At 38.4% G+C, this 72,089-nt stretch overlaps 1 protein-coding gene across 2 annotated transcripts; it reads left to right on the plus strand.

Annotated features, from left to right (window-relative positions):
• Positions 1 to 14,759: 14,759 nt before the first annotated feature.
• Positions 14,760 to 45,429, plus strand: UPRT (uracil phosphoribosyltransferase homolog). Of its 2 annotated transcripts, XM_049644683.1 has the most exons (7): positions 14,760 to 15,295; positions 34,088 to 34,130; positions 37,265 to 37,334; positions 38,439 to 38,501; positions 40,437 to 40,598; positions 41,293 to 41,391; positions 43,814 to 45,429. In XM_049644683.1, the coding sequence occupies exons 1-7, from the start codon at positions 14,919 to 14,921 to the stop codon at positions 43,918 to 43,920; spliced, it is 921 nt and encodes a 306-aa protein (XP_049500640.1). In that variant the 5' UTR covers positions 14,760 to 14,918; the 3' UTR covers positions 43,921 to 45,429. The 2 variants fall into 2 exon arrangements, with proteins under 2 accessions (XP_049500640.1, XP_049500641.1); XM_049644684.1 differs by lacking the exon at positions 40,437 to 40,598 and having other exon boundaries at positions 14,761 to 15,295.
• Positions 45,430 to 72,089: the final 26,660 nt, after the last annotated feature.

The following is a 72,089-nucleotide window of genomic DNA, read 5'->3' on the forward strand; positions in this document are numbered from 1 at the left end:
TTTTGAGGAAGTTCCATCCTATTTTCCAGACTGCATTCCCACCAACAGTGTAAGAGGACTCCCCTTTCTCCACATCATCACCAAATCTGTTGTTTCCTGTGTTAATTTTAGACATTCTGACAGGTCTGAGGTGATATCTTAGTTTAGTTTTGAGTTGTATTTCCTGAATGATGAGTGATGTCGAGTGTCTTTTCATGTGTCTGGTAGCCATCTGGATGTCTTTAGAAAAATGTCTGGATTTTAAGTGGACATTTTTTAACTGGATTATTTGGCTTTTGGGTGTTGAGTTTTATAAATTCTTTATATATTTGGGATACTAGTCCTTTATCAGATATGTCATTTGCAAATATCTTCTCCCATTCCGTAGGTTGCCTTTTATTTTGTTGATTGTTTCTGGCACTGTGCAGAAGCTTTTTATCTTGATGAAGTCCTAATGGCTTATTTTTGCTTTTTTCCCCTTGTCTCAAGAGGTATTTCTAGTAGCAAGTTGCTATGACTGATGTCAAAGAGGTTACCGCATGTGTTCTCCTGTAGGATTTTAATGGTTTCCTGTCTCACATATAGGTCTTTCATCCATTTTGATTTTATTTTTGTGTATGGTGTAAGAAAGTGTATGCTGTACAAAAGTTTCATTCTTTTGCATACTGTTGTACAGCTTTTCCAACACCATTAGTTGAAGAAACTTTTTTTCCATTGGAAATCCTTTCCTGCTTTGTTGAAGATAGTTGACCATATACTTGTGGGTCCCTTTCTGAGTGTTCTGAGTTCCATTGATCTATGTGTCTGTTTTTGTGACAGCACCATACTGTCTGGATCACAGCTTTGTAATGTAAATAGAAGTCGGGAAATGTGATGCCTCTAGCTTTCTTTTCTTTTCTTTTTTAGGATTGCTTTGTCTATTTGGGGTCTTTTATGCTTCCATACAAATTTTAGGATCATTTGTTCTAGCACTGTGAAAAATGCTCCTGGTATTTTTATAGGGATTGCATTGAATGTGTAGGTTGCTTTGGGTAGTATTGATATTTTAACATATTTGTTTTTCCCATCCATGAACATGGGGTTTTTTTTCCATTTTTTTTTGTGTCATTTTCAAATTTTTTCATCAGCATTTTATAGTTTTCAGAGTAGAGATCTTTTACCTCTTTGGTTAAGTTTATTCCTTGGTATCTTAAGGGTTTTGGTACAATTGTAAATAGGATCGATTCCTTGACTTCTATTTTGCTGCTTCATTATTGGTGTATAGAAATATAACAGATTTCTACAGATTGATTTTGTATCCTATGATACTGAATTTGTGTATCAGTTCTAGAAAATTGTTTGGTGGAATCGTTTGAGTTTTCCATATAGAGTATCAGGTCACCTGCAAATAGTGAAAGCTTGCTTTTTCCTTGCTGACTTGGTGCCTTTTATTCCTTTTGGTTGTCTGATTGCTGAGGCTAGGACTTCCAATAGTATGGCAAATAACTGTGGTGAGTGTGGACATCCTGGTCTATTTCCTGACCATAGAGGAAAAGCTCTCACTTTTTCCCCATTGAGGATGATATTAGTTGTGAGTTTTTTGTATATGGCCTTTACGATGTTGAGATATGTTCCTTCTATCCCTACTGTATTGAGGGTTTTCATCAAGAATGGATGTTGTAATTTGTCAAATGGTTTCTCTGAATCTATTGAGAGGACCATATGGCTGTTATCCTTTCTTTTATTAATGTGGTGTATCACATTGATTTATTTGTGTATACTGAACCACCCTTGAACTCCAGGAATAAATTTCACTTGATCACGATGAGTCTATTAATTCTATTAATGTATGGTTGTATCCAATTTGCTAGTATTTTATTGAGATTTTTTTGCCCCATGTTCATTAGAGATACCTGCCTGTAGTTGCCTTTTCAGTGGAGGCTTTCTCTGGTTTTGGAATCAGGGTAATGCTGGCCTCATAGAATGAGTTTGGAAGTTTTCCTCCTGTTTCTGTCTTTTGGAATAGTTGAAGAAGAATAGGTATTAACTCTTATTTAAGGATTTGGTAGAATTCCCCTGTGAAGCCATCTGGCCCTGGACTTTTGTTTGTTGGGAGATTTCTTTGATTACTTAGTCAATTTCTTTGCTGATTATTGGTCTGTTCAAGTTTTCTATTTATTTCCGTTTCAGTTTTGGTAATTTATATATTTCTAGGAATTTACGCATATCTTCTAGATAAAAGCATATGATTTTTCATAATATTCTCTCATAATTATTTGAATTTCTGTGTTTTTGTTTGTTCTTCCTCCTCTCTTATTGTGATTTTATTTGGGTCCTTTATCTTTTCTTTTTGTTAAGTCTGGCTATGGGTTTATCAATTTTATTAATTTTTTCAAAGAAACAGCTCCTGGTTTCATTGATCTGGTCTACGTTTTTTTTTGTTGTTGTTGTTGTTTCTAAATCACTTATTTCTGCCCTAATCTTTATTATTTCTCTTCTTCTGCTGGCTTTACACTTCATTTGTTGTTCTTTTTCTAGCTCCTTTTAGATGTAAAGATAGGATATTTGTGATTTTTCTTGTTTCTTGAGGTAAGCCCATATCACTATATACTCCCTCTGAGGACTGCTTTTGCTGCGTCCCAAAATTCTTGGACCCTTGTCTTGTCTTTCTTTCTTTCTTTCTTTCTTTCTTTCTTTCTTTCTTTCTTACCATCCTGTTTTCATTTTTATTTGTTTCCATGTACTTTTTTATTTCCTCTTTTGATTTCCTTCATTCTTTAATAGGATGTTCTTTAATCTCTGTGTATTTGTGGGCTTTCCAAAGTTTTTCTTGTGGTTGACTTTAAGTTTCATAGTGTTGTGGATGGAAAAGATGCACAGTATGATCTCAATATTTTTGTACTTATTGAGGCCTCATTTGTGACATCGTATGTGATCTATTCTAGGGAATGTCCCATGTGCACTTGAAAAGAATATGTATTCTGTTGCTTTAGAAAGAAATATTTTGAATATATCTATTAAGTATATCTGGTTCAGTGTGTCATTCAAAGCCATTGTTTCCTTGTTGATTTTCTATTTGAATGACATTTCCATTGATATATGTGGGTTTTGAAGTCCCCTACTATTATTGTATTATTATCCATGTTTTCCTTTATGTTTGTTATTAAGTGTTTTATATATTTGATTTCACTCAAGTTGGGCACATGAATATTTACAATTGTTAGATCTTCTTGTTGGATAGTCCCCTTCATTTTGATAAAGTGCCCTTCTTCAACTCTTGGTACAGTTTTTGGTTTAAAATTTAGTTTGTCAAATATAAGTATTGCTACTCTGGCTTTCTTTTGATGTCTATTTGCATGATAGATGTTTCTACATTCCCTCACTTTCAATCTGCGGGTGTTTTTAGGTCTAAAATGAGTCCCTCGTAGGCAACAGCATATAGATAGGTCTTATTTTTTTCTATCCATTCTGATATATCCATTCTGATAGCAATTCTATGTCTTTTGATTAAAGCATTTAGTCCATTTACATTAAAAGTAATCTTTGATAAATATGAATTTAGTGCCATTTTATTACATTTTTTCATTGTTTCTGGATATTTTCTCTGTTACTTTCTAGTGTACTCAAGAAGTCCCCTTTACTATTTCTTGCAGGGCTGACTTAGTATTCATGAACTCCTTCAGTGTTTGTTTGTCAGGAAAACTCTTTATATCTCCTTCTATTCTGAATAATAGCCTTGCTGGATAAAGTGTTCTTGGCTGCATATTTTTTCCCATTCAGCATTGGTGTATATCATGCCACTCCTTCTTGCCTGCCAAGTTTTTTACTTCACATCCGTGGCAACATCTGTTGTTTCCTGAATTTTTAGTTTTAGTCACTCTGAGCAGTGTGAGGTGGATCTCATTGTGGTTTTGATTTGTATTTCCCTGATGATGAATGACGTTGAGCATCTTTTCATGTGTCTGTTTAACATCTGGATGTCTTCTTTAGAAAAGTGTCTATTCATGTCTTCTGCCCATTTCCTCACTGGATTATTTGTTTTTTGGGGTTGACTTTGATAAATTCTTTATAGATTTTGGATACTAACCCTTTATCTCGTATGTCATTTGCAAATATCTTCTCCCATTTCCATCAGTTGACTTTCAGTTTTGTTGATTGTTTCCTCCACTGTGCAGAAGCTTTTTATCTTGATGAGGTCCCAGTAATTCATTTTTGCTTTTATTTCCCTTGCCTTCAGAGACATGTCAACTAAGAAGTTACTGCAGCTGGGGTCAATGAGGTTGCTGCATGTTTTCTCTTGTAGTTTTTTTTTCTCCTGTAGGATTTTGATGGTTTCATGTCTCACATTTATGTTTTTCATCCATTTTGAATATTTTTTTTTATGTATGGTGTAACAAAGGGGTCTAGTTTCATTCTTCTGCATGTTGCTGTCCAGTTCTCCCAGCACCATTTGCTAAAGAGACTGTCTTTTTCCACTGGATACTCTTTCCTGCTTTGCCAAAGATTAGTTGGCCATGTATTTGTGGGTCCATTTCTGGGTTCTCTATTCTATTCCACTGATCTATTTGTTTTTGTGCCAATACCATACTGTCTTGATGATTACAGCTTTGTAATACGGCTTGAAATCCGGACTTGTGATGCCTCCAGCTTTGGTTTCCTTTTTCAATATTACTTGGCTACTTGGGTTTTTATGTGTCCCATACAAATTTTATGAATGTTTTTTCTAGTTCTGTGAAGAACGATGGTGCTATTTTGATTGGGATTGCAGTGAATGCGTAGATTGTTTTGGGTAGTATCGACCTTTTAACAATATTTCTTCTTCCAATTCATGAGCATGAAATGTTTTTCCATTTCTTTGTTTCTTCTTCAATTTCTTTCATAAGCTTTCTACAGTTCTCAGCGTACAGATCTTTTACCTCTTTGGTTAGGTTTATCCTACTATTCTTACAGAATTGTCTTTTGGGCACAGGATCACCACCTAAGTCACTAGGACGACTTCCAGTCTTAAGATTCCCCTGTGATATTTCCTCCTCATTGGTCTAATGTGATCCCCTCCACATCTCTGGTCTGGCCACTCTGGCCCTGAGACCTCTACTGGGAGCTGGAAAAACCAGTGACTGATTAAACTAAAACCCAACCAGGGACCATTTTCTTGGGAAGCTGGCTGTAAAGACTACTTGTATTGAAATATTGCTTAGACCATGATGGATTTCTATCTTTATTATTTTTCATCAGTTTCCTCTATTAAGTTACAAAATTGGATAATTTCCCTTTGAAAAACTTTTCTGGTATTTTCCACGGGTTACAAATGGGAGTTTTCTCACAGCATGGCATGACCTTCACAGGCACAGCCCAGCATGGCTCTTCCCATGCCCTTCAGCCCACAGTCAATTTTTGTTTCCTAATTTTTGTAACTTTTCTTGAGCAGATGTTTCTTCACTTGCTTTTTGCTTTTAGGAACATTTCCAGATGTCTAAACATTTTTAAAAATAATCTTTACTAGTTTCTCTGGAGAGCAACTAATGCTGTCATGCTAGAAATCAATTTTTCAGAGTTCTGCCTTTAAACCTCTTTTATCTATCTATCTATCTATCTATCTATCTATCTATCTATCTATCTTCACTCCCTTGATTTCATCCAGTCTTATGACTTTAAATATCAACTAAACACTGATGATTCTCAAATTTACATCTCCTGCAAGGCACTTTCCCTCTAAATTTGTGCCATATATCCAACTTCCTAGTTAACATCTCCAGTTAGATATCTAATAGTCATCTCAGGCTTCACATTTTCAACATTGAACTATTGATCTATGCTTCATCCTAAATCCTGCTTTATTCAGTCTTCACTATCTCAGTAAATACAAATTCTAATCTCCCCATTGCTCTGGTCAGAAATCTTGGAGTCATTCTTGACTCTTTTCCTTCTCTCTCACTCCATATCAAATCTCCTGGCCAAAAATCATAGGCTTTATCCTTAACATATTTCAAGATTTGCCCACTTCCCACCCTCTTCCACCAGATACAAGATACTATTATCTCTTCCCTGGATTGTTTCAGTACCTTCCTAACTGGACTTCTTGCATCTAGACTCCTCATCGTTCTTTCTCCTAACATGCCAGAGTGATCCTGTTAAAACTTAAATCATCATATCATTTCTCTGCTTAAAATCATCTAACGTATTCTCATCTCAGAGAATTTTATGCTCTTACAATGGCCAAAAAGTCTCCATAAGATCTGCACACCCATTCTCAGTTTACTCTGACCTCATCTGATATTGCTGCTACCCCTCACTCTGCTCTGTTCTTACTTTGCTCAACACACCAACCTCACCTGACTTTGCTCCTTAACACACCAACCTCACTTGTACCTTGTAATTTTTGCACTTGTTATTGCCTCTGCCAGCAACACTTTTCTTAGGTATCTTCACAGATTTCTTCCTTTCCTTATTCAGGTATTTCTCTTTAAGTCTTAATCTCATAAGGGCTTTTTCACCACCCCATTTAAAATTACTGACTTCTTTCTGTCATTACTTCTTATTCCCCTTCCCTGCTTGCAATCATCTAACATAATGTATATTTCAATTATTTATTTTATATATTGTCTGTCTCCCTGCCAATGGACTATAAACTTCATGAGAACAGGGATATTATTCTGTTTTGTTCACCACCCAACAGCTAAGAATAGTGTCTGGCACAAAATTGATTCTTAATAAATACTTGTTGAAAGAATTAATAGATTTTAATGGAGGGAGAGAGCATAAGGGCACTTTCTGGAATGGGAAAATGAGACATAAAAAGTGGTCTTGTGACCTTTTTATTTGCCTCACAAATTGATCACAAACCAGCTTTGCTCTGGATTGAATGTTTGGGTCTCCTCAAATTTCATGTTAAAGTCCTAATCCCCAATGTGATGGTACTTGGAGGTAGGGACTTTGGGAAGTAATTGAGTCATGAGTGTGGGGCCCTCATAAACGGGATTAGTACTCTTACATGAAGAAACATGAGAGAGATGATATCTCCTGTCCCTACCATGTGAAGACACAGCAAATAGGCAGACATCTGCAAACCAGAAAGAGGGCTTTCACCAGAACCCAACCACTCAAGCACTCTGATCTTGGACATCCAGCCTCCAGAACTGCGGGAAATAAGTTTCTGCTTTTTAAGCCACCCGGTCTATGGTATCTTGTTATAGCAGTCAAACTGACTAAGGAAGGCATGTATGTGAGCTCATATGTGCCTCAGTGTCAGTGCTGCTTCCCTCTCACCCATAATCCAGTCAAGTCATTAAGTATTTAATCGGTAAATCATGACTTGGGTCATGGCATTGTTTGGCCATGGACACAGTATCCTCTCACCAGATCTAGACAAACTGGCGGATTTACAATCCTCTCCAAATTCTGCCAACTATTGTAGCCACATGTCTTTGATTACATATATATATATATATATATATATATATATATATATATATGGATAAGAGTGGTGGGGGTGGTATTTGAAATATAACTTGTGGGCCTGGAGTAATATCCATACTTCAGCCACACTCATTACTTTGCTCAGAACTTCAGTATCCTACTCAAGGATCTTCCACAGCCATTGTGTAAATATCTTATTAATAAGATTTGCAAGGGGCCCTGAAGCCTTATTTCCATATTTACTGAATAGAGATCCTGGGTCCCAGAGAGGGGAATAAACTCGCCCAACGTCCTATAAATAAAAAATAAGAGAAATTGAAATCCTTTCTTCTTGACTTCTTGTCTGATGTTCTTTTAAGTAGTAGACATTGAATTGCCTCTTGTGGGATGCTCCAATTGCAGAGAAATTCTACAGTCAACAGAAATATTGTAACAGAAGCTGGATGCAAAAAATACATGGTGCCAGAGTATTTCATCTCAGTAATAGTTAAGGGATGTGTTGGAATTTTTGCAAACAAGTGCATATTGGTTTATAGTCTTCAGAATTCTTTTTAACTAATCAAAGGCGGAACACATTTAATTAATCTTGTCAATCCATTGTACTGATTACTAGGCCTGATACTGCAATTTACAAAGTAGGGGTTTAATCAACTGTAGCATTGCTTCTTTATATACTTTTAACAATTTGAAGTATGAGTTCACACAGACATTTTGAGAGTGGGGTTATTTGGGATTCTATTTCTCTCTGTAATAGATTAGGTGCCTTTGGAAATAAGTTCCAAGGTAGTGATTTGTGTGTAAGAAGTTTAATAGGGAGTGCACTTTGAGAACAACGCTTGAGAAGGATTAAAAGAAGTAGGATTGTAGAGGAAGAAGTTGCAACAGGAGACTCAGCCAACTTTAGAGGAGCTCTGGGGTGGAATGGCCTTCCAGAGATATTTCATACTGAAGCAAGGAGGCTTGCTTAGTCTTTATTTTTTTCTTATGTTTTATTATTTATTTTTCTTCTTTTTAAAAATATTTATATATTTTTGAGAGAGAGACAGAAAGACAGAGCATGAGCAGGGGAGGGGCAGAGAGAGAGAGGGAGACACAGATATTGAAGCAAGCTCAGGCTCCAGACTGTTAGTGTGGAGGCCTAACTGGGGCTCGAAGCCACGAACTGTGATTATTACCTGAGCCAAAGTCAGATGCTTAACCGACTGAGCCACCCAGGCGTCCCTATTTTTATTTATTTTTCTTCCAAGATGTTATTTAAATTCAAGTTAACATATAGTGCAGCACTGGTTTCAGGTGTAGAATTTAGTGATTCATCACTTACATATAGCACCCAGTGCTCATCACAACAAGTGCCCTCCTTAATGCCCATCACCCATTTAGCCCATCCCACCAACCATTTCCCCTCCAGCCACCCTAAGTATTTGGTCTATGTTTAAGAGTCTCTTGTGGTTTGCTTCCCTCTCTGTTTTTATCTTATTTTTCCTTCCCTTACCCTATGTTCTTCTGTTTTGTTTCTTAAGTTCCACATATGAGTGAAATCATATGGTATTTGTCTTTCTCTGATGGACTTATTTCACTTAGCATGTTAATACACTCTAGCTCCATCAACATTGTTGCAAATGGCAAGATTTCATTATTTTTGATAGCTAATATTCCATTATGTATATCACATCTTTATCAATTCATCAGTTGATGGACATTTGGGCTCTTTCCATAATTTTGCTATTGTTGATAGTGCTGCTATAAACATTGGGGCGTATGTGGCCCTTTGAGTCAGCATTTTTGTATCTTTTGGATAAATACCTAGTAGAGCAGTTCCTGGGTCATAGAGTAGTTCCACTTTTAACTTTTTGAGGAACTTCCATACTGTTTTCCAGAGTGGCTGCACCAGTTGGTTTTCTTACCAACACTGTAACAGGGTTCCCCTTTCTCTACATCCTTGCCAACATGTGTTGTTTCCTGAGCTTTAATTTTAGCCATTCTGACAGGTGTGAGGTGGTATCTCATGGTGATTTTGATTTGTATTGCCATGATGGTGAGTGATGTGGAGCATCTTTTCATGTGTCTGTCACCCACTTGGATGTCTTCTTTGGCAGTGTCTATTCATGTCCATGGCCTATTTCTTCACTGGATTATTTGTTTTATGGGCATTAAGTTTTATGAGTTCATTATAGATTTTGGATACTAACCCTTTATCCAATATATCACTTGCAAATATCTTCTCTCATTCTGTAGGTTGACTTTTAGTTTTGTTGATTGTTTTCTTTGCAGAAGGACCAGTATGTGATTCATTCTGGAGAATCTTCCATGTCCACTAGAAAATAATGTGTATTCTGTTGCTTTACTATGAAATGTTCTGAATGTATCTGTTGAGTCCATTGGGAAACTGGACTACTTTCTTACACCAAACACACAAAAAAATTCAAAATGGAAAAACACCTAAATGTGAGATATGAAACCATAAAAAATCCCACAGGAGAAAACAGGCAGCAAGCAACCTCTTTGATCTTGGCCACAGCATTTTCTTACTTGACATGCTTCTGAAGGCAAGGGAAATAAAAGCAAAAATGAACTATTGGGACCTCATCAAGATAAAAAGGTTCTGTACAGTGAAGGAAACAATCAACAAAACTAAAAGGCAACTGATATTTGCAAATGACATATTGGATAAAGGGTTAGTATCCAAAATCTGTAAAGAACTTATCAAACTCAACCCCCAAAAAACTAATAATCCAGTTGAGAAATGGATAGAAGATATGAATAGACACTTTCCGAAGAAGACATCCGGATGACTAACAGACACATGAAAAGATGCTCAAAATCACTCGTCATTAGGGAAATACAAATCAAAGTCACAATGAGATACCACCTCATGCCTGCCAGAATGGCTGAAATTAACAACTCAGTCAACAACAACAGATGTTGGCGAGGGTGCAGAGAAAGGCAAACAGTTTAGCACTGCTGGTGAGAATGCCAACTGGTGCAGCCACTCTGGAAAACGGTATGGAGGTTCCTCAAAAAATTAAAAAGAGAACTCCCCTAAGACCCAGCAATTGCACTACTAGGTATTTACCCAAAGGATACAAACATGATGATTTGAGGGGCACATGCACCACAATGTTTATAGCAGCACTATCAATAATAGCCAAATTATGGAAAGAGCCCAAATATCCATCAACTGATGAATGGATAAAGAAGAAGAATGGAATATTACTTGGAGTTCAAAAAGAATGAAAGCTTGCCATCTGCAAAAACATGCATGAAACCAGAGTGTATTGTGTTAAGTGAAATAAGTCAGTTAGAGAAAGTCAAATATCATATGATTTCACTCACATGTGGAATTTAAGAAATAAAATAGATGCACATAGGAGAAGGGAAGGAAAAGTAAAATAAGATAAAAACAGAGAGGGAAGCAAACCACAAGAGACTCTTAAACATGGACAAGAAAACAAGGGTTGCTGGAGGGGAGGTGGTTTGTGGGATGGGCTAAATGAGTGATGGGAATTAAGGAGGGCATTTGTGATGAGCACTGGTGCTATATGTAAGTGATGAATCACTTAATTCTATTCCTGAAACCAATACTACACTATATGTTAACTAACTTGAATTTAAATGTTAAAATAGTGGCCCAGTTTTCCTAGCACCATTTTCTGAAGAGACTTTTTTACATTGCATAATTTTTCCTGCTTTGTCAAAGATTAGTTGACCATATAGTTATGGGCCTATTTCTGGGTTCTTTTCTATTCCTTTGATCTATGTCTGCTTTTGTGCCAGTACCATACTGTCTTGATGATTACAACTTTGTAATGCAGCTTGAAGTTCAGAATTGTGGTGCTTCCTGCTTTGGTTTTCTTTTTCAATGTTACTTTGGCTAGTTGGGGTCTCTTCTGGTTCCATACAGTTTTAGAATTGTTTGTTCCAGCTCTTTGAAAAATGTTGGTGTTATTTTGATAGGGATTACATTGAACGTGTAGATTGCTTTGGGTAGAATAGACATTTTGATAGTATTTGTTTTTCCAATCTATAAGCATGGAATATATTTCCATTTCCTTGTGTCATCTTCAATTTCTTAAATTACTATTCTATAGTTTTCAGAGTACAGATCTTTTACCTCTTTAGTTAGGCTTATTCCTAGGTGTCTTATGGTTTCAGTGCAATTGTAAATGGGATCAATTCCTTGATTTCTCTTTTTGCTCTTTCAATATCGGTGTATAGAAATGCAACAGATTTCTGTACATTGATTTTGTATAGTGCAACTTTACTGAATTTGTGTACCAGTTCTAGCAATTGTTTGGTGGAGTCTTTTGGGTTTTTTATATACAGTAAAAAGTCACCTGCAGATAGTAAGATTTTGACTTCTTCCTTGAAGATTTGTATGCCTTTTAGTTATTTTTGCTGTCTGATTGCTGAGATTAGGACTTCTAGTAGTATATTGAACAACAGTCATGTGAGTGGACATCTCTATTGTGTTTCTGACCTTTGTGGGAAAGCTTTCAGTTTTTCCCCATTAAGGATGATATTACCTGTGGGTCTTTCATATATGGCCTCTATGATGTTGAGCTATGTTTTGTCAAGAGGGCTGAGTCTTTGTGTCCTCACCTAGCGTTATCAATAGATGCAGGCTGTTCTGGAGACGAGAAGGGGGTGTGCGTAACATTGAGTGGGGAAGATCCTTCATAACAGGACAGTTACTGGCAAGGGAATAAGTTATGAGGCTGGACCCAGACCCACAACATTCTAGGCAGCTGTGGGAGAGTATTTGGGTTTTCATGGGGGATGAGGGTAGCACAGCATAGTATTATTTAATACATTTTCCATCCTTTAGATTTTGGTCCTCTCCCACTCCCCCACCTGTCATCCTCAAATGGTTTTTTTCACTAATTCCTTGTCTTACTCTTTGCACAATTAAGCTTATAGCAAGGTTCAGCAGAATGGACTCACTTTCTCTCACCTGTAAAACGGGAATCATAATACGGAGCCTAACTACTCCACGATGTTGAATGAGATAGCCTATATGTAAGTACTTTCCAAAGGCACTATGTAAATGCATGTGAAGGAGTTCTATTGATACAAGCAATTGGTTTCTTGCTTCCCATAATTTCAGGGATTATATCAAACTTAGAGCTCAAAACCTAAAATAAAGTTTATAATCATCTCAATTTCTACAGGAAAATTTTCCAGCTTTTGCTTTATCAGGCTTTGTAACTCCATAAAAATGTAAGCAAGAGAGCTAAATTCAAACTTGTCAATTCTGCTACTAGTCTCTTTGGTGTAGGTCTCCATGCTGCTTAATATTGTCCTTTGGTTTCCATGACCTCTGTGACCATGGAGAATATCAAGATCTTCACACATTTTTTTTGTATCTGTTTTAGCACCTAGCAACGTGCCTGGTATATAGTAATGGCTCAACTAGTATTCGTTAACTGAATGAATGATTTCATAGTTCTGCAGGTGTGTGTAAAGAAGGCTGGATTTGAAGTCAAAAGACTGGGGTTTCTGTATGGCTCTGCTTCTTTTTGGATATGTGATCCTGGACAAGTCACTTTAGGAAAAAGAATCACACAGATATTATCTATAAATGGGGACTGGTAATCCTTAAGTTTTTTTTTTTTTTGAAAATTAAATGAGAGAATGTATAGAAGCTCTTTGTAAACTATGAACCACCAAATTTTAGGTGTTATGATTAATTATTAGTGAATTGTGCTTTTAGTAGCATCTTAAATAACTAGATACATAAATTTGCTAATGATTATTGGTTAATATAAGTAAGCGTATATGTGGGTATTTCCTATAAGAGTGAAACACAAGACACACTGGCAATTGTACTGTTCTAATTCCTATTCTGTGGCATTGACAACAAAGCCATTTGCCTGATGAGACACTAGACAAATATGACTACAGTGCAGTTTTGGTCTTGGAAGTTCTCACAATACCATTTTAAATTCATTACTGCATTTAAATTACTGATAATGAAACAATAATGTACTGCAGTGTTTTCTTTTAGAGTACCCATTGGTAAAGTAGCCAGATTTGGCTTTGAAGTCCAGAGATCCTTTGAACTGCATTCTGTGCTAGGTGCAAAGATGCACAAGCTTTCAAAAGTGACTGGGATTATAATCCTAGGCTGCAATTCTTATCATCAAATCAAATTTAAACTCGATAATTACAGCTAATAGTGTACTGACCTATAGGGTCAGGAACAAAGGAGAGAAAACGGGAGTGAAAAAAAAGGAGAAAAATACCTTTAATACCAATACTGAAACAACAAACAAAAAATTGAAAATAGCCAGATCAAGGCTCAAGTCCCACCAAAGGCCTGCATATTCCTGTTGTCTGTTACTCATGTTACTCTGCATCTCTCATGTGTTGCTTATGTTCCTCTGTGGAACAGGGAATTTTAAGAGTTGGTTTTTTTGGAAGGCAAAATGGAATTATAGAATGTCAAAATTGTAAGAACATCTAGGGGTCAAATAGCTAATGCTTCTCACTTATAGATGGGGAAAGGCAAGTGCAGAGAGGGAAAGGGACTTGTTAAAGGCTGCTCAATAATTTTTTAGCAGAATTAGCAGGTTTCTGACTTTCGTGTTAGAGCCCTTTAAAAAGGGAGCCGGTAAATCACTCTTTCTCACAGAGCGTCATTTAAAAAAAAAGTCATAATTGCCAGGTTACTTGTTAGAAACAAAGATTCTTTGATCCCATCTCAGATCTACTCAATCAGAATCTCAAAGGCCATGAGAACTTGCATTTTAACAAGTATTACAATTGTTCCAATACACACTGGTGTTGAAAAGTACTGCCCTAGACATTCTTTCTCAAAAGAATTAAAAAAAATGTCTTTGCAAGTACTTAAAAGAAGCTAAGTGGTTGTGGATCTGAAATGCTGTCAGGATCCCCATGGTAACTGAACAGTGTAGGTCCCAAAGAATAAAGATAAGGAACATTGTTGGTCAAGCACACTTAGGAAGTTGCAGTTTGTAGAACAGTCTAGTAGAGGGCAGGCTCTTCAGCAGCTTGCTAGGCATTTTTTTTACTTCCCCTTTTGGTTACAGAGACAAACTAACTGAAGATGCACTTACTGAAGTATAATCTCTCTGCCAAGACACACAGTCTAAAATCATGGGCCTTATATATATGTAATCACTTTATTACTCCACCCCTACTTTTTTCTGGCTCTCCCACTCACCCAGTTTTGCATGCAGAATTCCCTAAGGGCTCCTGAAGACGCTGCAAGCAAACATCCCCAGCTTCACCCCATCTGCCTGGCTGAGGTCTGGGAACCCAGGCCGACTGCCGACTCAAAGGGTACGCTGGAGAGTGACAGGGAGAAAAGCCAATAGTGTTTCAGCAGGCCGTACGTCCTGTGTGGGCGGAGCAGGGACGTAGCCTGCCGAAGGGAACCTACGGAGGCCTAGGGGTGAGAAGGCTGACCCGGGTTAGGAGTTTGAAAGTGTCACGGGGAACAGTGGAGCAAGTGAGCATCGGCCCCTTCTCCCTGCTCTCCTTTATCCTTAGGGGTCGGTAGCTGTCGGCCCAGGGCCTGGTGTATGGCCATGGACTTACGGGGTTCGGACTCCGTTCCCGGTCAAAACCATCAAGTAAATTCTGTCTTTACCCCAAGCCCCGAGCCGCTGCGACCTGGCGGCCGGATCTCAGATCAAGCCGGGGGAAACAGCACTTCTGAGGCCAAGCCGACTCTCCCTACAGGGCAAGCTCATTCTAGTGAACCCGCTGAACGGGACCCTCAGGTGTGCAGCACAGCCAGCCTCAACTCAGAGAGCAAAGGTGGCATTGGCAACTGTGACGCACCAGCCGGCGAATCCCTCCTAGGGAACTACGAACTCTCCCAGCAGATCGGGACGCAGCTTAAACTGCTGCCGATGAATGATCAGATCCGGGAGCTGCAGACCATCATCCGGGACAAGTGAGCCGAGATCAGAGGGGAAAGGGAAGTGGAAGGTCTCTCGAGGCGAGGGAGGAGGGGACAGGGATTGAAGTAAAAGGGCTAAGGGTTAATGTTTTTGGCCCTCGGAAACTAGTGTGTGATTAGTACCGGGCGGGGTGTCACGTGATTCGGGCCTCCTACTGCCTTCCCTAGTCCCAGGGTTTAACAGCGCTCTGAATAGGGAGGAATCCTTTTAAGTAGCCCCTGATTCCCTCTTTGTCACTTCTGAGCGAGTACTAATCCTTAACCATTCCTGGCTGGTAAACGCGCCAATGCTATCAGTCCAGTACTCGTCTATAACCCAGAAATGGTTGTGACCCAAGTTTATGCTCTACCACAAATCACCTCAGGCTCACAAATATAAATAAAGCAATTCAAAGGAAATTTCGTTGTGCTCTACAAGTTCTCTGACCGTTTACTGGTTTCTATCGCAAATAATGTCATTTTGTCTAAGGTCTTGGATTTTAGGTTTTGTTGGTCCCGTGGAAACTTATTCAACTCTTATCAGGATTGATTTTTGTAAAGTTACAGAACCTCAAATGTTTCCTGTATAGTTAATGGAGCAAAGGGAACCTAAAGGAATCTTTGGCGCCCCCTCCTAATCCCACAAACCAAGATAGTCAAGAAATTAATGTTAAAATGCTATCTTAAGGAGATCTCAAAACTCATGTTGTAAATGGGGTTTTTCAAGGGAAATATGTACCATGATTAACTACAGCTGGTTTCTATATTGGCCGTACTTTAAATGAGTAGCTACAGCATGTCAAAGCATTCATTTTTCAGTGGGTGCCTTGATCTTCAAAAATGGCTACTGAGTCAAGATACCATTTTCCAAATCAGACTATAGTAACTTTTTCTTCATACTGTTGTTAATAGGCTCCCAATTTGTTTCCCTGCCTTCAGTTTTTCTGCCTTCCATATACTTCCACACATTGCTGAACAATCTTAATATACAGCTTTGATTAGGTAACTGCCCTACTCAGCAGACTTCCTTGGCTTTTTAGAGCCTATCAAATAAAGTCCAGGATCCTGACCTTGACATTAAGTCCCCTGTTTATGGTTCCTAGGAACTATTCTGAAACATCCCTGATTCTTCTCTCCTCTGAAATTCTCTTTACTCCTCTGCATTTTCAGATCCTACGTACTCTTCAAAGTCAAACCCAGCATTAAAGTCCACCTCTGCCAAGAAACTTTCCTTTAATCATTCTTCCTTGCTGATCATTCCTGGCTTTTAAATGCAAGATTCACCTTCTCTTTTGTATATTGTTATTTGTGTATCAATCTTGTCTCACCTATTAGATTTTAAGTTCCTTGAGGGCAGAAATTGTGTCTTTTACATTTTTACATCTTTTACATTACTTTCTGACCATGCCTTGCAAATGGTAGATGCTCAATCACTAAAAGTTCTTTCTAGCTCTTAAAATTATATTTATGAAACTATACTATTTGACTGTTTTTAATGAATCAATATTGAACACTAGTATCATGTGATCTAATAGATGGAAGTAGTGATCTTAAAAAGTCGGAGGCATAGGTTTGATAGTTGTGGTAGGGGAAGCTGAAATAAAACTCAACAGTAGAACAAAGAAAATAGGATGATGATTCTTGTTTCTGTAGATAAGGAGTTAATGACCTCGAGTCTTGGACACCACTGCACTTGTAGATGGGCTTCAGGGTCTTGGTGAACCGTCTGAAATTATCTGGGAAATACTGTTCATTATGTGCATTTTTATTGGTTGTTTTTTAAATAATATCTTTATTGAGATATAATTTGCATACCATATAATACACCACTTAAATTGTACAACTGAGTGGTTTTTAAGTATGCTCATAGCTATGCAACCATCACCACAATCAGTTGTAGAACATTTTCATTACTTCATTAAGGAAGCCTGTACATGTGAGCAGTCACTCCTCATTTCCCCTCAAGCCACCCAACAGCTAATCTAGATAACCACTAATACACATTTTGTCTCTGTTAAGTTGCCTATTCTGAACATTTCATGTAAATGGAGTCATACAACATATGGTCTTTTGTGTGACTGGTTTCTTTCATTTAGCATAATGTTTTCAAGTGTCATCCACATTATATCAGTACACCATTCCTTTTTTGGCTGAATGTTATTCTACTGTATTGATATACTACATTTTATTTATCTGTTCCTCAGATGATGGATGTTTGGGTGGTTTCTACTCTTTGGCTATTATGAATAATGCTACTACTAACATTTGCATATGTGCCTTTTTTTATGGGCTGAGAATTCCTTAACTTTCATTAGATTTCGCAAAGGGGTCTTCATGACAATGTAAAGGGGAACCATTGCTATAGGAGTTGGAAAAGGCATGAAGGTCAGAATTCATATAGGACAGTATCAATACTTGATTTTACTGCATTGCTCAGAATATCGTGGCTTGTATAGTAAACCTGAGTGTAAGTGAAATCTTTTTTCTTTTGTGAGTTTGGAAAGAGACAGCTGGATCCAAAGTGATTTTAGGCAAGATGTTTAGCATCTCTGTGCTTCAACTTTACCATTTGTAAAATGAGGATGTTGGTAATACCTCATGGAGCTCCTGGGATGCCTACAACCAGATACTATCTGAACACTTGTTATAAACTGTGAAGGGCTGTGAGCATTAAAGGCATTTCATGCCTTCGTGTTTCGATTTGTACATAGTTCTAATTGCATTCATAAGAGCTGGTTTCTTGAGCTTTCAGAAGACAGTAAAAGGAATTTTAACTCCGCATAGAACTCACATTCTTATTTTCAAAAGCAACACTGAGAGATCTTAGATCCTAGATAATTTGTATAGTATGTAGAAAGACTCACTAAAATTCTTGATAACTAATTTAGGCTGGAGACAGTGTTTTAGTTTTGTTTTTGTTAATCAAATCTGTTAACAAAAATTGGCATCCCCTCACACAAATAAGACCTGTTTCATCCCCTCTAGGGGGCCAGTTTAGGGTGCCTGTGGTAAGAGAAGCTATATTTACTTAGGTTAATTTATGGAAGTTGCCATCAGTTATCAGATCCTGTTTTCCTCAGAATTTATGCTCTTCTCTGTTTTGATGTGACATCATGTATTTGCACTATGGAGCTGTCTGATAATAAAGGCGATCGGAGTACTTGATATTCCTTTATTGGTCCTTATCCTTAGTATCTATCTATTGAAGGGATTGCTTTCTGAATTTGGCATGGAGAAGTGGAGGTTGAGCCAGCAGGACTGCATGTTGTAACTATATAAAGCAGGCAAGGTTGAGAACATTAGACTGATCTAAAGTGTCTTTACTTTTTTTTAATGTGCAGTATTTGCAATGTAATATGTTGGTTTTATTATTGAATTTCAAGTAAATGGTTTTTCTCTCTGTGAGAGTGCAGTAATCTAAACATCGAAAGAGTAGATTACTCAGTCACATATGGGTCACTGGTGAACTTGAGAAGAGAAATTAGTTCTTCATTTTCAGTTTTTGTTGTTGTTGTTGGAGTGGATTAAACCACACATCCCTCTTTCTGCCTCCTTTATATACTAAACCCAGCAAAATCTCAGCGTAATGTACTTTTCCCTTGAACATCGTTCATGACCTCATTGTTAAAGCAATGCAGTGTATAAAGGATCATTTCCCCTCCCAGTTTTGTTCTTTTGTCTCCCAAAACGTTAAAGTAAAGCTGTTTCATGAGCTGTTGAATGTTTCCTTATACTTGTCAGAAGGGCTTTGCCATGGCCTCAGCAGACAAATTGGATGAAAATTGAGCTTTCTCAGAGAATTTTATTTTAGTCTGTGAAATATCACTAAAGAAGTAGCCAAATCAGCCTTGTGACTTTATTTTTTTAGTCACCTGGAGTGGAGACAACTTCAGGATGCATGAACATCCTGTTCAGCCCTATTGTGAATGCACCCTAGTGTGATTTAGTCCTCTGACTAGGTAATGTAATGTTCTTAACCAAGGCTGTGTGTCTGAATTGCCTGGGGAATCTTTTTTTGCCCCAAATAAAAGTTTTTGGTGTCTACCCTTAGGGTGGTCTTCAATGGAACTTGAGCACCTGTAGCTTTACAAACACCACAGGTGTTGTGCCTATTCTGGGCCACTGCCCCTGGGAGAATGGCCATTCTCCCTTGCATGGTGATTTGCCTGGCTTCTGATATGGGATATTTGTGCTAGGGATTCCACACACCAAACAGAGCCAGCCTTAGAGAGCCTGGCCTGGTGTCACCCAGAGACTGGAGGAATCTCAGGTATTTTCCCTTTAACTTATACAAAACCAAAATGCTAACCACAGAAAAAGCTATGACCTGCAAGTTGTTTAAAACATGGACATGGTTTTGGTTTTACATGTGAATTTTCTAACTGGCCTTTAGGCCAGGAGGGGAGAAGTCATCTCTTTAAACTATACATACCCCTGTTACAATATTTATTTGGCATATCCTGGTAATGGCTCACCAACTAGTTGGTAGGTACTCCAGGGATGCAGAAAGAAGATCTGGCTTGGCACAGTATCTGACACAGAAGGGATTGATATCTTGCCTGGCACAGTACCTGACACAGAAGGGAACTGATATTCAATCATTATAAAAAATAAACTTCTGAATGACTGAGGCCTGGGTTCTAAGGGAAAATGATAATTTATCTTCGTTTCTACCTGATTTTGAATGTTTACGTTAAACTCTGCTTTGAGGTGCAAGTAAATATTGACACTTTTTTTTATTTACAGTATTTTTTTATGAAGTTTATTGTCAAATTTATTTCCATACAACACCCAGTGCTCATCCCAAAAGGTGCCCTCCTCGATACCCATCACCCACCCTTCCCACCCTCCCACCCCCCATAAACCCTCAGTTTGTTCTCAGTTTTTAAGAGTCTCTTATGCTTTGGCTCTCTCCCACTCTAACCTCTTTTTTTTTCCTTCCCCTCCCCCATGGGTTTCTGTTAAGTTTCTCAGGATCCACATAAGAGTGAAACCATAAGGTATCTGTCTTTCTCTGTATAGCTTATTTCACTTAGCATCACACTCTCCAGTTCCATCCATGTTGCTACAAAGGGCCGTATTTCATTCTTTCTCATTGCCATGTAGTACTCCATTGTGTATATAAACCACAATTTTTTATCCATTCATCAGTTGATGGACATTTAGGCTCTTTCCATAATTTGGCTATTGTTGAGAGTGCTGCTATAAACATTGGGGTACAAGTGCCCCTATGCATCAGTACTCCTCTTTCCCTTGGGTAAATTCCTAGCAGTGCTATTGCTGGGTCATAGGGTAGGTCTATTTTAATTATTTGAGGAACCTCCACACTGTTTTCCAGAGTAGCTGCACCAGTCTGCATTCCCACCAACAGTGCAAGAGGGTTCCCGTTTCTCCACATCCTCTCCAGCATCTATAGTCTCTTGATTTGTTCATTTTGGCCACTCTGACTGGCGTGAGGTGATATCTGAGTGTGGTTTTGATTTGTATTCCCTGATGAGGAGCGACGTTGAACATCTTTTCATGTGCCTGTTGGCCATCCGGATGTCTTCTTTAGAGAAGTGTCTATTCATGTTTTCTGCCCATTTCTTCACTGGGTTATTTGTTGTTCAGGTGTGGAGTTTGGTGAGCTCTTTATAAATTTTGGATACTAGCCCTTTGTCCGATATGTCATTTGCAAATATCTTTTCCCATTCCTTTGGTTGCCTTTTAGTTTTGTTGGTTGTTTCCTTTGCTGTGCAGAAGTTTTCTATCTTCATAAGGTCCCAGTAATTCATTTTTGCTTTTAATTCCCTTTCCTTTGGGGATGTGTCGAGTAAGAGATTGCTACAGCTGAGGTCAGAGAGGTCTTTTCCTGCTTTCTCCTCTAGGGTTTTGATGGTTTCCTGTGTCACATTCAGGTCCTTTATCCATTTTGAGTTTATTTTTGTGAATGGTGTGAGAAAGTGGTCTAGTTTCAACCTTCTGCATGTTGCTGTCCAATTCTCCCAGCACCATTTGTTAAAGAGACTGTCTTTTTTCCATTGGATATTCTTTCCTGCTTTGTCAAAGATTAGTTGGCCATATGTTTGTGGGTCTAATTCTGGGGTTTCTATTCTATTCCATTGGTCTATGTGTCTGTTTTTGTGCCAATACCATGCTGTCTTGATGATGACAGCTTTGTAGTAGAGGCTAAAGTCTGGGATTGTGATGCCTCCTGCTTTGGTCTTCTTCTTCAAAATTACTTTGGCTATTCGGGGCCTTTTGTGGTTCCATATGAATTTTAGGATGGCTTGTTCTAGCTTCGAGAAGAATGCTTGTGCAATTTTGATTGGGATTGCATTGAATGTATAGGTAGCTTTGGGTAGTATTGACATTTTGACAATATTTATTCTTCCAATCCATGAGCACGCAATGTTTTTCCATTTCTTTATATCTTCTTCAATTTCCTTCATAAGCTTTCTATAGTTTTGAGCATACAGATCTTTTACATCTTTGGTTAGGTTTATTCCTAGGTATTTTATGCTTCTTGGTGCAATTGTGAATGGGATCAGTTTCTTTATTTGTCTTTCTGTTGCTTCATTATTAGTGTCTAAGAATGCAAGTGATTTGTGTACATTGATTTTGTATCCTGCAACTTTGCTGAATTCATGTATCAGTTCTAGCAGACTTCTGGTGGAGTCTATCGGATTTTCCATGTATAATATCATGTCATCTGCAAAAAGTGAAAGCTTAACTTCATCTTTGCCAATTTTGATGCCTTTGATTTCCTTTTGTTGTCTGATTGCTGATGCTAGAACTTCCAACACTATGTTAAACAACAGCGGTGAGAGTGGACATCCCTGTCGTGTTCCTGATCTCAGGGAAAAAGCTCTCAGTTTTTCCCCATTGAGGATGATGTTAGCTGTGGGCTTTTCATAAATGGCTTTTATGATGTGTAAGTATATTCCTTCTATCCCGACTTTCTCAAGGGTTTTTATTAAGAAAGGTTGCTGAATTTTGTCAAAGGCCTTTTCTGCATCGATTGACAGGATCATATGGTTCTTATCTTTTCTTTATTTAATGTGATGTATCACATTGTTGGATTTGCGAATGTTGAACCAGTCCTGCATCCCAGGAATGAATCCCACTTGAGCATGGTGAATAATTCTTTTTATATGCTGTTGAATTCAATTTGCTAGTATCTTATTGAGAATTTTTGCATCCATATTCATCAGGGATATTGGCCTGTATTTCTCTTTCTTTACTGGGTCTCTGTCTGGTTTAGGAATCAAAGGAATTCTGGCTTCATAGAATGATTCTGGAAGTTTTCCTTCCCTTTCTATTTTTTGGAATAACTTGAGAAGGATAGGTATTATCTCTGCTTTAAACGTCTGGTAGAACTCCCCCGGGAAGCCATCTGGTCCTGGACTCTTATTTGTTGGGAGATTTTTGATAACCGATTCAATTTCTTTGCTGGTTCTGGGTCTGTTCAAGCTTTCTATTTCCTCCTGATTGAGTTTTGGAAGCGTGTGGGTGTTTACGAATTTGTCAATTTCTTCCAGGTTGTCCAATTTGTTGACATATAATTTTTCATATAAATTCCTGATAATTGCTTGTATTTCTGAGGGATTGGTTGTAATAATTTCATTTTCATTCATGATTTTATCTATTTGGGTCATCTCCCTTTTATTTTTGAGAAGCCTGGCTAGAGGTTTATCCATTTTGTTTATTTTTTCAAAAAACCAACTCTTGGTTTCGTTGATCTGCTCTACAGTTTTTTGAGATTCTATATTGTTTATTTCTGCTCTGATCTTTATTATTTCTCTTCTTCTGCTGGGTTTAGGCTGCCTTTGCTGTTCTGCTTCTTGTTCCTTTAGGTGTGCTGTTAGATTTTGTATTTGGGATTTTTCTTGTTTCTTGAGATAGGCCTGGATTGCAATGTATTTTCCTCTCAGGACTGCCTTCGCTGCATCCCAAAGCGTTTGGATTGTTGTCTTTTCATTTTCATTTGTTTCCATATATTTCTTAATTTCTTCTCTAATTGCCTGGTTGACCCATTCATTCTTTAATAGGGTGTTCTTTAACCTCCATGTTTTTGGAGGTTTTCCAGACTTTTGCCTGTGGTTGATTTCAGGCTTCATAGCATTGTGGTCTGAAAGTATGCATGGTATGATTTCAATTCTTGTATACTTATGAAGGGCTATTTTGTGACCCAGAATGTGATCTATCTTGGAGAATGTTCCATGTGCACTCAAGAAGAAAGTATATTCTGTTGCTTTGGGATGCAGAGTTGTAAATATATCTGTCAAGTCCATCTGATCCAATGTATCATTCAGGGCCCTTGTTTCTTTATTGACCGTGTGTCTAGATGATCTATCCATTTCTGTAAGTGGAGTGTTAAAGTCCCCTGCAATGACCACATTCTCATCAATAAGGTTGCTTATGTTTTGAGTAATTGTTTTATATATTTGGGGGCTCCTGTATTCAGTGCATAGATATTTATAATTGTTAGCTCTTCCTGATGGATAGACCCTGTGATTATTATATAATGCCCTTCTTCATCTCTTGTTCCAGCCTTTAATTTAAAGTCTAGTTTGTCTGATATAAGTATGGCTACTCCAGCTTTCTTTTGACTTCCAGTGGCATGATAAATAGTTCTCCATCTCCTCACTCTCAATCTGAAGGTGTCCTCAGGTCTAAAATCAGTCTCTTGTAGACAGCAAATAGATGGGTCTTGTTTTTTTTATCCATTCTGATACCCTATGTCTTTTAATCAGTCTCTTGTAGACAGCAAATAGATGGGTCTTGTTTTTTTTATCCATTCTGATACCCTATGTCTTTTAGTTGGCGCATTTAGTCCATTTACATTCAGTGTTGTTATAGAAAGATATGGATTTAGAGTCATTGTGATGTCCCTAGGTTTCATGCTTGTAGCGATGTCTCTGGTACTTCGTCTCCCAGGATCCCCCTTAGGATCTCTTGTAGGGCTGGTTTAGTGGTGACGAATTCCTTCAGTTTTTGTTTGTTTGGGAAGACCTTTATCTCTCCTTCTATTCTAAATGACAGACTTGCTGGATAAAGGATTCTCGGCTGCATATTTTTTCTGTTCATCACATTGAAGATCTCCTGCCATTCCTTCGTGGCCCGCCAAGTTTCAGTAGAGAGATCGGTCACGAGTCTTATAGGTCTCCTTTATATGTTAGAGCATTTGTATCTCTAGCTGCTTTCAGAATTTTGTCTTTATCCTTGTATTTTGCCAGTTTCACTATGATATGTCATGCAGAAGATCAATTCAAGTTACGTCTGAAGGGAGTTCTCTGTGCCCCTTGGATTTCAATGTCTTTTTCCTTTCCCAGATCCGGGAAGTTCTCAGCTATTATTTCTTCAAGTACCCCTTCAGCACCTTACCTCTCTCTTCTTCCTCTGGAATACCAATTATGCGTAGATTATTTGTCTTTAGTGCATCACCTAGTTCTCTAATTTTCCCCTCATACTCCTGGATTTTTTTATCTCTCTTTTTCTCAGCTTCTTCTTTTTCCATAATATTATCTTCTAGTTCACCTGTTCTCTCCTCTCTGTTTTATTTATTTAAAAAAAAATTTTTTTTAACGTTTATTTATTTTTGAGACAGAGACAGAGACAGATCATGAACGGGGGAGGTTCAGAGAGAGAGGGAGACACAGAATCTGAAACAGGCTCCAGGCTCTGAGCTGTCAGCACAGAGCCCGATGCGGGGCTCGAACTCACAGACCGTGAGATCATGACGTGAGCTGAAGTCGGACGCTTAACCGACTGAGCCACCCAGGCGCCCCTCCTCTCCATTTTAAACCCGAGCCGTAGTTGTCTCCATTTTATTTTGCAGTTCATTGATAGCATTTTTTAGCTGCTCCTGGCTGTTCCTTAGTCCCTTGATCTCTGTAGCAAGAGATTCTCTGCTGTCCTTTATACTGTTCTCAAGCCCAGTGATTAATTTTATGACTATTATTCTAAATTCAGTTTCTGTTATATTGTTTAAATCATTTTTGATCAGTTCGTTAGCTGTCGTTATTTCCTGGTCGTTTTTCTGTGGGGAATTCTTCCGTTTTCTCATTTTGGATAGTCTCTGGAGTGGTGTGGGACTGCGGGGCACTTCCCCCGTGCTGTCTTGAATAACTTGCACTGGTGGGCGGGGCCGCAGTCAGACCTGATGTCTGCCAGCAGCCCACCGCTGGGGCCACCGTCAGACTGGTGTGTGCCTTCTCTCCCCCTCTCCTAGGTGCGGGATTCACTGTGGGGTGGTGTGGCCCGTCTGGGCCACTTGCACACTGCCAGGCTTGTGGTGCTGGGGATCTGGTGTATTAGCTGTGATGGATCGGCAAGGTGCACATGGGCGGGAGAGTCAGGCTCAGCTCGGTTTTCCTTCGGAGATCCGCTTTGGAAGGGGCCCTGCGGCAGCGGGAGGGAGTTAGACCCTCCGGAGGGATGGATCCGCAGAAGCACAGTTTTGGGTGTTTGCGCGGTGCAAGCAAGTTCCCTGGCAGGAACTGGTTCCCTTTGGGATTTTGGCTGGGGGATGGGCGAGGGAGATGGCGCTGGCGAGTGCCTTCGTTCGCCACCAAGCTGAGCTCTGTCGTCCAGGGCTCAACAACTCTCCCTCCCTTTGTCCTCCAGCCCTCCCGTTCTCCCAGCAGAGCTGTTAGCTTATAACCTTCCAGATGTCAAGTCCCTCTTGCTGTCGGAATACACTCCATCTGGCCCCTCTGCTTTTGCAAGCCAGACTCAGGAGCTCTGCTTGTCGGGCGGGCCGCCCCTCTGCCCCGGCTCCCTCCTGCCAGTCCGTGGAGTGCGCACTGCCTCTCGCCCTTCCTACCCTCTTCCATGGGCCTCTAGTCTGCCCTTGGCTCTGGAGACTCCATTCTGCTAGTCTTCTGGCGGTTTTCTGGGTTATTTAGGCAGGTGTAGGTGGAATCTAAGTGATCAGCAGGACGCGCGGTGAGCCCAGCCTCCTCCTACACCGCCATCTTCCCAGGATCCCCCTGACATTTAATAGTTTTTAAAGAAGGTGTTATAGAGGGTCACCTGGGTGTCTCAGTTGGTTAAGCGTCAGACTTTGGCTCCAGTCATGATCTCACAGTTCGTGAGTTCAAGCCCCAGGTCAGGCTCTTTGCTGACAGCTCAGAGCCTGGAGCCTGCTTCAGATTCTGTCTCTCCTTCTCTCTCTGCTCCTCCCCTGCTCGTGCTCTGTCTCTCTCTTTCTCTCAAAAATAAATAAGCATTAAAATAAATGAAAGGTGCTATAGAGCTGTGGCCTTGCTGACTTGTACCTGGCAGGTAGTAAAAGCAATATATATATTTTTAACTTTTCACATCAGATTAGTTTTGCTTCAAGTATTTCACTCATTTTTTTTTGTTATGAGGCTGAGGGAAGGAGGAAGAAAATATTTACAAAACATCTGCATACCATGACAGGCTTTGGAATTATTCTTTATTTTAGTGATCACATAATAACAAAATAGCTATGGATGTAGAGTTTATGTTTTCAGAGCTTTCACTAAACCTTAACTCTAAGTAAAACATTTCTTTGGTTTAAACCTGCCAGAAAAGCTATTATCTTCGACTTACCTTTAACCTGTTGCCTAACAATCAATATCAAAAACAAAAACATAATAGAGCTGAATTTGAGTCTGTTTAGTTCTTTGTAACTTAGGTTACAAGGTAAAATACAGGACCCCCAGTTAAATTTGAATTCAGATAAACAATGAACTTTTTTTCGTATATCCTAAACATCGCATGGGATATACTTCTGAAATAAATATTTTTCCTGTATTTTTATTTGCTAAATCTGTAAACCCTATGCTAATCCTAAATTCTCCCACCCCAAATGCTGAAAATAGTCCTTGTTTTTTAAATGACACCTAAGTCAGTTCTACTGGGATTTGATTTAAATTGCACTGTTTTAAGTTATGGTTCTGAAGTTTTGATTTCATAAGTTTTGAAAAGGGTATATTGTTGTATGCAATTAACCTTTTTACAAGCCACTTTATAATAGTGGCTTCTCCCTCTTCAGGACTATTTTAATGATGTTTTATTTGCCTACCAGACTCTATTTCATTGTTTGCATTGTATGTCCATACCAGTCTGATTTGCAGGGAGAGAAATATCATTAAAATACAGCTAAAAACTGACCTTTACAAAACATTCCCTTATTAGAGCAAAATATAAATAATGACTTTACTCAGGGACTTGGAATTGGGGAGATTCAGGCTGGGAAGTATCTTGAAGTATTTCATTTCTATAAGCCTCACTATTTCATCACTAAAGTGGAAGTAATAAAATTTACCTCTTAAGGTTATTTGAGGAGTAGATTAGATAGTGAGCCAAAAGTGTTTAATACTTGGCACCAAGGAAGCTCTTAATAAATTGTGACCTGTGGGAAAGAAGGGAGTAATATATGTATAATATTAGGTACCTGCTGTAACTTTCAGACCTTTTTAGAAAAGCTTTATAAGTAAATATTTGTACACTTAGTGTGTGTGAGTGTATGTGTGGTTGTTAAAATGGTTTTTGTTAAAAAAATGTGGAGGCTGTCAAGTTTATTCTGAGTATAGAGAAGTGGCAGAGAATCATCAAATGGCAATTTCTGCTGTAGAAATTGAAGTTGTAATTGTCCCAGGGGAGGACATCTTCCAACATACTAGAGGATCCCTGTAGTAATAGTAGTAGTAGTAGTAAGTCCTAGAAGGAATAGGGGAGATGATCTCTTGGGGTTCTTGAGCAAATGGCTAAGAAAGTATTCTTGAGACATCTTTGGTACAAAAAGGTTATTTTAGTAAAGCACGGGGGAAGGACTCGTGGGCAGAAAGAGCTGCACTGGGTTGTGAGGAGTGACTGATTATATATTTTTAAGATTGTGGAGGGAAGGAAATAGAGGTAAATAAAGTAAGTTTCTAGGAAATTTGGAAGCAAGGCTTTCAGGACTTGAGGGGCTAGTTATTGTTAATATAAGGTTAGTTTTAGTCTTTAATAAAACAAAAACATTAAGGAAGTAAAGCAGCCATGAGTTGCTTAAGGAAGGTCACACTCTGCATGTTCCAGGTGTCTATCAGGGCTGCAAGCTATAAGGAGATTTGATCTACATTTCTCTTGCCTTTGTTTTCCTCATCAATCTCTACTTGAAGTCTTAATTTTTCAATATTATAAAAACTTTACTCTCTTATAGTTCTGTCTTGTGGATGATAAGTAAATAAAGTTCAGTGAGATTCAAGTTTTATCTTGGTTTGTGTTTGCTATGAGACATACATGTTTTTAAATATACATAATTGCTGAATCCTCTGTGTAAATTTTAAAGTGCTTTCCAAGTTCTTAAGTAGGGAAGAGTCAGGTTTACCAAGTACACATTAAAATGAGGATTTGACGGGCACCTGGGTGGCTCAGTTGATTAAATGACCTGACTCTTGATTTTGGCTCAGGTTGTGATCTTGTGGTCATGAGATGAAGCCCTGCATTGGGCTCCGCACAGAGCATGGCACCTGCTTGGGATTCTCCCTCTCTCTCTCTTTGCCCCTCTCCCATTCATATTCTCTCCCCCACCCTCGCAAAAATAAACAAACATTTAAAAATATAAAATGAAGATTTGACTTCCTGTATGATTCTCATTCTTTTGTTGTTTCATTGCGAAGGTAATTTTTTTAAATGGCTGCCTTTGGCTTTTATGTCGTTGATACAGATGTATGTGTGACACGTGTTGGGGGGGTGTCAAAAAATGTATTTTCAGATCTGATTAGGTCTGCATTGTTAATCCTGTATGGGTTTGTAAAATTTAAAAAATGCTCAGCTTGACACTAATTAGATTTCCATGTTCTGAAGCAATCCTAAAATTTGTATGGAACCACAAAAGACCCTGAATAGCCAAAGTAATTTTGAAGAAGAAGACCAAAGCAGGAGGCATCATAATCCCAGACTTTAGCCTCTACTACAAAGCTGTAATCATCAAGACAGCATGGTATTGGCACAAAAACTGACACATAGACCAATGGAATAGAATATAAACCCCAGAACTAGACCCACAAAAGTATGGCCAACTAATCTTTAACAAAGCAGGAAAGAATATCCAATGGAAAAAAGTATGGCCAACTAATCTTTGACAAAGCAGGAAAGAATATCCAATGGAAAAAAGACAGTCTCTTTAACAAATGGTGCTGGGAGAACTGGACAGCAACATGCAGAAGAATGAAACTAGACCACTTTCTTATACCGTTCATGAAAACAAACTCAAAATGGATAAAGAACCTGAATGTGAGACAGGAATCCATCAAAACCCTAGAGGAGAAAGCAGGAAAAAACCTCTCTGACCTCAGCCGCAGCAATTTCTTACTTGACACATCCCTTAAGGCAAGGGAATTAAGAGCAAAAATGAACTATTGGGTTCTCATGAAGATAAAAAGCTTCTGCACTGGTGCAGCCTCTCTGGAAAACAGTGTGGAAGTTCCTCAAAAAATTAAAACTAGATCTACCCTATGACCCAGCAATAGCACTGCTAGGAATTTACCCAAGGGATACAGGAGTGCTGATGCATAGGGGCACTTGTACCCCAATGTTTATAGCAGCACTTTCAACAATAGCCAAATTATGGAAAGAGCCTAAATATCCATCAACTGATGAATGGATAAAGAACTTGTGGTTTATATACACAATGGAATACTACATGGCAATGAGAAAGAATGAAATATGGCCTTTTGTAGCAATGTGGATAGAACTGGAAAGTGTGATGCTAAGTGAAATAAGTCATACAGAGAAAGACAGATACCATATGTTTTCACTGTTATGTGGATCCTGAGAAACGTAACAGAAGACCATGGGGGAGGGGAAGGGAAAAAAAAAGAGGTTAGAGAGGGAGGGAGTCAAAACATAAGAGACACTTAAAAACTGAGAACAAACTGAGGGTTGATGGGGGGTGGGAGGGAGGGGAGGGTGGGTGATGGGCATTGAGGAGGGTACCTGTTGGGATGAGCACTGGGTGTTGTATGGAAACCAATTTGACAATAAATTTCATATTAAAAAAAAAGATTTCCATATTCTGAATTAAGAGTATCTGGATATCACTATTTAAATATTTGATATTTGATCATTTGGCTCTATTTTAGAATATTCCAGGAATGTGTGTCAGTGTTTATTGCTGTGTGATAATTTTGCATTAGATTTTATTTGGGACTGTTGTTAGATGGAACATGATTAGATAGAAGATAGAGCTTGGGTGGCTCAGTTGGTTAAACATCTGACTTTGACTTAGGTCATTATCTCATAGTTTTTGAGTTCGAACTCCACATTGGGCTCTCTGCTGTCAGCACAGAGCCTGCTTCAGATCCTCTATCTCCCTCTCTCTTTGCCCCTCCCCTGCTCACTTCCTCTCTCTTTCAAAAATAAACATTAAAAAAGAAGGCGATTAAAATGTCTTTCAAAAATTTGTTTCTAGGGGCGCCTGGGTGGCGCAGTCGGTTAAGCGTCCGACTTCAGCCAGGTCACGATCTCGCGGTCCGTGAGTTCGAGCCCCGCGTCAGGCTCTGGGCTGATGGCTCGGAGCCTGGAGCCTGTTTCCGATTCTGTGTCTCCCTCTCTCTCTGCCCCTCCCCCGTTCATGCTCTGTCTCTCTCTGTCCCAAAAATAAATAAAAAACGTTTAAAAAAAAAATTTGTTTCTAGTAAGAGAGACTTTTTTTAAAGAATGATTTTGAGGGGTGTCTGGGTGGGTCAGTCAGTTAAGTGTCCGACTCTTGGTTTTGCTCAGGTCATGATCTTGTGGTTTTGGGAATTCAAGCCTGGCATTGGGCTCTGTGCTGGCAGCGTGGAGCCTGCTTGGGATTCTCTGTCTCCCTCTCACTCTGCCCCTCTTCCACTCATACTGTCTCTGTCTCTCTCAAAATAAGTAAATAAACTTAAAAAATTAAAAAAATGATTTTGATACAAGTGAATAGAATTATAATTTGAAACAAAGTGTATAGAGTGAAGAAGACCTGGGTTTACATTAAAACTCCTTTATTAACAAACACTTTAGTGCAGCATTGGACATAAAGTAAGGGCTCAGATTATGTCTAACTTGCTGTACAACAAGTATATATCTGTTTTATGAAACTCTAATGTTAACAGTGTTAGGGACTTAGATGTGAATATTGAAGACTACTGTGGTTTTTAAAAAATGCAATCAACTTACTGTATTCTAGCCAAAGTTTAATTTCTAAATTGATTTAAAGTACACAGTATGGGTCTTGAACAGTATGGGTCTAAAACAGCAGGAAATATGTTAGTAATTACTGTTTGTAGTGAGATGACTTACGGCAGTGAATGCTTTAATTGGGAGTCAAATAGCTATCAAGAGATGACAGTTCTCCTAGCGTGTACTTTTTGGAATGTAGAGAAGGAGATTATTACAGAAAATTTATCAGTTGAAGCTGATATTTGGGGGGAGAGTATGAAAGATGTTAAAATGTCTGATTTTAGAGTAAAATACGTAAAACCTTGGATGGTGAGTAACTTGTTCTGTGAGTGTTCCACAAGATGAGCAAACATTTCTCATAAATTTTAACTTGATAAACAAGTGATGTCTTGCAACACAAGTAGTATGTGATGCCAAGTGTCACATGATCACAACTGAGCCAATGGTTCTTGAAATTCAGTTTGATATACAACTGCTTTGGATTACAGAATGTTTCTGGAATGAATTATGCTTGCAAACCAAGGTTTTACTGTAATGGATTTGGGTGACTCTGATCACTTAACCAAATATAACTTTTCTATGTAATAAATTTCTGTGTAACTGTTCAGAAATTAAAAACAAATATTTCAGATGTGTACCCAAGATATATTACTTAATACTTCTTTTAAGGCAAACCAGATTTTTCTTCCCTATTGAAAAACTGTGTTCTGGCTGCCTAGATTGTATGTTTGTATATGTCTAGTAAACAGAAAGTAGTCTTCAGTTATTTTTTTGTAGTTCACTAACTTTTACTTCCTTGACGAGCATATTGTGAAGATTGATTCCAGAAATCAAAGATGCTACCGTAATAGTGTGGTTTTATTTGAAAACCACAGTACATGAAATAGTCTGTTTTATTTATTTATTTAATTTATTTTTTAAATTTGAGTATTGTTGACACACAATGTTACATTAATTTCAGGTGTACAACATGGTGATTCCACAAGTTTATATGTTATGCCATGTTCACCACAAGTGTAGCTACCATCTGTCACCATACAGTGCCATTACAGTATCATGGACTATATTTCTTATGCTGTGCCTTCTATTTGCAGGACTCATTCATTCCATAACAGAAAGCTTGTATCTCCCACTTGTCTTCACACATTTTGCCCATATCCCTATCCCCCTCCCCTCTGGCAACTATCAGTTTGTTCTTTAAATACAGCCTGTTTTAAATGGGCTCTGTGTGTGTGTGTGTGTGTGTGTGTGTAGGTGTGTGTGGATAGTTTTCTGAGTTTAGGGAATATTTATATGTAAAGGATACAGACCTGTATTCTTGCCATTGCTCAGTTTTGGTTCATATTTTAGAGAATTATTATATGATAATATAATATGATAGAACTGTAATATGATAGAACTGTGGTTACTCTAAGAAACCAAATGTCATTTGTGTCAGGGATGTTTCATTTCTTTTTCCTGTCAGAGAAAGTAAATGCAGCTTGGGAAAAAAAGAGGTAGTGGTTAATGGTATACCAAGATAATATATGCTTGCATATGCCATTTTGATGCTGTGTTGGGGGAATATTTTAGGTATGCTGTGGATAGGCAGATGGGGATTTTTAAGTACATAAAGTGTAAATCAGTCTGTTGAGTCAGATCATTTAACTTATATGGGGCAGACCAATACTAGAATTTTACATACAGAAAAAAAATGTCAGCCTTTTAATATTCCCCTTTTGGTTGGTCAGGTGGTCAGGTGCAACCCTAGATTATTGTTAATTGGGCACCTCAGGATATAAAAGTGTTGACCAGAAGGGAATGTACAGGAAAATGGCAGAAAGATCTAGGGAATAAAGTATTTGATTGAGAAAACAGGTAAAAGGAACAAATTATCAATAATTTTAGAAAGAGGTCTTAGAAATTAGGTTATGCATTCTTGAAAACAATGGTAACATTAGAAGATTTGTTTGTATCAATTAGCATTCCAAAATGGAATTAGAGAAAAAGTAGATGGGTTACTTATCTTGGTTACCTGGGTTTAAAAATTTTTTAATGTTTATTCATTTTTTGATAGAGACAGAGTGCGAGTGGGAAAGGGGGAGGGGTAGAGAGAGAAGGAGGACACGGAATCTGAGGCAGGCTCTGGGCTCTGAGCTGTCAGCACAGAGCCTGATGTGGGGCTCGAACCCACGAACCGTGAGATCATGACCTGAGCCGAAGTTGGCCTCTAAACCAACTGATCTACTTAGGCCCCCCATTACCTGGGTTTTAGTTCAAGGTGAATGGAGGGGGAGAATGGGAAGAATCTGGTTTTCATACTGTGAAGTTTTTCTCTTAACTTGAGCTGTGGGCTTGCTGCCATCTTGCAGGGGGAGCTTCATTCATCTCCTGGTTGAATAATATATACTTGGGCAGCTCAGTGGGAGAATGCATGATCTTTTCAATTCCTGTCTCTAATGTTGATATCAAGTAAGCATTTTCAACAGTATTTATTGAATCATTCCATTTAGGTTCCTGTATGCAAGTGAAAAATATCTTGCCTCAGAAATAGTTTGTACATGTAAGCTTTTAGGCTTTTAGTATGTAATAGGTTTTAATATCAGTGTTACTATATGTGTTAAGTAATATTTTACTTTAAAGCTCTATTCTGGACTAAAACTTTTACTACTTTCTTTCTAGGACAGCCACTAGAGGGGACTTCATGTTTTCTGCAGATCGTTTGGTAGGTAGAGGCTCTCCATTTTTGTTTCATTGTTCCTAGTGATATAATCATAGTAAGGCCAAGGGCTTTTTTGTTCTACAGCATTCTGAGGGGTGAGAGAGTTTGTGCCAAGTAAACATCATCCTGGTAAACTTCTGAAGTATTTTGTCTCTACTCTTTCATTAAAGCTGTACCTCAATCCATTTCACCTCAGAGTATTGCCCATGAACTTGTTCTCTGTAATTCTGAGGTACTTCTACCTCTCAAAGGGGATCTTGGTAACCTGATCTTTAGTAACCCCTAAATGTCTCATCTTAGAACAGTGAAGTGAAGTACATGAAAAGAAAACCAAAGATGTAGGGAGACCTAGTAGTTACTTTTGTGGTATTCATTTAATACAGAAAAACTAATACCTCTCTTGTAGTTTACATGGGGAGTTATTTATTTTGTCCTTTCTGTACTATCTTTACATGTGAAATACTGAGTTGGACTGTGTATGCTTTCCTCAGAGACTTCCTGTTAAGGATTGGCCACGCCCAATTCAGTTTAGCTAGTGTGCTCTGAAAGGATCTCAGGCCAAGTTGGGTTGTCTTCAGATGAAGCATTGCATTTCCTTCTTGTATTTACATCTAAGTGTGCTTAGTGCTTGGAATAAGCACACATTTTCTGCTGTGGTTATTAGTATTCATACTCATGAAATACATACTGAACTCAAGTCAGGCACTGGGCTAGGCTGTGTTGCAGGGGGAGAAGATACAGCAGTAAAGAATACAGACATTGTCCCCGATCTAATGGAGTTTACATTCTAAATACTGTTGTCAGTATTTAGTTTGGGAAAGAAAGAAAAGTGGTTTATTAACCTCACAGGTATAATCAGAGTACAAAAGACAGATTATTAAAGGGAATGTGAGGAGGGAAGAAAGGCACGAAACTTTTCATTTAGATTTTCCCTGGGAAAATCTTAATTCCAAAATAATGTAGGCTTTTGGCTTTTTTTTTTTTTTTCAACGTTTATTTTATTTTTGGGACAGAGAGAGACAGAGCATGAACGGGGGAGGGGCAGAGAGAGGGAGACACAGAATTGGAAACAGGCTCCAGGCTCTGAGCCATCAGCCCAGAGCCTGACGCGGGGCTCGAACTCACGGACCGCGAGATCGTGACCTGGCTGAAGTCAGACGCTTAACCGACTGCGCCACCCAGGCGCCCCGAGTAGGCTTTTGGCTTTAAGTATTGTTGGTTCTTAATTAATTGACACTCCTGTAGTGATAATTAGGTCATTCTGTCTTTATGCTTTTTTAAATTAAAAAAAAATTAAATGTTTATTTTTGAGAGAGAGAGGGGCAGAGCACGAGCAGGAGAGGGGCAGAGAGAGAGAGGGAAAACACAGAATCTGAAGCAGGCTTCAGGCTCTGAGCTGTCAGCACAGAACCTGACATGGGGCTCGAACCCACGAGCCGTGAGATCATGACCTGAGCCAAAGTTGGACGCTTAGCTGACTGAACCACCCAGGTGCCCCTGTCTTTATGCTTTAATCAAACCAAAGGAGCAGTTTCAAGGAGGAAGGAACATGTGCCATTGGCTGCTGTGGAGAAAACAGAAATGTTGGTGTTCATTAATAGAAAGTGGTTCCTCTTTCTTTTGCTTTCTTTGCCCTTTTTCTATAGAAGGTAGGAATTAAGTTCATGGTTATTATAAAATGCTTGCCTGAAAGGGCAGGCCTTATATCTTAAATAAAAAATAAGGATCCATGACATAATTCACATGAGGGGATGGTAATTGGAACCTCTCTGTTCTCTGCATTTGGCTTTGAAGGTTCTGACAATATTGGGGGTTGTGTGTGGAGGGCCTTCTGTCATTGTGGTAGAGACTGGAGCTATTTAGGTTTCTGGTATTGAGGATTTCTAGTACATTTGTCTATTCTAGCACAAGGATACCATTACAGTTGACATTAATTGCATCGTGGATTTGTCAGGATTGGCTTCCCGGGCACTTGAATCTTGAGTTCTTTATATGTAGTTACCCTTCTTCTGGTTTTATGTTCTCCTATAAGGCTTGGACACATCCAGTTTCTGTCCCAGGGTTTCAGGAGATGGGCAGGAGGTAAGACTTTTTAGAGGAGTGTTACTGGGAGATCTAGGCTCTCCAAAGAAAAGGAATATTTTCTTCCCTTGCTCTTAAGAAACATTAACCTCCACAGAAGGGGTGGCTAGAGATGAATGTGCATACATACACAGTATTCATGAGGTTCCTGGACCCTCTGGTGCTATAGGCTGACAAAGTGCTGGCCCATTTAGCATTGATCATTTTAATGGCAGCAGGGTGTTGTGATAACAGAACATGGAGCCTGGTGTTTCTCCCTGTTGTTCCTAATTCTTAATAATGTAATATTGACGAGAGAAAATGCATCGAAAACTGAGTACCACCTTTATTGTAGTAGGCTCTGGAAGCTCTGGGTGCTCAGAGGAATATCATATCTGGGTTTTGGAGGCTGTTCCTAGTAGTTCTGATGGATTCTTTCCTCTATACTGCACATTAAGATCATTAGGAGACTTTTTTTTTTTGAAAGCTGAGAATGTGAGTCTTGACCTCAGGGTCATGAGTTTGAGCCCCACACTGGGTCTAGAGATTACTGGATCCTACTTCAAACTCAGGAAATTGGTTCAGCCCCCATCCATTCATTTATTTCCTCCTAAGAAGTTGCAGGCTTTATTTGCATTATGGTGAGCCTTTGATAAAAAGAAACCAACTTAATTTCAAAGTACTGAACAAGGCAGAGGAATTCCCAGTGGGCACTATTTTCAGAGTAACCAGAAGTATATTACTTCCAAGGGTGCCTGCCATGACTCTTGTCACTTGCTGTAGTTTTGCATCTCTCATAATACAGGCTGGACTAACTGAATGAGAATCAGAAGGCATACTTGAGCCTTTTGGTGGCGATCATGTGCCTAACCAAGGTTGGGTACCTAGCAGCAAGCAGCCGAGCATGGGGATCTCTTTCTGCATCTAAAACTTGATAGGGGCCCCCTTCCTACCTCCATGAGCTCTACCCTTGCCTATTGCATTACTGACTTTTTGCCTAGTGTTCAGCTCCTTAAGCTAACAGCCAACACTAGATTCCTAGCAGTTTTTCAACTTATTCTTCTTTTGACTCTTAGATCAGACTTGTTGTGGAAGAGGGGTTGAATCAACTGCCATATAAAGAATGCATGGTGACCACCCCAACAGGTAACCAGGGCTGTTCCTCTCATATTCTCCTCATAAAAATTCTGAGAATAATGGGAAAATGGAAAAATAAGCAGTCTGAGTAAATCAGTAAATGAGGAGTATGACTAAATCAGTAAATGAGGAGTATGTAAAATGAGGAGTCTAGGTGAAGCCTAGACTGAGGTGGAGCCTAAGTTGTTCTTTTAAACAACTTAATAAACTCAGATACATTTAGTAAAGAAATTTATGTGGATGACTTTTTGTTAATGGCTTGATTGTCAATTCAAGTTAAAGGTTAATAAATATGCTTTAGCATGCAAGTGTTGCCTTTGATAACAGCCCATTGGGATAAACTAGCAGCTTATCTTCACATCTGTAGGGAAGCTGCTGGTGTTAATAAATGGGTGGGCTGGTTTGGCACTGAAACTCCAGGTGAAAGAATGAGAAGTAAAAAAGACAAAGAAAACGAAAAATGTTGAGAACTGGAGAGGGTACTTTGTTTTACTCTAATAGAACACAGCTGAACATCCCTATTTCAGGAATTTGAAATTCTGATTTTTTTCTTTAGTAAATAATGAAAGCTGTTCTATTCAGAGGTTGACTTTATGAAAATTGGGGGCTGAGATTGTTGCATCATAATTGATACAAAATCAGTATGACACTAAGGGTTGAACATGTCTAGATAATGACTTCAGCCTTTGTCTTCTACTTTTTAAGGCAGAATTGAAGTTCAGGAAAAAGGATGGAATGAGTAGCCTCTCTGCTGTGGCTCACAGTGTGGTCTCAGTTTGAATTGATGGGGTTTATAGCACTCAGAGTGCAATGATTCCACTCTGAATTCAATTTGAGGAATGTGTATGTGAATATCATGCTATCATAAATCTTGTTCCTCCTCAGTAAAGTCTACCTCTCCCAATTATCCCCACAGGTTTCTTAGGAAGAATTAAGAAATAACTGAAAAATCAGGACTCTTCTCATTACTTTCACAAGGAGTCTAAGAGGTTATACAGAATGTCTAGACAAGGATTGCTCTGTACCCAACTGCTTTAAACTACAGGCACTTTATAAAATAAGTGGATTGCTCCAGTGATGAAAGATAAATTCTTTGGTTTTGTTCCCGAACAGGGTACAAGTATGAAGGAGTGAAATTTGAGAAGGGAAATTGTGGGGTCAGCATAATGAGAAGCGGTAGGTTTGCATATGTGTGATTTTTGTCTCTTTGCATGCATAGAAACAGTTTTTTTTTTCCAGGAGAGAGGTGAGCTTGTCTGTCATAATTGCAGCCTGCCTTAACTTAAATCTCACCACTTGTGTTTTCTGTCCTCATGGTGCCTTGGATGATGGCCTCTGTGTTACTGAATTTGACTTTAACTGCAGGGCATCTACTCCAGTGGCCTGCCCCCATGGGCAGGCCAGCTTTCAGAGAGATTCAGGGTAGGATGGGAGGATAGGATGATGAGATGATGCTGTCCTGGGGAGAACAGGGCAGTTTGAAGACTGACAGAATATGGCACAAATTCAGGCTTGCAGAGCTTCGAATACCTGACTGGAGAAATGTTTGTTCTGTTTTTGTTTGTTTGTTTTTATAGGGAACAGTCCTACCCTATCAGGAACTGGACTGAATGACTTATTCAATATTTTTAGTTTTATATTTGATGTGTATGTGACTATATGGCAAAAGCACTTAAATGTTATTAACTCTATGTATTTCCAAATTCTGGTCTTATAAATGGTGTATTTGTATTTGAGTCCAACTGATTACTCTTCTAAACCAGACTTTGTGCAACAAAACTACGTCTGTAATTAGAGCGTCTACCTGTTACATGGGGAGTATTATTTTTATTCAGCAACTTAACAAATAAATTAACTAATTTTTGCACAAGGTCCCATTGTTCCGTAGAAGCCTCACTTGCACTAGACAAATGAATTTTTTCTACATACAAGCATTGCCTTTTCTCTGGCTGTGAAGTTCTGTTTGTAAACAATTGAATATCTCAAGTAAAATAGAAGCTTTTAGCTCCCTTTTTTATATAAGGTAGCTTTTAAGCAATGATCGGATTTACAGAACAATGGTATTTAACCTTTTAAAACTGGTGAAGACAATGGAGATGGGCTTTAATGGCATTTTTTTCTTCTATTTTAGTCCAGTTCCTGCCCTAACATCAGTGGCATCTTCACACCCCTAGTACATAGCAGATGACCTTGGGGTAATGCATAGACAGGGTTATTTTTTAACCTTATTAGCTGTTGGTTGATTTTCCTATATATTAGAAACTGTTTTTATGTTTACAGTAGTGATAGAAAGTTTCCCCTTAAAATAAATGTAAATGAAAATAGTTAAAGAAAAATATTAAGTAAATAACAGTACAGGTAGAATTCTGGTATGGCCTCTAATCTTGAAGATGGTACGAGAATAATTGACTTTTGGCAAATACTTTCTAATGGAATTCAGACTCAAAATGACTCAGTGTTCAGAAACCAAGTGGGTAGTAGTAGCATTGGTTATGGTTCTTGGGGAAGGGGAAGAAGGGAACAGTATAGTTTTTCACTGTTTGCCAGCAAACTTCTGCCATTGAAGTCATTGCTGGGGCATAGTGATATCTCCTGATGGAGATATCTCCATCTCCTCCATCCAAGGAGGAGATATCTCCTCCATCCAAGGAGGAGATATCTCCTCCTTGGTCTGTAGCCCTCATTTCTTCCATAAATCTTTTATATATCTTTTCAGATGAAAATACCAGGTTTAGGTGGTTTAAAAGTCTTCCTTAAAATAATAAGAGTAAAATGGTCCTGATACTGGAAAAGCTCAAGGAGCAGCCTAACAAAGCACTTTATTTGTTGAATTTCATGGAAGGGTGTGACATCTCTCAAACTTGAAAGCCAGCAATAAAGATAAGCTTATCCTACTTTCATTGGCCAGCCCTTAATCTGGCTTAATTGACCTACACTAAGTATAAAATATGAGCACATTTGAAATGAAAGCTCTTAAGAAGAATTGCTCCCATTTTGGCAATGTCCTTTTTGTATTAATTATAGTCACATGCTCTGCTTTGGCCTATTTTTGGACCTTATTTTTATCTCCCCCTACCCTTTTTTTCTTTTGAAAATTTTCCTTTTTTCAAGGTGAGGCAATGGAACAAGGTTTACGAGACTGCTGTCGATCTATACGAATTGGAAAGATCCTGATTCAGAGTGATGAGGAAACACAAAGAGCCAAAGTATATTATGCCAAATTCCCTCCAGACATTTACCGGAGAAAAGTTCTTCTGATGTATCCAATTCTCAGTGAGTGGCTGGAGTTTAATTTGTATACTTTGCTTAGGGTTTAAAGCAATTCCACTTAGTGACTGCCCTTTAGGTATCCTTATATAAAGGCAAAACCCTTTCTAAATATGTTTTTCTGTTGTATTTGGAGTTGCCCTGGGCAGTTTCACTGGGGAATTTTTATTGTGTAATAAGAGAATATATGTTATCTAAATTTTTTTAGCTCCAAAGAGCTTTTGTTTTAAAAGGAATACTCACACTGAAGCAAAGGACCTAATGAGGCAGAATATATAGAACACAGAAGGTCTATTGAAATATGTCCCTTCTCTAGCTCAGTGAGCATAACAGTGATTTTCTCAAGGATTTATCCTCTCTGGAAGTAATATTTTTTCTCCTATTGTATTGTTTCCTAAGCTTACTCAGATCACACACGACATTATCTCCTAGGGTTGGTGGTGGAGGGTGGGTGTCAAATTTGATATCTCTAATACTGAATGAATTTAGGGTTTGTTGTGCATTTGAAAATTGAAAAGTGTGTATGTCATGTCCATTATTGAAAATAATGTCATTGGTAAAGAAAAGATACCTGCAAATGACGCTTTGCCTAGTGTCTTATGTTAGATTTCTAAACTGCCTTTAACTTCAAAGAAACTTCAAAGACGTTTTGAGATAAATGTTAAAGTTGCTAATGCATTTGGTTGTCATTTGATTTCAGGCACTGGAAATACTGTAATTGAAGCTGTAAAGGTTCTTATAGAACATGGAGTTCAACCCAGTGTTATTATCCTACTCAGCCTGTTCTCCACTCCTCATGGTGAGTTCAGCATGAGGCGGTAACTGGGCCTTCAGATGGTCAAGGGTTGGGTAAGTGTGTATCTGCCCAGAGTCTCGTCAGGAGAAAAAGTTCATTTGCTTCCACATTAAATCTAAATCTAATTTTGGTAGTTTATAACTTGTGTTAATAAGTTTTAAGCTGGGTGATAGGATATTTTACACCATTCTAATGTTCAAATTGATATGGAAGGTGATGAACTAATCCCTTTGAAGGGGATTGCGATTGTTTTTGTGGTAACATTGTTTGGGTAGAGCATGTGAATAGCTGAAATGTCCCTGTTTCTCCTGACTTCTCAGCCGAGCCTGAGAACTGCTCCCACACCACAATCAACTTGAAGATCTGGTTAGATCCTGTGGTCTTGCTGCAGTAAACTTTGCAACGTGAAGCAAAGATCAGAAGTTTTTTTTAAGTTCTATTTCTGCTCAAAGGGCATAATGGTAGAACTGTGTGTTTGTTCTCCATTTCCTCAGGAAAATAAACCTAATGTAAGGCCTTAGTTTTTTTAAACATACAATCTAGGACAATTGTGAAAGTGTCCTAAGAAAATAATCATACATGCATGTAGAAACTTAGCTTTCAGGATATTCATTGCAGAGTTATGTCTACTGTAAGGAAAAATTCGATAGTATATAAATGCCTTACAATAAAGAAGTGGTTAAGTAAATATATATTCAAAGGATGTAATATTATATAACTAAATCATGTTTTTGAAAAATATTTAATAACATCAAAACATCTACATGGTAAATGTTAAAAAGTAACTGCATTAGAATAATGTAAAATGTTATCACCAAGTTTAGAGACAATTAAGACAAATTACGACCATTATCACTACCACAATCAGACTTGGATTTAACATCGACCCTAATAAGTGTTTCCTTAGCATGAGAGGCTAGACAGATGCACAGTACTATTTCAAATTTAATTTCAAAATACACACTATATTAATAGTGGTTATCTTAGGATGGTGGGATTCTAAGTGCTTCATTTTATTTTTTAAGTTTTGTTTTTGGTATTTTTCAGATGTTTGACAATGAATTTGTATTTGTTTCATAATTGAAAGGAAAGAGAAATATGTGGCTTCTAGTTAGAGTGCTTCCTCATGGCCAAAGGTTCCAAGTCTTAGCCAACCCTGAAGAGGCTACAGCATATCTTGTTGGGAGGGCTGCTTTCAGTAGGCCATTGATTATTTTGCTGTTTCATAATAAAAACTTACTGGTAGTTCAAATGTTGATGGTGACAAAGGGCAATTTGCTTGGTCATCCATTTATATATAGCAGAGATGGCACTGTAAATGTTGAGATAACCAAATAATTATTGGGCTTTCTGCCTTTGGAAGTAGAAAAGTAACTGTATTAGTTCTAAGAGTATACATTAGAATAGTATACTATTCTTTGACATTGTAGATGAAAAAATCTTATTTAGTGACAGCATCATTATGGCTTTTTAGTTTGGCTAGGGTCCTAGCTAGACTCTTTCCATGCAACCCCCAAAGCTAGAGTCCTAACTTCTAAAAGCTAGCTCGCTCTGACATACCAAATAAGTTTTCACACTTGTTTCAGTGTTCCAATTGAGAAACCATCCATCATCTTATATATGATGTTGTTTCTGGAAAGGAGTATATATTCTTTCTATTCTAGCTGCCTTTAAAATGAAACAAAACAGGGGAACCTGGATGGCTCAGTTGGTTATGAATCCTACACTTGGTTTTGGCTCAGGTCATGATCTCACGGTTCGTGGGTTTGAGCCCCATGTCAGGCTCCACGTGACATTGCAGAGACTGGTTGGGATTCTCTCTCTCTCTCTCTCTCTCTCTCTCTCTGCTTTCTCCTCTCTCTCTCAAAAATAAACATTTTTTTAAAAGAAAATAATTTAAAATGAAAACAAAACAAAGACTTCAGGGAGAAAGTTGCTATAACTGAATGTATTTGTAATATCTCGGATATAAAACAATTTGATTCTAAGAATTCATTAGTTACTGGGTGAGGGCATAGTGTGATGATTGTCAAAGCTTTCCAGGTATCAGACATATAAACTAAGAGATTAGCAAAGTCTGACTAGGAGGTCATTGCTTTCTGTCTTATCTCATTTTTTTAATGTTTATTTTTTTTGAGAGAGAGACAAACCGATAGGGGTGAGTGAGGGAGGGACTGAGAGAGATGGAGATACAGAATCTGAAGCAGGCTCTGGGCTCTGAGCTGTCAGCACAGAGCCTGACGGGGGGCTTGAACTCACAAGCCACAGGATCATGAGCTGAGCCAAAGTCAGACGCTTGACTGACTGAGCCACCCAGGCGCCCCTTCTGTCTTTATTATACTTAGTGGCTATAAAATTCCTGAATTCCAGCTAATGTTACCAAAAAGTCCTGCCATAACAGCAGTTTTCCTATTATGTTTTGAAGGTGCCAAATCAATCATTCAGGAGTTTCCAGAGATCACAATTTTAACTACTGAAGTTCATCCTGTTGCACCTACACATTTTGGACAGAAATATTTTGGGACAGACTGAGTTACCAAAGACAAATTAATTATCTTGTGTAATATTACAGTTAATGTTTTGAGTTTCTACCTGTTTTACGAATTCACTTGAAGAATGGCAAAGAAAATTATGCTTTATAATTTTTGGAAGTGGGTATAGTAAAAGTTATTTACTGTACTTTAATGTATTTGGTTGTTTCTTGACTGTTGGCACCAAATTCAACAATGCAGCACACACAACTCTTAGAAAATATTTTAATAATATTCTAATGCAAATTGATGATCCCTCAGTGCATTGACACTGTTTCTTAATTTTTGAACCTCTCAGTTTGGATGTTGTTTGAAGCCACAAATAAAACCCAATGGGATTCTGTTCTTTGGCCCACTCTACTTTACATTTTGTTTAGTTTGCTTTTAGTTCTAGGGAGATTTCATGTTTATGACTGTTGTCACCTTCTCCTCTTTACTTCCAAGTACTATACATGCTGGTAACTTGGGCAGGGTGAAAAAAGAATGCCTCCTGGAATTTTACATTTCGTTAATATCCTCACTCAATTAGCAGACCAAGAATATGTAGTTAGCTCTTCAGTCAAGCCATTAATGTTCTCCATGGCTCAGTTCCCATCATGTGCATTGTTGGTAGGTGCCTTGCCAAGCGTAATGCAGTGAAGAGATGATGGAGCATTTCCAGCAACTGGAAATATAGCATTAATTTGCATAGATAGATTGAGCCAGGGATATCTGGATGCTGACAAGGGAGGGCTAATTACTGTTAATGTCATCAATGCCCTAGAAAGGAATTGGTGGTGATTTTTCTGAGGTATGGGGAAGAACAGTTTCTTGCTGAGTTTTATGGCCAGTAAGTACATTAAAATGCTACGTTTTCAATTTGTATATTTCATATGATTTGGAAATGAGTTATTTTGCATGCCTGTCAACTGAAGATGTATTAAAATTAAAAACACCATATTTTAAAAATTCTCCAGTTATATATGTGTTCATATTTAGGCCTTGAAAAGGAAGATAAACTGTTATAGAAAACAATATTTGTGTTTGGAAACTTGCTTGTAAAATCCTGATTTCACTTTACATTGATAATAAACATTTTAACAGTGGTTCTGGCTGGTTACTTGAATAATTATATTCTCATTGCCCCATAGGCAGTTGTTGTGAGCCTCTGTTCTAAAATATCCAGAAAAGAGCAAAAGGAACCAAAGCTGATGAAAGTCAGCAAAGATTAGGGGGCAGGAGCAAAAGCTAGTGGACAATGGATTACATTTTCCCTATAGAGCCTAGGAATGCTAAAAGGACTTCACTATATTTTTCCCTTTATTTTTATTTTTTTAGTTTTTATTTAAATTCCAGTTAGTTAACAGAGTGTAATAATTAGTTTCAAGAATTTAGTGATTCATTGCTTACATCTAACACCCATGGCTCATCACAAGAAGTGCCCTCCGAATCCCCATCACCTATTTAACACATCCCCCACCCCACCTCCCCTCTACTAACCATCAGTTTGTTCTTTATACTTAAGAGTCTGTTTCCTTATTTGCCTATATTTTTCCCCCACTATGAACACTTGTTTCTTAAATTCCACATATAAGTGAAATAATATGGCATTTGTCTTCTCTGACTTACTTTGCTTAGCTAATACTCTCCAGCTCTATCCATACCATTGCAAATGGCAAGATTTCATTCTGTTATGGCTGAATAATATTCCATTGTATGTATGTGTGTGTGTGTGTATATATATATATATATATATATATATACATAAATACATATATACATACCACAATTTGTTTATCCATTCATGAATCAATGGACATTGGGACTCTTTCCAGAATTTGGCTATTGTTGATAATGCTGCTATAAACATTGGGGTGCATGTACCACTTTGAACCTGTATTTTTGTATCCTTTGAGAAAATACTTAGTAGTGTAGTTGCTGGGTCATAGGGTAGTCCTAATTTTAATTTTTTGAGGAAACCCCATACTGTTTTCCAGAGTGGCTGCACCAGTTTGCATTCCTACCAACAGTACTAAAGGGTTCCCCTTTCTCCACATCTTCACCAACATCTGTTGTTTCCTGAGTTGTTAATTTTAGCCATTCTGACAGGTGTGAGGTAGTATCTCATTGTGGTTTTGATTTGTATTTCCCTGGTGATGAGTGATGTTGAGCATCTCTTCGTGTGTCTGTTAGCTATCTGGATGTCTTCTTTGGAAAATGTCTACTCATGTCTTCTGCCCATTGCTTAACTGTTGTTTTTCAGATGTTGAGTTTCATAAATTCTTTATAGATTTTGGATACTAACCCTTTATCCCATATGTCATTTGCAAATGTCTTCTCCCATTTTGTCAGTTGCCTTTTAGTTTTATTTACTGTGCAGAAGATTTTTTATCTTAATGAGGTCCCAATACTTCATTTTTGCCTTTATTTCCCTTGCTTCCAGAGACATATATAGTAAGAAGCTGCTGTGGCTGGGGTCAAAGAGGTTGCTGCCTGTGCTCTGTAGGATTTTGGTGGTTTCCTGTCTCACATTTAGGTCTTTCATCCATTTTGAGTTTATTTTTATTTATTTATTTATTTTATTTTATTATTTTTAAAAAAATTTTTTAACATTTATTTATTTTTTTTAAATTTTTTTTTTAACATTTATTTATTTTTGAGACAGAGAGAGACAGAGCATGAACGGGGGAGGGTCAGAGAGAGAGGGAGACACAGAATCTGAAACGGGCTCCAGGCTCTGAGCAGTCAGCACAGAGCCCAACGCGGGGCTCGAACTCACGGACCGCAAGATCGTGACCTGAGCCGAAGTCGGACGCTTAACCGACTGAACAACCCAGGCGCCCCTATTTTTTAAAAATTTACATCCAAACTAGTTAGCAAATAGTGCAACAATGATTTCAGGAGTAGATTCCTTAGTGCCCCTTAGCCATTTAGCCCATCCCCCCTCCCACAACCCCTCCAGTAACCCTCACTTTGGTCTCCATATATTTATGAGTCTCTTCTGTTTTGTCCCCTTCTCTGTTTTTGTATTATTTTTGTTTCCCTCCCCTTATATTAATCTGTTTTGTCTCTTAAAGTCCTCATGTGAGTGAAGTCATATGATATTTGTCTTTCTCTGAGTGACTAATTTCACTTAGCATAATATTCTGCAGTTCCATCCACGTAGATGCAAATGGAAAGATGTCATTCTTTTTGATTGCCGAGTAATACTTCATTGTGTGTATATATACCACATCTTGAGCCATTCATCCATTGATGGACATTTGGGCTTTTTCCATACTTTGGCTATTGTTGACAGTGCTGCTATACACATTGGAGTGCATGTGTCCTTTCAAAACAGCACACCTGTATCCCTTGGATAAATGCCTAGTAGTGCAATTGCTGGGTCGTAGGATAGTTCTATTTTTAGTTTTTTGAGGAACCTCCATACTGTTCTCCAGAGTGGCTGCACCAGCTTGCATTCCCACCAACAATGCAAAAGAGATAGTCTTTTTCCGCATCCTCGCAAACATCTGTTGTTGCCTGAGTTGTTAATGTTAACCATTCTGATAGGTGTAAGGTGGTATCTCTTTGTGGTTTTGATTTGTTTTTCCCTGATGATGGGTGAAGTTGAGCATTTTTTCATGTGTCAGTTGGCCATCTGAATGTCTTCCTTGGAGAAGTGTCTATTCATGTCTTTTGCCCATTTCTTCACTAGATTGTTTGTTTTTTGGGTGTTGAGTTTGATAAGTTCTTGATAGATTTTGGATACTAACCCTTTATCTGATATGTCATTTGCAAATATCTTCTCCAATTCTCTAGGTTGCCTTTTAGTTTTCTTGATTGTTTCCTTTGCTGTGAAGAAGGTTTTTATTTAATGATGTCCCAATAGTTCATGTTTGCTTTTGTTTCCCTTGCCTCCAAAGATGTGTTGAGTAAGAAATTGCTGTGGTGGAAGATCAAAGAGGTTTTTGCCTGCTGTACCCTCGAGGATTTTGATGGCTTCCTGTCTTACATGGAGGTCTTTCATCCATTTTGAATTTATTTTTGTGTGTGGTGTAAGAAAGTGGTCCAGGTTCATTCTTCTGCGTGTTGCTGTCCAGTCTTCGCAGCACCACTTGCTGAAGAGACTGTCTTTATTCCATTGGCTAGTCTTTCCTGCTTTGTCAAAGATTAGTTGGCCATATGTTTGTGGGTCCATTTCTGGGTTCTCTATTCTGTTCCATTGATCTGAGTGTCTGTTCTTGTGCCAGTACCATACTCTCTGGATGATTACAGCTTTGTAGTATAGCTTGAAGTCTGGGATTGTGGTGCCTCCTGCTTTGGTTTGCTTTTTCAAGATTGCTTTGGCTATTCGGGATCTTTTCTGGTTCCATACAAATTTTAGGACTGTTTGTTCTAGCTCTGTGAAGAATGCTGGTGTTACTTTGATAGGGATTACATTGAATGTGTAGATTGCTTTGGGTAGTATTGACATTTTCACAATATTTGTTCTTCCTATCCAGGAACATGAAATCTTTTTTCCATTTTTTGTGTCTTCTTCAATTTCTTTCATAAGCTTTCTATAGTTGTCAGTGTATAGACAACTCTTTGGTTAGATTTATTCCTAGGTATTTTACGTTTTTTTGTGCAACTGTAAATGGGATCAATTCCTTGATTTCTCTTTCTGTTGCTTCATTGTTGGTGTATAGGAATGGAACCGATTTCTGTGCGTTGATTTTATATCCTGCAACTTTGCTGAATTCATGAATCAATTCTAGCAGTTTTTTGGTGGAATTTTTTGGGTTTTCCATATAGAGTATCATGTCATCTGTGAAGAGTGAAAGTTTGACTTCCTCCTGGCTGATTTGGATGCCTTTTATTTTTTTTGTGTTGTCTGATTGCAGAGGCTAAGACTTCCAATATTATGTTGAATAACAGTGGCGAGAGTGGACATCCCTGTTTGTTTCCTCACCTTAGGGGGAAAGCTCTCAGTTTTTCCCATTAAGGATGATATTAGCATTGGGTCATTCATATATGGCTTTTGTATCTCGAGATATGCTCCTTCTATCCCTACTTTCTTGAGGGTTTTTATCAAGAAAGGAGGCTGTATTTTGTCAAATTCTTTCTCTGCATCTATTGAGAGGATCATATGGTTCTTGTCCTTTCTTTTATTAATGTGATGAATCACGTTAATTGTTTTGCAAATATTGAACCAGCCCTGCATCCCAGGTATAAATCCCACTTGGTCGTGGTGAATAATTTTTTTTTAATGTATTGTTGGAGCCAGTTGGCTAATATTTTGTTGAGGATTTTTGCATCCATGTTCATCAGGGAAATTGGTCTATAGTTCTCCTTTTTAGTGGGGTCTCTGTCTGGTTTTGGAATCAAGGTAATGCTGGCTTCATAGAGAGTTTGGAGGTTTTCCTTCCATTTCTATTTTTGGAACAGCGTCTAGAGAATAGGTGTTAACTCTTCCTTAAATGTTTGGTAGAATTCCCCTGGAAAGCCATCTGGCACTGGACTCTTGTGTTTTGGGAGATTTTTGATTACTAATTCGATTTCCTTACTGGTTATGGGTCTGTTCAAATTTTCCATTTCTTCCTGTTTCAGTTTTTGTAGGGTATATGTTTCTAGGAATTTGTCCATTTCTTCCAGATTGCCCATTTTGTTAGCATATAATTGCTTATAATCTCTTATTGTTTTTATTTCTGTTGTGTTGGTTGTGATCTCTCCTCTTTCATTGTTGATTTTATTTATTTGGGTCCTTTCCTGTTTCTTCTTGATCAAACTGGCTAGTGGTTTATCAATTTTGTTAATTCTTTCAAAGAACCAGCTTCTGGTTTCATTGATCTGTTCTACTCTTTTTTTGGTTTTGATAGCATTAATTTCTGCTCCAACCTTTACTATTTCCTGTCTTCTGCTGGTTTGGGGTTTTATTTGCTGTTCTTTTTGCAGCTCCTTAAGGCATAAGGTTAGGTTGTGTATCTGAGATCTTTCTTCCTTCTTTAGAAAGGCCTGGATTGCTATACAGTTTACTCTTATGACCGCCTTTGCTGTGTCCCAGAGGTTTTGGGTTGTAGTGTTATCATTTTGATTAGCTTCCATATACTTTTTAATTTCCTCTTTAACTGCTTGGTTAGCCCATTCATTCTTTAGTAGGATGTTCTTCAATCTCCAAGTATTTGTTATCTTTCCACATTTTTTTCTTGTGGTTGATTTGGAGTTTTATAGTGTTGTGGTCTGAAAATATACACAGTATGATCTCGATCTTTTTGTACTTAGGGCTGATTTGTATCACAGTATATGGTCTATTCTGGAGAATGTTCCATGTGCACTGGAGAAGGATGTATATTCTGTTGCTTTAGGATGAAATGTTCTGAATATATCTGTTAAGTCCATCTGGTCCAGTGTGTCATTCAAAGCCATTGTTTCCTTGTTGATATTTTGATTCGATGATCTGTCCATTGCTCTGAGTGGGGTGTTGAAGTCTCCTACTATTATGGCATTACTATTGATGAGTTTCTTTATGCTTGTGATTAATTGATTTATATATTTGGGTGCTGTCACACTTGGCGCATAAATGTTTACAATTGTTAGGTCTTCTTGGTGGATAGACCCCTTGATCATGATATAATGTCCTTCTGCCTCTCTTGATACAGTCTTTATTTTAAATTCTAGATTGTCTGATATAAGTATGGCTACTCTGGGTTTGTTTTGTTGGCCATTAGCATGATAGATGGTTCTCCATCCCTATTTTCAATCTGAAGGTGCCTTTAGGTCTAAAGTGGGTCTCCTGTAAACAGCATATAGATAGATCTTGTTTTCTGATCCATTCTGTTACCCTATGTCTTTTGATTGGAGCATTGAGTCTATTGACGTTTAGAGTGAGTACTGAGATATGAATTTATTGCCATTGTGATGCTTGTAGAGTTGGAGTTTCTGGTGGTGTTCTCTCGTCCTTTCTAATCTTTGTTGCTTTTGGAATTTATTTATTTATTTGTTTGTTTGTTTATATTTTTACCTTTTCTCCCCTCAGAGAATCCCCCTTACAATTTCTTGCAAGGCCGGTTTAGTGGTCACCAAACTCCTTAGTTTTTACTTGTCTGGGAAACTTTTTATCTCTCCTTCTATTTTGAATGACAGCCTTGCTGGATAAAGAATTCTTGGCTGCATATTTTTCTGATTCAGCACATTGAATATATCCTGTCACTCCTTTCTGGCCTACCACATTTCTGTGCTTAGGTCTGTTGCAAACCTGATCTGTCTTCCCTTGTAGGTTAGGGACATCTTTTCCCTTGCTGCTTTCATGATTCTCTCCTTGCCTGAGTATTTTGTGAATTTGACTATGATATGCGTTGTTGATGGTCAGTTTTTGTTGAATCTAATGGGGGTCCTCTGTGCTTCCTGGATTTTGATGTGTGTGTCTTTCCCCAGCTTAAGAAAATTCTCTGCTATGATTTGCTCATAACCCTTCTACCCCTATTTCTCTCTCTTCCTCTTCTGGGACCTCTATGATTCTGATGTTGTTCCTTTTTAGTGAGTCACTGATTTCTCTAATTCTTAAATCATGCTCTTTTGCCTTAATCTCCTTCTTTTTTTTCTGCTTCATTATTCTAAGTTTGTCCTCTATATCACTGATTCTCTGTTCTGCTTCATCCATCCTTGCTGCTGCAGCATCCATCCATGATTGCAGCTCATTTTTTATATTATTCTGAGTAGTTTTTACTTCTTTTACCTCAGCAGAAAGGGATTCTAATCTATTTTGGACTCCAGCTAGTGTTCTTATTATCGTGATTCTAAATTCTGGTTCAGACATCTTGTTTGTATTTGTGCTGGTTAAATCCCTGGCTGTTGTTTCTTCGTGGTCTTTCTTTTGGGGTGAATTCCTTCGTTTTGTCATTTTGAAGGAAGAAATGGAATTGATGAGCTATCATAATTAAAATTAAAAAAAATATTAAGATTAAAAAATTAAAATTAAAAAATTAAACACACACACACACACAAATTGGAAAATGATGGTAATCCTAGGTGTGTTTTGGTCTGGGCATTGAAAGTGGTTTGACAGATCAGGGAAAAAAGGGGGGAAAAGGAAATAATTTGAGAATTTGAAAAAATGAATACAATGCAGTAGACTAAAATGAGATGATGGGAGTAAAATAGAATTTGAACAAATTTACACAAAAGTAAAGAATATAGTAGAAAAAAATTAAAAATATTTTAAATATAAATTAAAAATAAAAATCAATTTTTCTCTTTCCATATTCAAGAAAAAAGAGATGAAAAGGAGAAAAGGAAATCATTTGAAAATTTGAAAAAGTGAGTCCAGTGTAGTAGAGCCAAATACAATGATGGAAGTAGAATATGAGCAAATATACATAAAAGTAAAAAATATAGTAAAAAAATTAAGGAAAAATATTTTTAATAGAAATTGAAAGTAAAAAAAAGTTTTCTCTTTCTGCATTCAAGAAAAGGAAAAGAGGGGCGCCTGGGTGGCTCAGTCGGTTGGGCGTCCGACTTCGGCTCAGGTCATGATCTCGCGGTCCGTGAGTTCGAGCCCCGCGTCGGGCTCTGTGCTGACAGCTCAGAGCCTGGAGCTTGTTTCAGATTCTGTGTCTCCCTCTTTCTCTGTGACCTTCCCCCATTCATGCTCTATCTCTCTCTGTTTCAAAAATGAATAAATGTAAAAAAAAAATTAAAAAAAAAAGAAAAGGAAAAGATACAAAAAGGAGAAAAAAGAAAAGGAAAAAAAGGAAATTGTTTGAAAATTTGAAATAGTAAATTGAAGTAGACTGAAATAAAACGATGGAAGTAAAATAGAATTTGAAAAAATTTACACAAAAGTAAAATATATAGTAAAAAAATTAAAAATATTTTTAATAAAAATTGAAAATAAAAATGAATTTTTTTCTTTCTGTATTCAAGAAAAAGAAGTGAAAAAGAAAGAAAAAAAAGAAAATTGAGTAGATGGACCTAACAGATTGAAATAGGACTGAAATTACTTCGTTTTCCCCTAGAAGTCAGACTATGAAGCACTTTATATTTGATAAACTAAGCAGGCAGTGAGACTTGTGTTCTTGAAGAGCAAGGTTGACCCAATTGAGGGGGCTCAGTGTAATGGCTCCATTGTCCACTAGATGGCGCTGCTAGCCTACTGGGGTGGAGTGTTGTGGCACTCTAGGTGTATATGCACATGCACAGGAGCGGTGAAAATGGTGTCACCCACCTACCTAGTCTCTAGTATTGGAACTCTCTTCTCCCCAGTCAGCATTCACACACCTGTCCTCTGTCTTCAGCTTTCGTCCACTCCCCGCCTTTTTACTGTCCGTGACCAAGCCTCAGGCTGTACCTCTCTCCCGAGTTTTGTCTCAGATGCGGCTGTTTTCCCCAGTCCCTTACTTTTGAAGGAGTGTGGCTTTGACCTGTTCTACCCCTCTGCGGAAGGTTCTCACTGAGCAATGGCCTGATGCCGGCTCCACCCAGGTATGCTTGCTGGACCCTGCTGCTGCCAGTGCCCCGAGACTGCAGCCAGGTGCCAGCCCGCCCCAGAAAAAGTTCTCGAGATAGTGTAGCAGCAGCTTTACAGGGATTATTGAAAATCACAACACACATCTGGCACCAGGCTTCACCCTTAATGACCTTGTTCCAGCACCAGCGAACGTGGCCCTTCTCTGGGGTCTGCTGGGACCAGGTGGCCTCAATTGTCTCTACCAAGTGTCCTTCCAGCAGTGGAACCGCTTTTCCTTGTGTGGCCCAAGAACCTCCTGGACCCCTCTCTGCTCCTGGGGATTCACCCTTCCCACCAGAGAACCACCAGGTATTGAGCTGCGGAGTTGCAGACTTTGTGCTCCCCTTGTTTTCAGTCTTTAAAAAATTTTTTTTACATTTATTTACTTATTTTTGAATGACAGAAAGAGAGCACAAACTGGGGATGGGCAGAGAGAGAAGGAAACACAGAATCTGAAGCAGGCTCCAGGCTCCGAGCTGTCAGCGCAGAGCCCAACGTGGGGCTCAAACTCACAAACTGTGAGATCATGACCTGAGCTGAAGTTGGATGCTCAACTGACTGAGCCACCCTGGCGCCCCAGCCTTGTTTACAGTCTTAATGGAATTTAAACCTTCTCCTTTCTCCTTTCTCCCTTTTTAATTTAGTCCCTGTGGCTGTTTCCAATTTTCCACTTTCTCTCCAGCTGCTTTTGGGGAGGGGTGCTTTTCCCATATTCTCCCCCCATCTCTCTACTCTCTCCACCCAGAAAAGCACCTCCCTTCCCACTGTGGCTTCTTGCTCCCCAAGTTCACCTCTCTGTGCCAGATACCTGCTGAGTTCTGTGGTTCAGGTTGTGCAGATTGTTGTGTTAATCCTCCAACCAGTTTTCTAGGTGTGCAGAATGGTTTAGTGTTTGGCTGTATCTCATGGACGCAAGACACACAAAAGACTTCCATGCTCTTCTGCCATCTTGGCTCCTCCCTTGAGTTTATTTTTGTTTATGGTGTAAGAAAGTGGTCCAGGTTCATTCTTCTGCATGTTGCTGTCCAGTTTTCCCAGCACCATTTGGTGAAGAGACTGTCTTTTTTTTCATTGGATACTCTTTCCTGCTTTGTCGAAGGTTAGTTGGTCGTATATTTTGTAGGTCCATTTCTGGGTTCTCTATTCTGTTCCATTGATATATGTGTCTATTTTGGGGTAGTATACAGATTTTAACAATATTTGTTCTTCTGATCCATGAGCATGGAATGTTTTTCCATTGTTTTTGTGTCTACTTTAATTTTTTCCCATCAGATTTTTATTGTTTTAGAGTACAGATCACTTATCCCTTTGGTTAGGTTTATTCCTAGGTATCTTATGGATTTTGGTGCAGTTGTAAATGGGATTGATTCCTTGATTTCTCTTTCTGCTGCTACATTATTGGTATATAGAAATACAACAGATTTCTATATGCTGATTTTGTATCCTATGACTTCGATGAATTCATGTACATTTCTAGCAATTTTTTGGTGGAGTCTTTTGAATTTTCTCCATAGAATATCCTGTCATCTGCAAATAGTGAAAATTTGACTTCTTCCATGCTGATTTGGATGCATTTTACTTCTTTTTGTTGTCTGTTGAGGTTAGACAGTCCATTACTTTGTTGAGTAACAGTGGTGAGAGTGGACATCCCTGTCTTGTTCTTTACCATAGAGGAAAAGCTCTCAGTTTTTTCCTATTGAGGATGATATTAGCTGTGGGGTTTTCATATATGGCCTTTATCATGTTGAGATATGTTCCCTCTATGCCTACTTTGTTGAGGGCTTTTATCAAGCATTGGTGCTGTACTTTGTGAAATGATTTTTCTCCATCTATTCAAATGATCATATGTTTATTTTCTTTTACTAATGTGGTGTATCACGTTGATAGATTTGGGAATATTGAGGGGCATCTGGGTTAAGTTGGTTAAGCATCTGACTCTTGATTTTGGCTCAAGTGGTGATCTCATGGTTCATGAAAGCAAGCCCTGTGTTGGGGCTGACAGCCTGGAGCCTGCTTGAGAGTCTCTCTCTCCCTCTGTCTCTGCCTGTCAAAAATAAATATTGAACCACCCTCGCAATGCAGGAATAAATTCCACTTGATCGTGGTGAATAATTCTCTTAATGTATGATTGGATTCAATTTCCTAGTATTTTATTGAGAATTTTTGCAACCATGTAAATCAGGGATATTGGCCTGTAGTTGTCTTTTTTAGTGGAGTCTTTGTCTGGTTTTGATATCAGGATGATGCTGCCCTCATAGAATGAATTTGGAAGTTTTCCTTCCGATTCTATTTTTTCAAAATACTTTGAGACAAATAGGTACGAACTCTTCTTTAAATGTTTGTAGAATTCCCCTGTGAAGCCATCTGGACCAGGACTTCTGTTTGTTGGGAGGGTTTTGATTACTGATTCAATTTCTTTGTTGTTTATGGATCTGTTCAAATTTTCTATTTCCTCCTATTTCACTTTTGGTAGTTTTTATGTTTCTAGGGATTTATCCTTTTCTTCAGGTTGTACAGTTTGTTGGCAAATAATTTTTCATAATCTCTTATAATTGTATTTCTGTGGTGTTGGATGTTATTTCTCCACTCTCATTTGTGATTTTATTTGTTTCTTTTTACTTTTCTATTTGATAAGTCTGGCTAGGGGATTTCAATAATTTTTTCAAAGAACAAGCTCATGTTTTCATTGATCTGTTGTATTGTTTTTTTAGTTTCTATATCATCTATTTCTGTGCTAATCTTTATTATTTCCCTCCTTGTGCTGGCATTCGGCTTCTTTTGTTACTCTTTTTATAGTTCCTTTAGGTATAAGGTATAAGATTAGGTTGTTTGACATTTTTCTTGATTCTTGAGCTAGTCCTATATTGCTATCAACTACCCTCTCAGGGCTGCTTTTTTGCATCCCAAAGGTTTTGGACTGTTGCATTTTTATTTTCATTGGTTTCCATGTATTTTTAAAAATTTCTTCTTTGATTTCCTCATTGACCCATCATCGTTTGGTAGCATGTTATTTTACCTCCATGTATTTGTGGTCTTCATTTTTTTTTATTGTGATTGACTTCAAGTTTCATAGTATTGTGGTCAGAAAATATGCATGGTATGACCTCAGTTGTTTTTGTACTTGTTAAGGCCTGATTTGTGACCTAGTATGTGATCTGTTCTGGAGAATGTCCCATGTGTACATGAAAAGAATGTGTATTCTGCTACTTTAAGATGAAATGTTCTGAATATATATGTTAAGTCCATCAGGTCCAGTGTGTCATTCAAAGCCATTATTTCTTTGTTGATTTTCTGTTTAGATGATCTATCTGTTGTTGTAAGTGGGATATTAAAGTTCCCTACTAGTATTGTATTATCAGTGAGTTACTTTATGTTTGTTGTTAAGGGTTTTATATATTTGGGTGCTTTCATGTTGGGTGCATAAATATTTACAATTGTTTGATCTTCTTGTTGGATAGTCCCCTTTATTATGATATAATACCCTTCTTTGGTTTTAAAGTCTGATTTGTCTGATATAGTTTGTATTGCTATTCTGGCTTTCTTTTGACATGCATTTGCATGATAAATATTTCTCCATTCCCTCACTCTCAATTTGCAGGTGTCTTTAGGTCTAAAATGAGTCTCTTATAGGCAGAATATAGTTAGGTCTTGTTTTTTATCCATTCTGACACCCTATGTCCTTTGATTGGAGCATTTATTCCATTTACATTCAGAGTAATCATTGACATATATGTATTTAGTGCCATTTTATTACTTATTTTGTTATTTCTGGAGATTTTCTCTGCTCCTTTCTTGTCTTTGTCACTTTAGATCTTTCCTTTCCACTCAAATAGTCCCCTTTCAAATATTTCTTGCAGGGCTGGGTTAGTGGCCATGAACTCTTTTAGTTTTTGTTTGTCTAGGATTTATCTTTCCTTCTATTCTGAATGATAGCCTTTCTGGATAGAGTATTTCTGTCTGCAGATTTTTCTCATTCAGCATTTTGAATATAGCATGCCACTCTTGGCTTGCCATGTTTCTGTTGAGAAATTTCTGGCTAGCTTTATGGCTTTTCCCTTGTAAGTTAAGGACTTCTTTTGTCTTGGCGCTTTTAAGATTTTTTCTTTATTGCTATATTTTGCAAATTTAATTACAATATGTCTTGGTGTTGGCCTGCTTTTGTTGGTTTTGATGGGAGTTCTCTGTGTGTCCTGCATCTTGATGTCTATTTCCTTCCACAGATTAGGGAAGTTTTCAGCTATTATTTCCTCAAATAAATCTTCTGACCCCTTTTCTCTCTCTTCTTCTTGTGGTGCTATAATATGAATGTTTTTACATTTGATGGATTCCCTGAGTTCCCTAAGTCTATTCTTGTGTTCCATAATTATTTCTCTTTTTTGTTCAGCTTACTTTCCCATGATTTTGGCATCTATCACTTATTTGTTCCTCTGCTTCTTCTAGCCTTGGTTCATTCCATCAAGCCTGTTTCAATTTCATTTCATTTTTTGTTTCTGATTGCTTTTTATCTCCTTTATCTCTGCAGTACGGGCCTCCCTGAAGTCTTCCATTCTTTTCTCAAGCCCAGTGAATATACTTATGATTGTTCCTTGAAATTCTCAGTCAGGCATGTGACTTATATCTGTTTTACTGAGGTATCTGGCCTTGATGTTAGTTTGTTCTTTCATTTGGGATGAATTCCTCCTTCTTGGCATTTTGTCTATGTCTGCAACTTCTCTGTGTTAGAACAGCCTGTTATGTCTCCTGCTCCTGAGATTAATGGCTTTATGAATAAGATGTCAGATAGTGTGGCCCTTCAGGGAGTGTCTCAGGTGTGTGTTGCATGTATCTGCTGTTGTTTTGGCTGCTCCGTCCTTTGGGCCAGTCATCTGCAGAAGCTCTCCTAAACTGCAGTGGGCAGTGTTTGTCCATGGCCGGAATGTGGTGAGTTTTAACTATGTTTACTCTGGTCTGCTTGTTAAATGAGACCTGATACTTCACTAGAAATGAAGCCCTGATGAATTTTCTGGTGGGGAGACGTGGTGTTGGCCGAAGTTTCTTCTGCTCTTCTGAGGAAGGGGCCCGCTGCACTGGGACTGAGGAAAACTTGACTGAGAAGGGCAGTGCTGCTAGAGCGGAGGGGTGAGACTTGGTGTAAATAGGTTAGGCAACCAGCGTTGCTTTCCACAGGTGGCCCTGTATTAATGCTGAGGGGCTGGGGAGGGAAATGACTCTGCCCAACTCCTTTGTCCTCAGAGAGGCATCTCTCTGAACCGTCTCTCAGAGACTTATTCCAAGAAAAGAAAATAATCCCCCCACCCATGTGTGTCCTAAGAGTTCCTTAGATCTATTTCCATCTTCCCCCAGGTTGTTAGCCTATTTTCTCTCCAGGAGTAGGTAGTGCCCTCAGGGCTCTTTCCCAGCCCTGCCTGCTGACCCTTAAAACTCCAGTCTTTAAGCCTTCCTGATTGCAAGAACCCACAAAAATTAGCCCCTCTCATTTTCCTTGGAAATAGCTTTGGGGAAATGTTCCCCTTATGTGTTCCCCTGTGTGCTCCTCTCTCTGTTGCCTTTTTCTATGACCACAACTCCCTCCCCTCTGCAACACGCTCGATCTGTTTCTCCCCTAAACCATGTCTCTGCATTTCCTACCTTCTTCAATGTGGTTTCTTCTCTCCCTTTAGCTGCATTTCCTACCTTCTTTGATGTGGTTTCTTCTCTACCTTTAGTTGTGGAGTTTGTTCTGTCAGTGTTCAGGCTTATTTCTGGGGCATTTAGAATCATTTGTGAGCCAGTTGTGTTGAGGGATGACAGGAGCCTAGGGTTCTCCTACTATGCTGTCATGTTAGCTCTATCCTATGTCCTTTTATTTTTGAAACTGTCATAATAATGAAGACTGAGATTAATTGATAGATAACCCATATTACAATTCTAATATGGCAAATGTTGCTTTAGTGTTCTTATTGAAATTATCATTTACACTCGTCAGTTAATATTGTGATAGGATTTTCAATTTGTTTATTTTTGAGTAGCTCAAGCTGTAAGTGAAGCCCATGAAAGTCAAAATCTTTAACTCACTGTCCTAGGAAAAATATAAGCAGAAATTTTAGGTAGAGATTGGATTTGGCTTATATTGATGTGTTGAATTAGTTGGAAAGGTGATGTCTACCACTATAGTAGTCCATGCTTCTGAGTTAGTGCTTATGTTAGGGTTTCAACATTTTGAAGTAACTGTCTGGAACATCAGACAAGTTCATATTCAAGTGCAGATAATAAAACCATATTGGAAATTATTTTTATATTAACCATTTAGATTTAATTTGTCTTGTTTCTTTTAATCATTGAACATTATTGGGATTTGACTACACATGGTTCCCACATGGTGGGAGTTCCTACTGTAAGCAGTAAGAATTATTCAGTGGGATGATATTCCCCAGTGATGTTTGTCATCTATTTGCCTGCAGATTTTGTGAAAAATTGTAACTCTGTCTTCTGAAATTTGGACCTTTTTAGCAAGTGAGGCATTATTTGTAGGGTTAATCACTTGCATGACTCTGGGCCTAGGAAAATTTCTAAATGATACAAAATTAACAGACTACTCAAAACAAGATTGTTTTTAATGACGTGAACTTCAGAGCGGTTTAAACTGTGTAGATTCCATAAAAAAAGCCTGACACAATAAAAATGACACTCAAATAGTATAGCAGTGTTTTTCAAATGTTGAATGTGCATCAGAATTACCTTGGTCTTACCACTAGAATTTCTGATTTGGTCGGTCTGGAGTAAGGCCTGAGGACTTGAGTTCTTGGATAATGGTGATGTTGCTGGTCTGCTGGTCACACTTTGATTTAGATACTTTTACAATACAAGCATCTCATGATATAAATTTCCTTATAAATACTAAATTAGGACTTCTTGAGGAGGACGATGATGGCATAGGAGGGCGCTGGGCGCACCTCATCCTGCTGATCACTTAGATGTCACCCACACCTGCCTGAATAACGCAGAAAACTGCCAGAAGACTAGAAAAATGGACTCTCCAGAGCCAAGTGTAGACAAGAGGCCCACAGAAGAGGGTAGGAAGGGCTGAGAGGTGGTGTGCGCTACACGGACTGGCAGGAGAGAGCCAGGACAGTTGAGGGGCAGCCCACCTGGCAAGTCAGAGCCCCCAGGTCTGGCTTGCAAAAGCAGAGGGGCCAGACTGCATGAATTCTGACAGCCAGCAGGACTTAACATCTGGAGTGCTATAAGTCAACAGCTCTGCTTGGAGAGCGGGAGGGCAAGAGGACACCACGAGTGAGAGGTGTTGAGCCCTGGAAGACAGGGCTCAGCTTGGCGGGGAACAAAGTCGCTGACCAGCGCCATCTCCCTCTCCTGTCACCCAGGTGAAATCCCAAAGGGAACCAGTTTCCGTCACCAAACTTACTTGCACCGCACAAACACCCAATGCTGTGCTTCTGTGGATCCATCCCTCCGACGGGCTGGCCTCCCTCTCGGTGCTGCAGGGCCCCTCCCGCAGCAGATCAATGATAGCAAAGCAAGTTGAGCCTGCTCCTCCTGCCCCTGTGCACCTTGCAGATCCACCCTGGCCAATACGCCAGATCCCATCAAAGGAGCACCACAAGCCTGGCAGTGTGCAAGTAGCCCAGACAGGGGCCACACCAGTCCACAGTGAGTCCTTCCCCTGGGAGAGGGGAAGATAAGGTACACAACAGTCTGGCTGTGGCCCCAGCGGTGGGCTGGAGGCAGACATCGGGTCTGACTACGGCCACCCAATGAACACAAGTTACTACAGACAGCACAGGGGAAGTGCCCTACAGTTTGGTGCCACCCCAGGGACTACCCAAAATGATGAAACGGAAGAAATCTCCTCAAAAGAAACTCCAGGAAGTAGCGACAGCTAACGAATTGATCAAAAACTATTTAAGCAATATAACAGAACAAGAATTTAGAACAATAGTCATAAAATTAATCCTTAGGCTTGAAAAAAGTATGGAGGACTGCAGAGAATCTAGTGCTACAGAGATCAAGGAATAAGAAATAGTCATGAGGAGCTAAAAAATGCTATAAATGAGGTGCAAAATAAAATGGAGGCATCCACAGCTCAGATTGAAAGCTAGAGGAGAGAATAGGTGAATTAGAAGATAAAAGTATGGAAAAAGAGGAAGCTGAGAAAAAGAGAGATAAAAGAATATCCAGGAGGATGAAGGGAGAATTAGAGAACTTAAGTGATGCAATGAAATGGAACAATATCCATATAATAGGAAATCCAGAAGAGGAAGAGAGAGAGAAAGGGGCTGAAGGTGTGCTTGAACAAATCATAGCTGAGAACTTCCCTTATCAGGGGAAGGAAAAAGGCATTGAAATCCAAGAACAGAGAACTCCCTTCAGACGTAACTTGAATCGATCTTCTTCATGACATAATGAAACTGGCAAAATACAAGGATAAAGAGAAAAGTCTGAAAGCAGCTAGGGATAAACACGCTCTAACATACAAAGGGAGACCGATGAGACTAGTGGCAGACCTATCTACTGAAACTTGGCAGGCCAGAAAGGAGGAGGATTTCCTTGGCAGGCCAGGAAATCTTCAATGTGATGAACAGAAAAAATATGCAGCCGAAAATCCTTTACCCAGGAAGTCTGTCATTCAGAATAGAAGGAGAGATAAAGGTCTTCCCAAACAAAAACTGAAGGAATTCATCACCACTAAACCAGCCCTACAAGAGATCCTAATGGGGATTCTGTGAATGAAATGTTGCAAGGACCACAAAGTACCAGAGACATCACTACAAGCATGAAACCTACAGACATCACAAGGACTCTACACCCATATCTTTCTATAATAACACTGAATGTAAATGGACTAAATGCACCAACCAAAAGACATAGGGTAGTAGAATGGATAAAAAACAAGACCCATCTGTTTGCTGTCTACAAGAGACTCATTTTAGACCTGAGGACACCTTCAGATTGAGAGTGAGGGGATGGAGAACTATGTATCATGCTACTGGAAGCCAAAAGAAAGCTGGAGTAGCCATACTTATATCAGACAAACTAGACTTTACATTAAAGTCTGAAACAAGAGATGAAGAAGGACATTATATAATAATTACAGGGTCTATCCATCAGGAAGAGCTAACAATTATAAATGTCTATGCGCCAAATACGGGAGCCCCCAAATACACAAAACAATTACAAACATAAGCAACCTTATTGATAAGAATGTGGTCATTGCAGGGGACTTTAACACTCCACTTACAGAAATGGATAGATCATCTAGACACATGGTCAATAAAGAAACAAGGGCCCTAAATGATACATTGGATCAGATGGACTTGACAGATATATTTAGAACTCTGCATCCCAAAGCAACAGAATATACTTTCTTCTTGAGTGCACATGGAACATTCTCCAAGATAGATCACATACTGGGTCACAAAACGGCCCTTCACAAGTATAAAAGAATTGAGATCATACCATGCATACTTTCAGACCACAATGCTCTGAAGCTTCAAATCAACCACAGGAAAAAGTGTGGAAAACCTCCAAAAGCATGGAGGTCAAAGAACACCCTATGAAAGAATGAATGGATCAACCAGGCAATTAGAGAAAAAAATTAAAAATATATGGAAACAAATGAAGATGAAAATAAAGCAATCCATACGCTTTGGGATCAGCAAAGGGAGTCCTGAGAGGAAAATACATTGCAATTTGGCCTATCTCAAGGAAGAAGAAAAATCCCAAATACAAAATCTAACAGAACACCTAAAGGAAATAGAAGCAGAACAGCAAAGACACCCCAATCCCAGCAGAAGAAGAGAAATAATAAATATCAGAGCAGAAATAAACAATATAGAATCTTAAAAAAACTGTAGAGCAGATCAATGAAACCAAGAGTTTTTTTTTTTTTTTGAAAAATAAAATTGATAAACCTTTAGCCAGGCTTCTCAAAAACAAAAGGGAGATGACCCAAATAGATAAAATCATGAATGAAAATGGAATTATTACAACCAATTTCTCAGAAATACATGCAATTATCAGGGAATTCTATGAAAAATCATATGCCAACAAACTGGACAACCTGGAAGAAATGGACACATTTCTAAGCACCCACACACTTCCAAAACTCCCACAGGAAGAAATAGAAAGCTTGAATAGATCCATAACCAGTGAGGAAATTGAATCAGTTGTCAAAAATCTCCCAATAAAAAAGATTCCAGGACCAGATGGCTTCCCAGGGGAGGTCTACCAGACGTTTAAAGCAGAGATAATACCTATCTTTCTCAAGCTATTCCAACAAATAGAAAGGGAAGAAAAACTTCCAGACTCATTCTATGAAGCCAGCATTACTTGATTCCTAAACCAGACAGAGACCCAGCAAAAAAGAGAACTACAAGCCAATATCTCTGATGAATATGGATGCAAAAATTCTCAATAAGATACTAGCAAATCGAATTCAACAGCATATAAAAAGAATTATTCACCATGACCAAGTAGGATTCATTCCTGGGCTGCAGTGCTGGTTCAAAATTTTCAAATCAATCAATGTGATGCATCACATTAATAAGAGAAAAATTAAGAACCACATGATCCTGTCAATGGATGCAGAAAAAAGCATCTCACAAAATTCATCATCCTTTCTTAATAAAAACCTTTGAGAAATTCGGGAGAGAAGGCACATACTTAAAGATCATAAAAGCCATTTATGAAAAGCCCACAGCTAATATCATCCTCAATGGGGAAAAACTGAGAGCTTTCCCCCTGAGGTCAGGAACACGACAGAAATATCCACACTCACCACTGTTATTTAACATAGTGTTGGAAGTGCTAGCATCATCAATCACACAACAAGAGCAAATCAAAGGCATCAAAATTGGCAAAGATGAAATTAAGCTTTCAATTTTTGCAGATGACATGATATTATACATGGAAAATCCAATAGACTCCACCAAAAGTCTGCTAGAACCGATACATGAATTCAGCAAAGTTGCAGGATACGAAATCAATGTACAGAAATCAGTTGAATTCTTATAAACTAATAATGAAGCAACAGAAAGACAAATAAAAAGCTGATCCCATTCACAAAGCTTTTGAAGGAAATTGAAGAAGATATAAAGAAATGGAAAAACATTCCGTGTTCATGGATTGGAAGAATACATAGTGTTAAAATGTCAATACTACCCAAAGCTATCTACACATACAATGCAATCCCAATCAAAATTGCACCAGCATTCTTCTCAAAGCTAGAACAAGCAATCCTAAAATTTGTATGGAAGAACAAAAGGCCCTGAATAGCCAAAGTAATTTTGAAGAAGACCAAAGCAGGAGGCATCACAATCCCAGACCTTAGCCTCTACTACAAAGTTGTAATCATGAAGACAGCATGGTATTGGCACAAAAACAGACACATAGACCAATGGAATGGAATAGAAACCCCAGAATTAGACCCACAAAATACGGCCAACTAATCTTTGACAAAGCAGGAAAGAATATCCACTGGAAAAAAGACAGTCTCTTTAACAAATGGTGCTTGGAGAACTGGACAGCAACATGCAGAAGGACGAAACTACACCCCTTTCTTACACCATTCACAAAAATAAAGTCAAAATGGATAAAGGACCTGAATGTGAGACAGGAAACCATCAAAACCCTACAGGAGAAAGCAGGAGAAAACCTCTCTGACCTCAGCTGCAGCAATTTCTTACTTGACACATCCCCAAAGGCAAGGGAATTAAAAGCAAAAATGAACTATTGGAACCTCATGAAGATAAAATCTTATGCACTGCAAAGGAAACAATTAACAAAACTAAAAGGCAACCAATGGAATGGGAAAAGATATTTGCAAATGACATATCGGACAAAGGGCTAGGATCTAAAATCTATAAAGAACTCACCCAACCTCACACCCGAAAAACACATAATCCAGTGAAGAAATGGGCAGAAAACATGAATAGACACTATTCTGAAGAAGAGATCCAGATGGCCAACAGCCCCATGGAAAGATGCTCAACATCACTCCTCATCAGGGAAATACAAATCACAACCACACTGAGATACCATCTCATGCCAGTCAGAGTAGCTAAAATGAACAAATCAGGAGACTACAGATGCTGGCGAGGATGTGGAGAAATGGGAACCCTCTTGTACTGTTGGTGGGAATGCAAACTGGTGCAGCCGCTCTGGAAAACAGTGTGGAGGTTCCTCAAAAAATTAAAAATAGATCTACCCTATGACCTAGCAGTAGCACTGCTAGGAATTTACCCAAGGGATACAGGAGTGTTGATGCATAGGGGCACTTGTACCCCAATGTTTATAGCAGCACTTTCAACAATAGCCAAATTATGGAAAGAGTGTAAATGTCCATCAACTGATGAATGGATAAAGAACTTGTGGTTTATATATACAACGGAATACTACGTGGTAATGAGAAAGAATGAAATATGGTCTTTTGTAGCAATGTGGATGGATCTGGAGAGTGTTATGCTAAGTGAAATAAGTCATACAGAGAAAGACAGATACCATATGTTTTCACTCTTATGGATCCTGAGAAACTTAAAAGAAGACCATGGGGGAGGGGAAGGAAAAAAGCACAAAAGAGGTTAGAGAGGGAGGGAGCCAAAACATAAGAGACTCTGAAAAACTGGGAACAAACTGAGGGTTGATGGGGGGTGGGAGAAAGGGAAGTATGGGTGATGGGCATTGAGGAAGACACCTGTTGGGTTGAGCACTGGGTATTGTATGGAAACCAATTTGATAATAAATTTTAAATTTAAAAATAAATTAAGGACTATATTAGCTGTACCCCACAAATTATATATTTTCATTTTCATTTTGAATGAAAGACTTTTTCATTTCTGTTTTGATTTTTCCTTATCTCGGGTTATTTTAGTACTGTATTTAGTTTCCAAATTTTATAACATTTTCTAGATGCTTTTTTATTATTGATTCCTAATTTAATTCAGGGAATATACATTATATGGTTTGAAATCTTTAAATTTATTAAGACTTGTATTATGGTCCAGAATATAGTCTCTTTTGGTAAATCTTCCCTGTGTGCTTGAAAAGTATGTGTATTCTTGGCAGAGGGTCTAAAACATCACTATAAGTAGGGAAATAAAATGACCAAAGTCACAACAACAGAGAGTAAGTAACACTCTCCAAAAAACACCTCCTGAACGGCCAGGCCCTGGACAGTGCATGACCCTGTTTTAATATAGCAGTGCTCAGAGGTGCAGCGTACATAACAAGCTTTTAAAACTCGTAAAGGACAGAAAACTAGCCAAAATGATGAAACGGAAGAATTCCCCTCAAAATAAATTCCAGGAAGAAGTGACAGCTAAAGAATTGATCAACACAGATATAAGCAATATAACTGAACAAGAATTTAGAATAAAAGTCATAAAATTAATCACTGGACTTGAAAAAAAGCATAGAAGACAGCAGAGAATATTCCTGCAGAGATCAAGGAACTAAAAAATAGTCATGATGAATTAAAAATGCTATAAATGAGGGGCAAAATAAATGCAGGCAGCCACAGCACGGATTGAAGAGGAAGAGGGGAGAGAGGTGAATTAGAAGATAAAATTATGGAAAAAGAGGAAGCTGAGAAAAAGAGAGATAAAAAAATCCACCATCATTAGGGGGAGAATTAGAAAACTAAGTGATTCAATCAAATGGAACAATATCTGTATCATAGGAATTCCAGAAGAGGAAGAGAGAGAGAAAGGGGCTGAAGGTGTACTTGAACAAATTATAGCTGAGAACTTCCTCAATCAGGGAAGGAAACAGACATCGAAATCCAAGAGGCACAGAGAACTCCCTTCAGACGTAACTTGAATCAACCTTCTGCACGACATACCATAGTGAAAGTGGCAAAATACAAGGATAAAGAGAAAATTCTGAGAGCATCCAGGGATAAATGGGCCTTAACATACAAAGGTAGACACATAAGGGTAGTAGCAGTCCAGTAACTGAAATTTGGCAGGCCAGATAGGAATGGCAGGAAATCCTCAATGTGATGAACAGGAAAAATATGCAGCCTAGAATCCTTTATCCAGCAAGCCTGTCATTCAGAATAGGAGAGATAAAGGTCTTCCCAAACATACAAAAACTGAAGGACTTCATCACCGCTAAACCAGCCCTACAAGAAATCCTAAGAGGGACGCTGTGAGTGAAATGTTGCAAGGACCACAAAGTACCAGAGACATCACTAGAAGCATGAAACCTGCAGATAACACAATGACTCTAAACCCATATCTCTCAATAATAACACTGAATGTAAATGGACTAAATGCTCTCATCAAAAGAAAAGGTTTAATAATGGATAAAAAAAAAAGACCCATCTATGTGCTGTCAACAAGAGACTCATTTTAGACCTTCAGATTGAAAGTGAGGGGATGGAGAACTATCTATCATGCTACTGGAAGTCAAAAGAAAGCTGGAGTAGCCATACTTATATCAGACAAACTAGACTTTAAATTAAAGGCTGAAACGAGATGAAGAAAGGTATTATATATTAATTACAGCGTCTATCCGTCAGGAAGTGCTAACGATTATAAATGTCTATGCACCAAATTCTAGGGCACCCAAGTATATAAAACAATCACAAACATAAGTAACCTTATTGATAAGACTGTGGTAATTGCAGGGGACTTTAATACTCCACTTACAACAATGGACAGATCATCTAGACAGAAAATCAGTAAAGAAACAATGGGCCTGAATGATACACTAGACCAGATGGACTTGACAGATACATTTAGAACTCTGCATCTTGAAGCAGCAGAATATAATTTTTCCTCAAGTGCACATGGGACATTCTCCAAGATAGCTCACATACTGGGTCACAATACAGCCCTCAATAAATATGAAAGAATTGAGTTCATATCATGCACACTTTCAGATCACAATGTTATGAAACTTGAAATCAACCAAAGGAAAAACCTGGAAAACCTCCAAAAGCATGGAGGTTAAAGAACACCCTAGTAAAGAACGAATGGGTCAACCAGGCAATTAGAGGAGAAATTAAAAAAAATATATGGAAACCAATGAAAAGGAAAACACAGCAATCCAAACGCTTTACAACCATTCCCTCAAAAAATAGAAACAATTATCAGAGAATACTATGAAAAATTATATGCCAACAAACTGGACAACCTGGAAGAAATGGACACATTTCTAAGCACCCACACACTTCCAAAACTCAAACAGGAAGAAATAGAAAATTGAACAGATCCATAACCAGCGAAGAAATTGAATCAGTTATCAAAAATCTCCCCAAAAAAAGAGTCCAGGACCAGAGCTTTCCTGGGGAATTCTACCAGACATTTAAAGCAGAGATAATACCTATCCTTCTCAAGGTGTTCCAAAAAACAGAACTGGAAGGAAAACTTCCGGACTCATTCTATGAAGCCAGCTTTACTTGGATTCCCAAACCAGACAGAGACCCAACAAAAAAAGAGAACTGCAGGCAAATATCCCCGATGAATATGGATGCAAAAATTCTCAACAAGATACTAGCGAATCGAATTCAACTGCATATAAAAAGAATTATTCACCATGATCAAGTGGGATTCATTCCTGGGCTGCAGGGCTGGTTCAATATTTTCAAATCAATCAATGTGATACATCACATTAATAAAAGAAAGAATAAGAACCATGTGATCCTGTGAATAGATGCAGAAAAAGCATTCGACAAAATATAGCATCCTTTCTTAATAAAAAGCCTCAAGAATATCGGTACAGATGGAACATACTTAAGTATCATCAAAGTCATTTATGAAAAGCCCACAGCTAATATCATCCTCAGTGGGGAAAAACAGAGCTTTCCACCTCAGATCAGCAACACGACAGGGATGTTCACTCCCACCATTGTTGTTTAACATAGTGTTTGAATTCCTAGCATCAGCAATCAGACAAAATTAAATCGAAGGCATCAAAATCGTGAGGACGAAGTCAAACCTTCACTTTTCACAGACGACATGATACTGTACATAGAAAACCTGACAGCCTCCATCAAAAGTCTGCTAGAACTGATACATGAATTCAGCAATGTCACAGAATACAAAATCAATGTACAGAAATCAGTTGCATTTTTATACACCAATAATGAAGCAACAGAAAGAGAAATAAAGAAGCTGATCCCATTTACAACTGCAGCAAGAACCGTAAAATACCTAGGAATAAACCTAACCAAAGATGTAAAAGATCTGTATGCTGAAAAATATAGAAAGCTTATGAAGGAAATTGAAGAAGCCACAAATAAATGAAAAAAGATTCCATGCTCATGGATTTGGAAGAATAAATATTGTTAAATTGTCGGGGCAACTGAGTGGCTCAGTTGGTTGAGTATCCAACTTTGGCTCATGTCATGACCTGGCTGTTCGTGAGTTTGAGCCCTGCATTGGGCTCTGTGCTGACCATTTGGAGCCTGGAGCCTGCTTCCAATTCTCTCTCTCTCTCTCTCTCTCTCTCTGCTCCTCCTCCTCTCCCACTCACACTCTGTCTCTTAAAAATGAATAAACGTTAAAAAAATTAAAATTTCAATACTACCCTGAGCAATCCACACATTCAATGCAATCCCAATCAAAATTGCACTAGCATTATTCTCAAAGCTACAACAAGCAATACTAAAATTTGTATGCAACCACAAAAGACTCCAAATAGCCAAAGTAATATTAAAGAAGAAAACCAAAATGGGAAGCATCACAATCCCAGACTTTAGCCTCTACTACAAAGCTGCAATCACCAAGACAGAATGGTATTGGCACAAAAACAGACACATAGACCAATGGAATGGAATAGAGACCCCAGAATTGGACCCACAAACGTATGGCCAACTAATTTTTGGCAAAGCAGGAAAGAGTATCCAATGGAAAAAAGAGAGTCTCTTCAACACATGGTGCTGGGGGAACTGGACAGCAACATGCAGAAGAATGAAACCTGACCACTTTCTTACACCATTCACAAAAATAAAGTCAAAATGGATAAAGGACCTGAATGTGAGACAGGAAACCATCAAAACCCTAGAGGAGAAAGCAGGAAACAACCTCTTTGACCTCAGCTGCAGCAATTTGTTACACAACACATCTCCAAAGGCAAGGGAATTAAAAGCAAAAATTAACTATTGGTACTTCATCAAGATAAAAAGCTTCTGCACTGCAAAGGAAACAATTGACAAAACTAAAAGGCAACCAACGGAATGGGAAAAGATATTTGCAAATGACATATCGGATAAAGGGCTAGTATCTAAAATCTATAAAGAACTCACCAAACTCCACACCTGAAAAACACAAGATCCAGTGAAGAAATAGGCAGAAGTCATGAATAGACATTTCTCTAAAGAAGACATCCAGATGGCCAACAGCCCCATGAAAAGATCTCAACATCGCTCCTCATCAGGGAAATACAAATCAAAACCACATTGAGATACCACCTCACGCCAGTCAGAGTGGCTAAAATGAACAAATCAGGAGACTATAGATGCTGGTGAGGATGTGGAGAAACGGGAACCCTCTTGCACTGTTGGTGGGAATGCAAACTGGTGCAGCTGCTCTGGAAAACAGTGTGGAGGTTCCTCAAAAATTTAAAAAATAGAACTACCCTATGACCCAGCATAGCACTGCTAGGAATTTACCCAAGGGATACAGGAGTGCTGATGCATACGGGCACGTGTACCCCAATGTTTATAGCAGCACTTTCAACAATAGCCAAATTATGGAAAGAGCTTAAATGTCCATCAACTGACGAATGGATAAAGAAGTTGTGGTTTATATATACAATGGAATACTACTTGGCAATGAGAAAGAGTGAAATCTGGCTATTTGCAGCAACGTGGATGGAACTGGAGGGTATTATGCTAAGTGAAATAAGTCATACAGAGAAAGACTGATACCATAATGTTTTCAGTCACATGTGGATCTGGAGAAACTTAACAGAAGAAAGACCATGGGGAAGGGGAGGGGAGAAAAAATTTACAGAGAGGGAGGGAGTCAAACCACAAGAGACTTAAATACAGAGAATAAACTGAGGGTTTATGAGAGGTGGGGGAGAGGGAAAAGTGGGTGATGGGCATTGAGGAGGCCACTTGGGATGAGCACTGGGTGTTGTACGGAAACCAATTTGGCAATAAGTTATATTTTAAAAAATAATAAAAACAGAAAAATATGTGTATCCTACTATTGTTGAGTGTTGTATAAAATGTCAATTAGGTTAAGTTAGTTGATAGTTTTGTTCAAGTCCTTGTTTTACAGATATTTCTGTTAATTTGTTCTATCAGTTATTGAGAGAAGGGTGTTGAAATCTCTGACTAAATGTTTTGATTTGTGTGTTTCTCATTTCAGTTCCATCAATTTTTGCCTCATGTATTTTGAAGCTCTCATGTTAGGTGCATAAATTTTAGGATTGGTATATCCTCTTTATAGATTGGAACTTTATCATTATGGGATGTCTTCTTTTACTCCTGATAATATTCTTTCTTCTGAAATCTACTTTGGCTGGCATTTTATATACATTCCAGCTTTCTTTTGATTGTGTTAGTATGGTATACCTTTTTCTATCCTTCTACTTTTAACCTATTTGTGTTTTTATATTAAATTGAGTTTCTTGTAGGTAGGCTAGAGTTGGGTCTTGCTTTTTTATCCAATTCAATAGTTTCTGCTTTTTAATTGGGGTATCTAGACCATTTTTTCTTAATGTGATTATTGGTTTTAAATCTACCATCTTGATATTTGCTTTCTCTTAGTCCCATT

This window comes from Panthera uncia, chromosome X (genome assembly GCF_023721935.1).
Source record: "Panthera uncia isolate 11264 chromosome X, Puncia_PCG_1.0, whole genome shotgun sequence".
NCBI classification, from domain to species: domain Eukaryota; kingdom Metazoa; phylum Chordata; class Mammalia; order Carnivora; family Felidae; genus Panthera; species Panthera uncia.

Coding starts and splice junctions, on each gene's coding strand:
- UPRT (XM_049644683.1), top strand. CDS start 14,919: ATGGCCATGGACTTACGGGGTTCGGACTCCGTTCCCGGTCAAAACCAT. Junction 34,131..37,264: donor TGTTTTCTGCAGATCGTTTG/GTAGGTAGAGGC, acceptor TTTGACTCTTAG/ATCAGACTTGTTGTGGAAGA. Junction 37,335..38,438: donor CATGGTGACCACCCCAACAG/GTAACCAGGGCT, acceptor GTTCCCGAACAG/GGTACAAGTATGAAGGAGTG.